General features: G+C 39.6%; 3 protein-coding genes and 2 pseudogenes across 3 annotated transcripts; 4 read left to right on the top strand and 1 right to left on the bottom strand.

The window, feature by feature from the left end:
- Positions 1–351: 351 nt before the first annotated feature.
- LOC136169184 (olfactory receptor 10G4-like) lies at positions 352–1,978 on the top strand (annotated as a pseudogene).
- A 13,434-nt stretch (positions 1,979–15,412) lies between these two features.
- LOC136169228 (olfactory receptor 10G9-like) lies at positions 15,413–16,319 on the bottom strand (annotated as a pseudogene).
- A 14,631-nt stretch (positions 16,320–30,950) lies between these two features.
- Positions 30,951–31,883, top strand: LOC136169047 (olfactory receptor 10N1-like). Its single transcript, XM_065936806.1, has one exon. It carries the CDS (start codon positions 30,951–30,953, stop codon positions 31,881–31,883), a length of 933 nt encoding a protein of 310 aa, XP_065792878.1.
- Positions 31,884–43,301: 11,418 nt separating this feature from the next.
- LOC136169227 (olfactory receptor 10N1-like) lies at positions 43,302–44,234 on the top strand. The gene has a single exon (XM_065937035.1). It carries the CDS (start codon positions 43,302–43,304, stop codon positions 44,232–44,234), a length of 933 nt encoding a protein of 310 aa, XP_065793107.1.
- Positions 44,235–63,494: 19,260 nt separating this feature from the next.
- On the top strand, positions 63,495–64,427 carry LOC136169226 (olfactory receptor 10N1-like). The gene has a single exon (XM_065937034.1). It carries the CDS (start codon positions 63,495–63,497, stop codon positions 64,425–64,427), a length of 933 nt encoding a protein of 310 aa, XP_065793106.1.
- Positions 64,428–72,089: the final 7,662 nt, after the last annotated feature.

Here is a 72,089-nt window from a genome sequence, read left to right as displayed (position 1 = left end):
TTGAGTAGGAAAACCCAGCTGACTTGACTCAAAAAACCTTTAAGGCAGTAAATTTGAATTGTTTTATGCTACTGAATTTGTAGTCATTTATGATACACCAATAGATGAATTCATAGAATTTATCCACTTCCTTTTGCATATCTGTATGTGTGTGTGTGAGAGAGAGACGATGATGATGAAATCATTCCATTACTTTTTTCAAAGAAGCTTCATAATAAACAAAGTTGAGTATGACTGTAGAATTATCTACCTTGAATGATGCAGCTTCTATCTAGAGAATGGGTTCTCAGTTCTCCCTTAATGCTGGGTGCTTTTGATATTCCCACAGAGAGAGAGCAAAAATGTGGAGAGATGACAAACATGAGTCTGGTGACAACATTCATCCTCTCGGGCCTTCCCCATCCACCAGAGCTGGACACATTCCTCTTTGGAATCTTCCTAGTGATCTATGTCCTCACTGTGGTGGTGAACCTTCTCATCCTGCTGGTGATTATCGTGGATCCCCACCTGCACACCCCCATGCACTACTTTCTAGCCAACCTGTCCTTCATTGACATGTGGTTCTCCACGGTCACTGTGCCCAAAATACTGATGACCCTGGTGTCCCCAGAAGGCAGTGCTATCCCCTTTCCCAGCTGTGTGGCCCAGCTCTACTCCTCCCACTTCCTGGGCAGCACCGAGTGCTTCCTCTACACCGTCATGTCCTATGACCGCTTCCTGGCCATCAGTTACCCGCTCAGGTACGCCAGCATGATGAGTGGGAGTGAAAGGTTGTTGCTGAACGATAAGACGCAGGATTCTTGGCCTCCGGAGCAGACGAATTCAATCCGGGGCCAGAGACGAGGCTGAATCGTTCAGAGCTTTTGTGTAATAAAGTTTTATTAAAGTATAAAGGAGATAGAGAAAGCTTTTGACATAGGCATCAGAAGGGGGCAAAAGAGTACCCCCCTCCTAGTCTTTAGCTGTATGTTATATAGTCACTCAGTCTGTTAATGAAAAGAAAGGAATGTCATAAAATTTAGAATGGCATCAGATAATTGATCCCTGGCCATAAAACGATTGACTTGAATCTTGTAGAAGGGCAGAATACCAACAAATAGTTTTGTTTACATAGATTAGGGGAACAATGCCTGAGTAAGTAAGTTAGGCCGTTTGGCGGAACCAACTTGAAGATAGAGTCTGGGGTACATTAACATAGCTTAAGACAACATTTCCATAAGAAAAAGAAATGCACTGGTTAACTCAACCTTTGAGAGTAGTTAGCTTTAGGTGAGACCAGGTGTCATGGCAACACAGCATGTTAAGAGAAACCTCCTTTTAAATTTGTATAGAGAAGGAAAAACATATCGCTAGTTTGTTTTTTCCTGCCGCTTAAGAGAGATAAAAACGTCTGGCACTTGCAGCCTCTTTCCTCCGTTTGGAGACCCCTGGCCTTCCTGCCTGTTACCCTCTCAGGAGGACGTGCGCTCTCCTGGCCACAACCATGTGGCTCAGTGGCTCTGTGCAGTCTGATGTCCAGATCACATTGATGTTCCATTTGCCCTTCTGTGGACCAACCAGATCCAACATTACATCTGCAATGCACCATCTGTCCTCAAACGGCCTGTGCAGACACCTCCACTGTGGAGTTGGTGATCTTTGTCAGCATTGGGGTGGTGGCTTCAGGCTGCTTTTTCCTGATAGTGCTGTCCTACATATCCGTTGTCCATTCCATCCTGAAGATCCGCACCTCAGAGGGGCGATGGAGAGCCTTCCAGACCTGTGCCTCCCACTGCACTGTGGTCTTTGCTTCTTTGTTCCCTGTGATTTAATTTACCTGAGACCAGGCTCCAAGGAGGCTATGGACAGGGTTGTGGCTGTTTTCTACACTGTGATGACGCCCCTTCTGAGCCCTGTGGTCTACACCCTGAGGAACAAGAAAGTGAAGAAAGCTCTCTTGAAGTTTAAAGACAAAGTAATGTATTCACAGAGCAAATAATCTCTGCACTGTACATATGTTTATTTAAAAAACAGTAATAAAATAATATAGTAACATAATTTCATCAACATGAAATGTACTATGTATATAGTTTTCAGTGTTAAACTTTATTCACACTACTTAGTCAGAAATATCTGTTTCACAGATTTCTTTGAGAATTTTTAAAAATTACAAATTTTTTATTTACAATAAACATGCTTAAATTTTGATCTATGAACTCATTTCTCTGCAGTACATTTATGCTACATTTTTCCCACTCTTACTGACATATAGTTGACATATAACATCGTTTCTGCCTTTTTAAGGGTTTCCCTGGTGGCTCAGATGGTAAAGAGTTTGCCTGCAGTGAGAGAAACCCGGTTCTATCCCTGGGTCGGGAAGATCTCCTGGAGAAGTAAATGGGAACCCACTCCAATATTCTTACCTGGAAAATCCCATGGATGGAGGAGCTACAGTCCATGGGGTTGAAAAGAGTCAAACAAGACTGAGTGACTTCACTTTCTACTTTTTTAAAAAGTAAATATTCAGCCCGTATCTCAGATGCAGAGGAGTGACTTATTTATAAACTCTTAAGTTGATAATATGATTTTTGTTTATATCTTATGCACACAAACATGTGCATTAGATTAGAATCTGGGGACACTGTCAACAGTGTTCAAGGACAGCAACAATTATCAGAGATCATTTACTTACAGATGCAGCTGTGCATCTGCCTCTTCAGTTCTTTTTGTGGCTGCATGTGTGTGTGTGTCTGTGTCTTCATGTGTCTGTTTGCATGAAGGTCCCAAGGTAACTAGTCCTGTTCCCAGGACATCTTGACCCTGGTCAGTGCTGCCACACTGTAAGAGTCCCACACTTCTGAGCAACCTGTCTCTCTAAATAGGTCTGCCAGGATAAGCTGTGGCTCTGGGAGTCTCCTTTCAGAGACTGGAAATCATCACCACCTTCAGAGAGCCTTGTGGTTTCTCAGGTTTGGTCAGTGTGATCAGGAGGAAGCTACCATCAAATACCTTCAGTCTCCATCACACAATCTGACTTTAAATTCTTGTGTTACTGGACCAGATGCCCATATTCAGCACAATCATTCTATGCTGGGCTATTTCACTATGGGTGGTGATGACAGTCATGCTGCTCAGAAAGCTCCTTAGATTACCAAACCTCAGCTTCCTCCAAGACAGGGACACCATACATTGCAGGCTGGAGCCAAGGGTGTTTCCTATTTAGAAAGTAGAATAATTAAAGTGTAATTAAGTCACTTGGTATCATGGGATTTCAAAATATTTGTTTTACAAGTTAGAAAAATAAAGCCTAGCAAAGACAAAACTTATGCCAGAAAGTGAAGATGAACTAAAGAGCCTCTTGATGAAAGTGAAAGAGGAGAGTGAAAAAGTTGGCTTAAAGCTCAACATCCAGAAAACTAAGATCATGGAATCTGATCCCATCAACTCATGGGAAGTAGATAGGGAGACAGTGGAAACAGTGTCAGACTTTATTTTTTTTGGGCCCCAAAATCACTGCAGATGGTGATTGCAGCCATGAAATTAAAAGACACTTACTCCTTGGAAGGAAAGTTATGACCAACCTAGATAGCATATTTAAAAAGCAGAGACATTACTTTGCCAACAAAGGTCTGTCTAGTCAAGGCTATGGTTTTTCCAGTGGTCATGTATGGATGTAAGAGTTGGACTGTGAAGAAAGCTGAGCACCAAAAAATTGATGCTTTTGAACTATGGTGTTGGAGAAGACTCTTGAGAGTCCCCTGGACTGCAAGGAGATCCAACCAGTCCATCCTAAAGGAGATCAGTCCTGGGTGTTCATTGGAAGGACTGATGCTGAAGCTGAAGCTCCAATACTTTGGCCACCTTATGCGAAGAGTTGACTCATTGGAAAAGACCCTGATGCTGGGAGGGATTGGGGGCAGGAGAAGAAGGGGACGATGGAGGATGAGATGGCTGGATGGCATCACCGACTCGATGGGCATGAGTTTGAGTAAACTCCAGGAGTTGGTGATGGACAGGGAGGCTGGGTGTGCTGCAATTCATGGGGTCGCAAAGAGTCGGACACGACTGAGCAACTAAACTGAAAGACAAAACACCCTAAACAAAACAAAACAAAACAAAACAAAACAGTGCATAGATGCTGCTGCTGCTAAGTCACTTCAGTCGGGTCCAACTCTGTGCGACCCCATAGATGGCAGCCCACCAAGTTCCCCCATCCCTGGGATTCTCCAGGCAAGAACACTGGAGTGGGTTGCCATTTCCTTTTCCAACGAATGAAAGTGAAGTCACTCAGTCGTGTCCGACTCTTAGTGACCCTATGGACTGCAGCCCACCAGGTTCCTCCATCCATTGATTTTTCCAGGCAAGATACTGGAGTGGGGTGCCATTGCCTTCTCTGAGTGCATAGATACACAGCCCATACTCATGGACTTCCATATGTAATGATGAAGATGTGACTGTATCTCAATTTCTCATCTATTAAAGACCTTCTCTAACAATACTGTTCAGAGGATTAAATGATTTAGTGGAATAAATGTACCTGAGCAATACCAAGTCGCAATAAATTTTTAAAGTTTTAAAATTAAAACATGCGACCACCAGCCAGATACCCTGATTCTTAGAATCTTTTCTTCTACAATTTATTTCAGTGACTCTCTAGCCACTGACATAATATTTGGTATATGCATGAATGTAACTTTCTTTAAATCACTGATAATAAATTATAGTCATGATTACCACTGTCATTCACAATGTAATTATTCTGATTAGCTTGATGAATTTTATATGGCCATATTTACCAGTTTTCAAGGAACTTAATAATTATAAAATCAACAAAAATTACATTGCACAAAATTATTATAGAACAATTCAAAGACAAAAATATATATATTACTGAGTTTAAGATATACTAGACACTTTATAATTTAATCATTACAAGAACCCTATGAGATCTGTACTGTTGATATATAAGGTAAGAAAAGTAAAGATGATTAGGTCGCTTGCTCAAATATGCAGGGTTAGTAAGGAATATGGTCAAGGCTTAACCCCAGATATCCTGCACCAAAGTCCGTGATGTTAAACTTTACCCTACATTGCTATCACTAAATATGAGGAAAATTTAAGTGTTTGGGGAGGACAATATCAATGAACACCAATAATCATTGAAACAACAAAGCAGATAATTTTGTACAGCTGTATTTTATATATCAAATGCAATTTCTAATAAACTACTTTTCTCCCCATATACTATGAAAAGCACCTTAGCTACCTTACCTTTGCCTGATTTAGATTCTAAATGCTTCATCACACTTTATTTACATGCTCCACATTAAGTTGTGGGCTTCTCAAGGAAAAATATTGTCTTATCCTGTAATAATCCATCTTTATAAATGTTTGCCTCCTTTCTTTAGGATGCTTTCTCTGCTATAGGCCATTTCTATTTCCCAATATATTTATTTACTTCCTTAGGGATCCAACTTCTGATGCACACTCATAATATTAGGTATCACTCCTAAACTGGGGCCTTCTCTTTCTCCCCATGCTGTTCCTGCTTTCCTTGTTCAAGTCCCTAATAACTTTAGTTTGTCAGATATTTCAATTAGGAGATAAAGCTATTGCATCAAATTTTACATGTCTAAACATTTCCCCATCTTCTTCAACATTTGTCTCTTATGTGATATGATTATCCCAGTATAAAGCTACTCTGAAATTCAGTGTCTGCCCATAATCCTTCCTCATACACTTCTTCATACAGTTGAAAAGGGGATAAGAGAAGAGATAAATAGAAAAAAATGAGAGAGTTCAAATGGCATGAAAAATCTCTGCAAAATAAAGAAGCATAGTGGATAATTTTAATACTTCTATAATGAATTCTTCATATTTTCAAATATTAATTGGGAAAACTTTATTTTGTAAATACTTCCTTATGTCATTACTATGCCCTAAGTGTTATCAGGTCTGTTTTCAAAAGGGAAAGAAATTTTTTTAATTAATAAAATAATTCAGAGTTGATGTTTCCATTCCAGTTGGGGAATGATGAAAACTGAGAAAAACTTTCAACATCCTGTGTCATATATTCATGTATTCCCTTGGGTCTTTCCTTGTAGTAACAGTTATAGAATATTGAACTTGTCCTTGGAGACTCATTATTATGCTATCATTCCCCCACTAGCCCCAAATGTTAAAGCATTGTTTGTAATAACATGATGTGTCTAATTGATTCCTTGAAGTTATAGTTTCTGAGTTAACTAGTAGCCAAAAGGGATCTTAAATTATAGAAGTACATAGTTAAATATGAGATGTAAGTAGCTAGCATGGAAAGAAGCTGGCTAAATCCATAAGGAATATGATGACTTTTCTAATAATCTTAATGTTGATACTGTTCATCCATTCAATCCTGCATTCTCAATTAATCAATGTAATAATTCCTTTAAAAATTTTAATTAAATGACTATTATATTTAAGGCCTTGTGTGCTGCTGTTCATGGGGTCACGAAGAGTCAGACATGACTGGGCAACTGAACAACAACAACAAGATATTTAAGGCACAGGAAATACAGAACATCAAGACAGTATTCATGTTCCAGAAGTCCAGCGTCCATACCTGAAACACATAAGTAAGCAAGTGAGTTTCAGAATGTCATAAAGTATACATCAGGTGAAATGGTAAACTATATGGCATCTAACAGAGGTTGGGCGGTTGAGTGAGTCACAATCTGAAAATAAATAAAACTACATACACAGATAATAATCAAACATGTAGTTCATATTAATAACATGTGAGCATAAATAATATGGACTTCTCTGGTGACTCGGTGGTAAAGAAACTACTTGCCAAAGCAGGAGACGCAGGATCAGTCCCTGGGTAGAGAAGATCCCCTGGAAGATAAAATGGCAACCCACTCCAGTATTCTTGCCTGGGAAATCACATGGACAGAGGAGCCTGGTAGACTATAGTCCATAGGGTCTCAAAGAGTCAGATACGACTGAGTACGCATGAATAATATAGAGATTATTTCAGTTCACATGTTTTGGAGTCTGCCCCCAAATTCTCAGAGATTCTGCTTTTCAGCCCAGGTCACAATACATTTTGAGTCTTTTAGTTCTAACGAGAAGAAAATTTGGACACAAGAGACTAAATTCAAAACTTTTCACCTCTGTTTTTATTCTCTGATAATCTCAATGCCCAGACCATGCATACATATTGGCCATGACCTGCCTCCTTCCAATCACAAGAAGGCCAGACTATGAATTCCTTTTGTGTCTCTTTGGTGGTGATGTAGAAATATTAGATAGCCTGTAGTAAGATATTAAAAGGAGTAAGATAGTAAAAGAAGGGGATGGAAGAGTATGAAATGGTTAGAATAACAAACTCAATAGATATGAATTTGAACAAACTCAAGGAGATAGTGGAGGATAGAGGAGCCTGGCATGTTGCAGTCCATGGGCTCGCAAAAAGTGGGACACAATTTAGTGAGTGGACAACAAAACAACAGATTCAGCACCACTCTATGCATCTATTTGATGCACAGTCAGCAGAGGCAGTGGAAAGTCGTAAAAAGAATTTTGAAAACACGTTTGAAATTTGTGCAGAATCAAGTCTGAAGTGGTCAGATTCCCTAATAATAGCACTTAAGATCATTAGATATAAAGAGAAGACAAGGACTCTCCTGGAGTGAAATATTAATGGACAAGACATATAAGACTTTCCATCACTCCTCTAAAAGATGTCCGTTGGATGTATATTCACATGTTTGATGATGTGATATTAGGGTGTTTTGAAATTATTAGTGAAGCATGACAAGCCATTCACAAGTGTTCACAGCTCCAAAGCTCTACTCAGAACAATGTCATAACAGGCAATCTGCTGTGTATTAACTAAACATCACTGTTAGAGGCCATGCTAAATTCTAAACAATCCAAGATCTTTACAGTCATTTAAGTACATGTATCAGCTTTCTATATTTTTTTATATTGTTGTCTTCTATTTTATTTCCAACTGTGTTGTAAACTTCACAAGACATTGTCTCTGTCCATGGGATTCTCCAGGCAAGAATACTGGAGCAGGTTGACATGCCCTTATCCAGGGAATGTTCACAACCCAGGGATTGAACCCAGGTCTCCTGCTTTGCAGGCAGATTCTTTACTGTCTAAAACACCAGGGAAGCCCATTTTAATGATCAGTAGTGTTTTATTTCTACCTACATATTTACCTTTTCCAGTGCTATTTATTCCTTCTTGCACTTCCATCTGGGATCATTTTATTCAATTTTAGAATTTCCTGTGGTAATTTCTATATTGAGGGGCTATATTTTATATTGTTGATACTTGTTAATAGAGACTACTTCATAATGGCTGTGTAGAAATAGTTTTCCTCTTTCATTTTTATTTGCAATTTGACTTTTCTGTTTGCCTGATTTTAAAAATCAACTTTAGAGAGGTGTAACGTGCATACAGTAAAATGCATCCATTTTGGGTACACAGTTTCACCTGTTATGACAAATGTTAACTTCCACCAAAAGCAGGATTAAAAAACCTCTCCATCACTGTATGGAACACCTTGTGTCCCTTCTAGGTCATCTCCCACCTCCTGAGACCCAGACTCAACTGCTTTCTCTCAGTGTAGATTAGATTTATCCTAGAGTTTCCTATATATGGGATCATATGTTACATATACTTTTGTGTCTCATTTATTTTTAATTGAAGTATAGTTGATTTATTGTATCATATTAGTTTCAGCTATAGAGTATATTGATTAAGTATTTTTACAGATTATATGCCTTTAAAAATTACAATTTTTTGCAATCATTTGTGCTATACATTATATCCTTGTGGCTTATTTGTTATATATAATAGTTTGCATATCTTAATACTATTTCTTTTGTTCATCTGCCTTTTCCTCATTCATCTGTGTATTTGTACACAGCAATAATTCATTTCTCACTGAAGGGTAGTCTATTGTATAAATACATCACAATTTATCACCTATCATTTAGCACTTGTGTTGCTTCCAGATTGGGTATATCATTAATGAAGATGTTATGTACATTTATTTGTAAATATTTGTGGACATTTGTTTTCAATATTCCTGGGTAAACGTCAAAAAGTAGAATGGCTAAGTCAAATGATAAGTCAAATTGCAAGTCAGCTATACCACTTTATATATCCACCAGTAATATATGACTTCCAATTGTCCTGTAACCTCACTAATATTTGATGTTGTCACTTTTAAAACTTTAACCAACTGGATATGTGTGATAACACTTTATTATGACTTAATTTTACATTTCATTGCTGATTAATGATGCACATTTTTCATCTTTGACCATCCACTTATTTCCTTTATGAGGTATGTAGTCAAGTCTTTTGTCCATTTCTCATTGAATTGTTTGCTTTTGATTGTTGATTTGTGAGATATCTTTACACATTTATTACAAATATTTGCATCCAATGTGTCTCATACCTACCTATGTTTTTATTAACATCATTTGAAGAACACAGTTTTTAATTTAAGTAAATCTAATTTTTAATTTATTTATGGCCCATGCTTTTCTGGCCTTTCTAAGAAATCTGCACCAACTCCATGTTTATGAAAATTTTCTCTCACATTCCCCATGGAAATGCTTTTACATTTAGGTCACTAATTCAATTGAGAAGATAAATAAAATAGACAAACCATTAGCCAGACTCATCAAGAAAAAAAGGGAGAAGAATCAAATCAACAGAATCAGAAATGAAAATGGAGAAATCACAACAGACAACACAGAAATACAAAGGATCATAAGAGACTACTATCAGCAACTATATGCCAATAAAATGGACAACTTGGAAGAAATGGATGAATTTTTAGAAAAGTATAACCTTCCAAAACTGAACCAGGAAGAAATAGAAAATCTTAACAGACCCATCACAAGCATGGAAATCAAAACTGTAATCAAAATCTTCCAACAAATAAAAGCCCAGGACCAGATGGCTTCACAGGTGAATTCTACCAAAAATTTAGAGAAGAGCTAACACCTATTCTACTCAAACTCTTCCAGAAAATTGCAGAGGAAGGTAAACTGCAAAACTCATTCTATGAGGCCACCATCACCCTAATACCAAAACCAGATAAAAATGACACACAAAAAAGAAAACTACAGGTCAATATCACTGATGAACATAGATGCAAAAATCCTCAACAAAATTCTAGCAAAGAGAATCCAACAACATATTAAAGAGATCATACATCATGGTCTGGGCTTTATCCCAGAGATGCAATGATTCTTTAATATCTGCAAATTAGTCAATGTGATACACCACATTAACAAATTGAAAGATAAAAACCATATGATTATCTCAATAAATGCAGGAAAAGCCTTTGACAAAGCTCAACATCCATTTATGATTAAAAAAAAAAAAACCTCCAGAAAGCAGGCATAGAGGGAACATACCTCAACATAATAAAAGCCATATATGATAAACCCACAGCAAACATTATCCTTAATGGTGAAAAATTGAAAGCATTTCCCCTAAAGTCAGGAACAAGACTGCCCACTCTCACCACTACTATTCAACATAGTTTTGGAAGTTTTAGCCACAGCAATCAGAAAAGAGAAAGGAAAAAAGGAATCCAGATTGGAAAAGAAGTAAAACTCTCACTATTTGCAGATGACATGATCCTCTACATAGAAAACTCTAAAGACACCATCAGAAAATTACTAGAGCTAATCAATGACTATAGTAAAGTTGCAGGATATAAAATTAACACAGAGAAATCCCTTGCATTCCTATACACTAACAATGAGAACACAGAAAGAGAAATTAATAAAACAATTCCATTCACCATTGCAATGAAAAGAATAAAATACTTAGGAATAAATCTACCTAAAGAAACAAAGACCTATATATAGAAAACTATACAACACTGATGAAAGAAATCAAAGAGGACACAAATAGATGGAGAAATATACCATATTCATGGGTCAGAAGAATCAATATAGTGAAAATGAGTATAATGCCCAAAGCAATTTACAGATTCAATGCAATCCCTATCAAGCTAGCAATGGTATCTTTCAGAGAACTAGAACAAATAATTTCACAATTTGTATGAAAATACAAAAAACCTCAAATAGCCAAAGCCATCTTGAGAAAGAAGAATGAATGGAGCTGAAGGAATCAACCTGCCTAACTTCAGTCTCTACTACAAAGTCACAGTCATCAAGACAGTATGGTACTAACACAAAGACAGAAATATAGAACAATGGAACAAAATAGAAAGCCTGGAGATAAATCCACCACCTATGGACACCTTATCTTTGACAAAGGAGGCAAGAATATACAATGGAGAAAAGACAATCTCTAACAAGTGGTGCTGGGAAAACTGGTCAACCACTTGTAAAAGAATGAAACTAGAACACTTTCTAACACCATACACAAACATAAACTCAAAATGGATTAAAGATCTAAATGTAAGACCAGAAACTATAAAACTCCTAGAGGAGAACAAATGCAAAACAAACTCTGACATAAATCACAGCAGGATCCTCTATGACCCACCTCCCAGAGTAATGGAAATAAAAGCAAAAGTAAACAAATGGGACCTAATTAAACTCAAAAGCCTTTGCACAATGAAGGAAACTATAAACAATGTGAAAAGACCGCCCTGAGAATGGGAGAAAATAATAGCAAATGACGCAACTGACAAAGAATTCTTCTCAAAAATATACAAGCAGCTCCTGTAGCTCAATTCCAGAAAAATAAATGACCCAATCAAAAAATGGGCCAAAGAACTAAATAGACAATTCACCAAAGAAGACATACTGATAGCTAACAAATAGATGAAAAGATGCTCAACATCACTCATTATCAGAGAAATGCAAATCAAAATCACAATGAGGTACCATCTCATGCCAGTCAGAATGACTGCTATCAAAAAGTCTATAAACAATAAATGCTGAAGAGGTTGTGAAGAAAAGTGAACCCTCTTAAACTCTTGGTGGGAATGCAAACTAGTACAGCCACTATGGAGAACAATGTGGAGATTCCTTAAAAACTGGAAATAGAACTGCAATACAACCCAGCAATCCCACTGCTGGGCATACACACCGAGGAAACCAGAATTGAAAGAGACACGTGTACCCCAATGTTCATCACAGCACTGTTTACAATAGCTAGGACATGGAAGCAACCTACATGTCCATTGGCAGACGAATGGATAAGAAAGCTGTGGTACATATATATAATGGAATATTACTCAGCTATTAAAAAGAATTCATTTGAATCAGTTCTAATGCAGTGGATGAAACTGGAGACTATTATACAGAGTGAATTAAGTCAGAAAGGAAAACACCAATATAGTATATTAACATATATATATGGAATTTAGAAAGATGATAATGATGACCCTATATGCTAGACAGCAAAAGGGACACAGATGTAAAGAACAGACTTTTGGACTCTGTGGGAGAAGGTGAGGGTGGGATGATTTGAGAGAAGAGTATTGAAACATGTTTTTTACCATATGTGAAATAGATTGCCAGTCCAGGTTCAATGCGTGAGACAGAGCACTCAATGCCAGTGCACTAGGATGACGCTGATGGATGGGATGGGAAAGGAGGTGGCAGAGGGGTTCAGGATGGGGGACACAGGTATACCCATGGCTGATTCATGTGAATGTATGGCAAAAACCGCTACAATATTGTAAAGTAATTATCCTCCAATTAAAATTAATTAACATACAAAAATAAATAAATAAAATAATTTTTTTATAAAAAATAAGGTAATGCTCAAAATTTGGTTTTTACTGATGGTTTTTTTGCTTTATTTGTTGAAAGCACTATACTTTCCTCTTTGAAATGCTCTGGCATTTTGATTAAACATTGTCTGAGTGACATGTGTGGGTGTGGATCCACATTCTGCTCCATTGACCTACTTGTCAGTACTTCATGCCAGTTGTGCAAACTTGATTACTATGATTTACAGTACTATCACAGTTTTTAAACATGTGGGTTTTATGTTTCCATGACAACTATATACACCTTCACCTCCAAATCCTCCAGCTGCCCCTTTGTTATTCAAATGAATGTTTTCAATTCCTCATTTCCTTTTAATCGCCTACAAATATTCCATGGATGATGTTTATATGTCATCTCTGCGGTGGAATAGTTCAGTGGCATGAAGAAACTAGAAGAGCAACAGCTTTGGTCCTTGAATACTTTGCTCCCAGGACCATGTCACTGAGAAGTAGCCACTTTCATAAGCACCTTCTCTGGGACTCCTTAAATTTACAGTCTCTGTAAAGGTCTTTTCGTGTCATTATAAGAAATGATTCTGTAAGGTTCAATAGCAGATTTGTGTAAATCTTCTTGGACTTACTTTGGAAACATAAAAGGCAGTGGTTTTCCTTTACTGATCTGGCCCCTTTATTCCGCCCAATAGAAGTTTTCTTCTCCAGGTTTAGGAAATGGATGTTTAAAAAGCCACCAGAAACCAAAGAATGTTGTGGCTAGTCCCCTTGCTTACTAAATCTGTAGGCTTTTCCTGCCTTGTCTCCTAGGCTACACTATCAACCAGGTGATTTTACTTGAAACTTTCATGGATATTTCACTCAAGTAATTCCAGTTAGATGTTTCATTCTATCCTAAGAACTTACCCTTATCACGTTATCTGTGTGTTGAGTTTTATCACGTTATCTGTATGTTGAGTTTTATCACAACTACCAAAGTGTATTAACCTTCTCTAGCAGCTTTACCTTCTCATGAAGTTGGCCCTTCACCATCCATTGCACCATCTTGATTCTTACTACTACTGCCTGAAAGTAAAGAATCCACACGCAATGCAGGAGATGTGGGTTCGATCCCTGGATTGGGAAGATCCCCAGAAGAAGGGAAAGGCTACCCACTCCAATATTCTGGCCTGGAAAATTCCATGGACTATATAGTTCATGGGGTCGCAAGGAGTTGGACACGACTGAGTGACTTTCACTTTCACTGCCTGAACCTGGGTTTTCATGTGTTTTTTTTTTTTTTTTTTCTTTCCTAATACGCAGTTGAAAAAGCTCTTTAGTTGATCTTTCTGCCTTAAGGCTTACCTTCCTCCCATCTTCCTTCACATACTAATTACATCTCTAAATATAAATGTGGTCATATGACAGTTACATTGGCTGTATTTCAATTACTTTCCCAATTTTGAGAGATAAGAATCCTTCATGCTAGTATTGTATATATGTTCCTTCATAATTAGTCTGATTTTTCTGACTTTCTTAAACACCCTATTCTTCTTATATAATTATAAAGACTACAAGCTCCTTGAGGTCTATGTCTGCTTAGTCTTTGTACTCACCGTTCATACCACATAGTAGCCACTAAATACATATTTATATATTGAATAAATATTGATTCACTCAGAAAAGCAAAAAAAAAAAAACCCTCAAAGTTATTTTATCCAATTCTTTTAACAAAATAATAATATTTGATAGCTTTATTGAGTGGTCAATATTCACATCAGCTAAAACATCATCATAGAGATCCTTGTGGTCTTGGAACTGTTCAATATATTGACTGTAGTGGTGGATACACAAACCTACAGGAGTTAAAACTGTGTACAACTTAACATACACACACATAAATAAATCTGGGAAAATCTGAATAATCTGTGGCTTATATCAATGTCCAAATCCTAATTGTGATATTATGGTGCAGTCTGCTAATCATTACCATTGGGGGAATCTGGGCAAAGTTTCTCTCTGTATACAAGGGATCTCTCTGTATTATTTCTTATAACTTTATATTACAGTTATACCAATAAAAATTTCAATTAAAAAAAGACACTCACTTTTATTTACCTTTTGTGTCTTCATTAAAAATCTAAATAACTTTCAACATGGTTTTGTTTCATACATATTATTATAGTATTTAGAGTCTTCCAGTGAATTTCCTAGTTAAAACAATTAATGAGTCTCTTCCTGGGCACCCATGACACCTACCTCAATGTACCTTGTTTGATGCTGCATTTATTTCTCTCCCTTACCCAATGATGACTTTGCGAATGCAGAGATTTTGATCTTTCTGTGTTTCTATTGTTTATAATGTGTTTTGTGCTATATATGTGTGCTCTGTGCTAAGTTGCTTCAGTTGTGTCAAACTCTTTGTGACCCTATGACCTGTAGCCTGTCCATGGGATTTTCCAGGCAAGAATACTGGAGTGGGTTGCCATTTCCTTCTCCAGGGAACGTCCCTTAAATTATTGCCATTAAAAGGCTGCTTAAGCTGGAACTCTGCACAGGGAGAAAAAGTAAAAAATTACTGTTTTCATTAAAAAATTAATTGAAATGTCCCTTAAAAGTATCAATTCTTCTTTTTTTTAGTATAAATTCTTGTTGGTGTTTAACTTAATTATAAATAAAAGTTAGTCATATCTGATCTGTGTTGATTACTTACTTTGAGTAAATACTGACTCACTTTTTCACTTTCAACAGAGCTTTCTTCACTTACTTATTCCTCAGAGTGTAGACCACAGGGTTCAGAAGGGGTGTCAGCACAGTGTAGAAAACAGCCACAATCCTGTCCACAACCTTGGAGCCTGGTCTCATAAATGAAAACAAGGGGAACATAGAAGCAAAGGACCACAGTGCAGTGGGAGGCACAGGTCTGGAAGGCTCTCCATCGCCCCTCTGAGGTGCGGATCTTCAGGATGGAACGGACAACGGACACGTAGGACAGCACAGTAAGAAGAAAGCAGCCCAAGGCCACCAACCCAATGCTGACAAAGATCACCATCTCCACGGTGGACGTGTCTGCACAGGCCAGTTTGAGGATAGATGGTGCATCACAGATGTAATGCTGGATCTGGTTGGGTCCACAGAAGGGCAAATGGAATGTCGGTGTGGTCTGGGCAGCAGAGTGCAGAGAGCCACTGAGCCACGTGGTTGTGGCCAGGATGGCACATGTCCTCCCACTCATCATGCTGGAGTACCTGAGTGGGTAACTGATGGCCAGGTAGCGGTCATAGGACATGACAGCGTAAAGGAAATACTCAGTGCTGCCCAGAAAGTCAAAGGAGTAGAACTGGGCCATGCAGCTGGAAAAGGAGATAGGACTGCCTTCTGGGGACACCAGGGTCATCAGCATTTTCAGTGTAGTGACCGTGGAGAACCACATGTCAATGAAGGGCAGGTTGCTCAGGAAGTAGTACATGGGGTTGTGCAGGTGGGGATTCACTATAATCACTAGCATGATGAGAAGATTTCCCACCACAGTGAGGACATAGATCACCAGGAAGATTCCAAAGAGGACGGTGTCCAGCTCTGGTGTGTGGGGAAGGCCCGAGAGGATGAACGTCATCACTAGACTCGCATTTATCATGTCTCCTCTGTATGGTACTCTGTTCCTACAGGAAGGACAGCAAATCCAACACTGACATATTTCATATGAGAACATATTTCAATATGAAATATACCAACTGCATCTTAGCTTATAGAGAAAACAATGGATATATTTATCTATTACAAAGATAGCAGATAGCATGTTTGCTTCATCATGGGGCTCTGAGGAGGAATGGTTGTTTCTCTATTGCAGAACATAAATGACCCAATAGAAAAGAATCAGCCAAATTAAAAAGAGGACTAAATTTATATGAAATCAGCTAAATAGAAAAGAGGAGTAAATTTTATAGTGTATTTTCTGTGGAATTAGGAAAGATATACCCAAACTAGCTACTTTTCAGAGTTGATAGCTACTCTAAGAATAAAGCCTCTCTCTTTCTCTTTTTCTTTTTCTCTTTCTGTTTTTCTCTAACATACATGCCTATACAGACACCATAGAGACAGACAGAAATATACACCACATACACACATACTTCCAAATATACTGATTTTGTCTTTTGATCATCAGAGGGTTTCCACAATAAATATAAGCTGCCATATGACCCAGCAATCCCACTCCTGGGCATACACACCGAGGAAACCAGATCTGAAAGAGACACATGCGCCCCAATATTCATCGCAGCACTGTTTATAATTGCCAGGACATGGAAGCAACCTAGATGCTCATCAGCAGATGAATGGATAAGGAAGCTATGGTACATATACACCATGGAATATTACTCAGCCGTTAAAAAGAATTCATTTGAATCAGTTCTAATGAGATGGATGAAACTGGAGCCCATTATACAGAGTGAAGTAAGCCAGAAAGATAAAGACCAATACAGTATACTAACGCATATATATGGAATTTAAAAAGATGGTAACGATAACCCAATATGCAAAACAGAAAAAGAGACACAGATGTACAGTACAGACTTTGGGACTCAGTGAGAGAAGGCGAGGGTGGGATGTTCTGAGAGAATAGCATTGAAACAAGTATACTATCAAAGGTGAAACAGACCACCAGCCCAGGGTGGATGCATGACACAAGTGCTCAGGGTTGGTGCACTGGGAAGACCCAGAGGGATGGGATGTGGAGGGAGGCAGGAGGGGGGATCGGGATGGGGAACACATGTAACTCCGTGGCTTATTCATGTCAAGGTATGGCAAAAACCACTACAATATTGTAAAGTAATTAGCCTCCAACTGTGAGGCTGTCACGGCTAATGCCATGGCAGGCAGCCTAGAGTAGGAGGAGGCCAGGTTTCCCGGGGAAACATAATTATCAGGCTACCTGGAGCCAGCCAATCAACATATGCCTAGCCAGAAGAAAGGGAACCTATCAAGGGAAAGCTGAAAGCCCCACGTAGGGCCAACAAAAATTACCTTGCAACTGTGTAGCCAATCTGCTTATGCCAATTACCCACTGTGTAACCAATCCGATTGCACCAACTACCTGCTGCTTGTTTTGACCTAATAAATACCCGAGAGAACTGGGGCTCGGGGCCTTTCGTCCTCACCCACCTGGTGAGGGCGGGAGGCCCTGGCTCGAATCAGTAATAAATTCCCCTATTGCGAGTTGCATTGTTTCGAGGAGTCTTCTTTCCCTACCGGGGACTTGGACTACGGGCAGAACATTTGGGGGCTCGTCCGGGATCCCTTGACCGGGGAAGAACGCTCTTTGGAACAAAGGGGAAAAAGACAGGTAATAGCACCGGTGCTCAGGCAGGTTTAGAAAAAGTCCAGAGTAAAGACCCCCTTTCCTATTTCTTGCTTTTCATCTACAAACAGCTGGAATGGCTTATTTGGGTTAGGCAGGGCAAGGGCTGGGGCTTTTAGTAGGGCCCGTCTGAGTGTCTGGAAAGCCTGTTTCATTGGCTCAGTCCAAGTCCAGCTTGGGGTCTCTTTACTTCTCTCATACAAGGGCCGGGCCTTTTCAGTAAACCCCATGATCCACAGTCTACAATATCCAACAGTCCCCAAAAACTCTCTCACCTGGCGGGGGGTCTTGGGCTCTGGTATCTGCAATATTGTTTCCTTCATGGCCTGGGCTAGCCACCCTTGCCCCTGCCTGATCTTATACCCCAAATAGGTGGCCTCTTGCCAGGATATTTGCACCTTCTTTGTGCTAGCACGATGTCTCAAGGTGCCTAGAGTCTGTAAGAGGTCACCGGTGGCATGGCTGCATGCCTCCTCTGTGGTTCCAGCCAACATAAGGTCATCCACATATTGCAGCAGGATGACCTCTGGGTGGCTGAGTCCGATATTCATAGAGGTCCTCACTCAGAGCCTCATTAAACAAGGTAGGGGAGTTCTTGAACCCTTGTGGGAGGTGGGTCTAAGTTAGTTGTACTACCACAAGTTAGTTGTACTACCGGTTGGACTTCCCCCTCAGTCCACTCAAAGGCAAATATTTCCTGGCTCTGGGCCGCCAGGGGTAGGCTGAAAAAGGCATCCTTCAAGTCCAACACAGTGTACCAAGTGTACTCAGGCAGTAAACTGCTCAGGAGGGTATATGGGTTGGGGACAGTAGGGTGTATGTCACTCACCCGCTTGTTGACTTCTCATAGGTCCTGGACAGGTCTGTAATCCGTACTCCCTGGCTTCTTCACCGGTAGTAAGGGGGTGTTCCAAGGGGATTGGCACCGCTTGAGAATTCTGGCATCCATGAGCCGTCGAATGTGGGGAGTGATCCCCTGCTGAGCCTCCTGGCTCATAGGGTATTGTCTCACCTTCACAGGAGTCACCTCGGCTTTTAGTTCGATGACGACTGGATGTCTCTGTTTAGCCAGTCCCATTCCTGCTGTTTCTGTCCATGCCAACGGGTATTTGTGGGCCCACGGTTGTATATCTGGTGCTATAACCTCTGAAGGCTTAGGCACAAAAAGTCTGTATTCATCTCTTAAAGCTAGAGACAAGACATGTATTGGCTGTCCAAGTCCATCCGTGACTGACATTCCCCCAGGGTCAAAATGGATCTGAGCATTAACTTTAGTCAACAAGTCCCGTCCAAGCAGAGGGGCTGGGCATTCTGGTATCACCAAAAACGAATGGGACACCTGATGGGTCCCCAGATTTACTTTCCGTTCTGTGGTCCAAAATATGTTTGTCCCCATGGCTCCCTGCACCAAGCTGGTTTTTTTTTTTTTTTTAGACGTTGGTCCCAGGTTTTGATTTAAAACAGTGTTGGGTGCCAGTGTCCACCATGAAGCCAACGGGTTTCCCCTCTACATGTATGGTTACCCAGGACTCCCTTAGTCCGCATATAGAACTCGAGTTCCAGGGGAAATTCTCTCTCTGGGTTGTTCCTCCCTTCAGGTCCCTCTTAGGGCACTCATTTTTCTAGTGCCCCCGTTCTTTGCAGTAAGCGCACTGATCTTTTTAGGGCCTGCCTTTTTGGTCTCTCTCTCTCTTTTTTTTTCCTGTCTGGGGGCCTCGAGGCTCCCTCAATTCTGTTCTGGCCTTTATCCCTGCAAAAAGAATCTTGGCTAGCTCTCTCTGGTTCTTCCGGTTTTCCTTTGCCCTATGTTCCCTATCTTCTTTCCTGATCTTTTCAGCTAGTTCCCTTTCCTCCCGACGAAGTGGTTTCTCCCTTTCTTCTGGGGTCTCCCTATTATTAAACACCTTTTCAGCTGCTTTCAGTAAATCTTGTATTGTCTGTTCTCCTAACCCTTCTATCTTTTGTAATTTCCTATTAATATCTGGGGCTGCCTGATTTACAAACGCTAGTAGAACTGCAGCAAGTGATTCCTCAGCCTGGGGGTCCATGGGTGTATATTGCCTAAAGGCTTTCATTAGCCTCTCTAGGAAGGCTGACGGGCTCTCAGTGGGCTCTTGCCTTACTAAATTTACCTTTGCCAAATTTGTTGGCTTTTTAGCTGTGGCCCGCAGGCCAGCCATTCGAGTCTGGCAGTACAATCGGAGACGCTTCCTACCTTTCACTCGCTCAAAATCCCAGTTAGGCCGCAACAGAGGAAACCCCTCGTCCACGAGATAAGGCTGGGCGGTTGGTCTCCCGTTGACCCCTGGGACCCATTTCCGTGCCTCTGCCAGGAGTTGCTCCCGTTCTTCTGTGTTGAAGAGCACTTGCAACAGCTGCTGGCAATCATCCCAGGTGGGGTTATGAGTGAACAAAATGGGAAAAGGGCCAGTATTGATAGGTTCGCTCTCCGTCCGGGTTAGCTGGTCCCACCCGGACGGGGAGTGCCTGTACAGTAGATGAAGGTAACTCTGGGTCCCCATGATCTCGCTCACCCCCACCCCCTCTATTTTCTCTTCGGGGTCGGGACTCCCCCGCCCCTTCTGATTCATCGGGGGGGGGGCTTTTCCCCCAGGGGGAACCTGAAACGGAGGAGGGGCATATGGCGGGGGCCTAATTTCCGTCTCCAAGTCAATCAGGTTCCGGTCCGAGGATTCCTGCAAGACCGGTTTTGGGCCCTTATTCTTCTTGACTTCTTCTGGGGGAGTGGGAGTTTCTGTAACCAGGGCCTGTACATTAGGAGAATCAGGGAGTTTGTGAACAAAAGGTTTTAACCATTCGGGCGGATCTTTTACTAGATTTTGTCAGACCATAACATGTGGGACTTGGCTGGGGTGGCCCCAGGTATCAGGAGCCATAACTTTTTCTTTCACCGCCTGAATAATAGAAGGTTGAAAAGTTCCTTCTGGAGGCCATCCAACTTGGAAGGTGGGCCACTCTGCAGAGCAAAAGGTTATTAATTTACTCTTTGTAACCAGTAGCAACGGATCATACACACTAGCCCTGACCTCCGAGAAATGATCAGTCATGAGAGAGAGACTGAGTAGATTTTCTTTGCCTCATAGTGAGAGTCAGAAGAAAGTCACCGAGAATTACCACCAATAAATCCTATCGGGAGTGGTGGCGGCCAGGAGGTTGGGCTTGTTGTATGCTTTTGGAACTGCTTATGTGCCTGCGTCGTTGCACGGAAGTTTTCTTGCTGGGGGCGGGTACCCTAAGGGTTGCTAGCCCGTTCCGTGACCCCCTTATCCTTTCACAGGAGTCTTCTAGTGGCAGGCGCCCTATCGGCTCTTAAGTGCCTGTCCCGTGCCCACACAGACGGGTTTTTATTTGGCCAGATTCTCGGTTTAGAATACGAGAAAAAAGAAAGGAGTTTCACGCTCTCGGGCTCCCGTTACTGGGGCGGACCTGTTGGGAGGCCTTCAGAATCCGCCAGGGAGTAGCCCTGGCCGGGACTCGTCAGTTGCCCCGACAACTGTCAGCCTGTTCACTGAAACTCCCAGAAACAGAAATGAGGCTCCAAGGCTTTATAGGAAGTAGACAACGACACTCCAGAGAACAACGAGACAGGAGACAATGCCGGCAGTTATACAGAAAAACACACAGACAGACAGACGTCGGCCGACAACACAGATCCTCTGGAACAAGGGTCACCTTACCATATGGCGTCCACTGTTCCCCCAGATTCGGGCTTAGGAGAGGAAGTTTCCTTCTCGCAGAGCTGACTGCCTCCCAGCGTGCTCGCTGGCCTCAGCCTTATGCCAGCTGGAACGGCTAGTCCGTTCCCTTATGGAAAGCTTTCCCTAATGCCAGACACCTTCCCGCTTCACAGCGGGGCCTTGGCTTTACTCTGGACTTTTTCTGCGCCAGACACCTTCCCCGCTTCACAGCGGGGACTTGGCTTTACTCTGGACTTTTTCTGCGCCAGACACCTTCCCCGCTTCACACCAGGGCCTCGGCTTTACTCTGGACTTTTTCTGCACCAGACACCTTCCCCGCTTCACAGCGGGGCCTCGGCTTTACTCTGGACTTTTTCTAAACCTGCCTGAGCACCGGTGCTATTACCTGTCTTTTTCCCCTTTGTTCCAAAGAGCGTTCTTCCCCGGTCAAGGGATCCCGGACGAGCCCCCAAATGTTCTGCCCGTAGTCCGAGTCCCCGGTCGGGAAAGAAGACTCCTCGAAACAATGCAACTCGCAATAGGGGAATTTATTACTGACTCGAGCCAGGGCCTCCCGCCCTCACCAGGTGGGTGAGGACGAAAGGCCCCGAGCCCCAGTTCTCTCGGGTATTTATTAGGTCAAAACAAGCAGCAGGTAGTTGGCGCAATCGGATTGGTTACACAGTGGGTAGTTGGCGTAAGCGGATTGGCTACACAGTTGCAAGGTAATTTTTGTTGGCCCTACGTGGGGCTTTCAGCTTTCCCTTGATAGGTTCCCTTTCTTCTGGCTAGGCATATGTTGATTGGCTGGCTCCAGGTAGCCTGATAATTATGTTGCCCCGGGAAACCAGGCCTACTCCTACTCTAGGCTGCCTGCCATGGCATTAGCCGTGACAGTCTCATACAACTAATAAAAATAAATGAAATAAAAAATACAGTAAAAAAAAAAAAATCCTAAAGATTTCCCCAGTGGTTCAGTCAGTAAAGAATCTGCCTGAAATGCAGGAGACGCGGGGCTTGATCTCTAGGACAGGAAGATCCCCTGGAGAAGTACATGGCAACTCACTTTATTATACTTACCTGGAGAATTCCATGGACAAAGGAGCCTGGCAGGCTACAGTCCATGGGGTCGCAAAGAATCAGACATGACTGAAGCAACTGAGCACACAAAGAGACCTTCATCCTTGATTGTGGAGAGAAAACTGCCTTCCTAAAGCTCTCTGGTCAGCCGTAGATGTGTCAAGTCAGGAGCCCAATACTGGTCCAGCATTAGTTGCAGCCAGATTCCTCCATCCCACCCTAGACCATGGTCTCCTGTTTCTAAGTGAAATCTGGCACCAAACTTATGCATTGGTGGTCAGAATATCACTGCTTCCCTCAACTCCCCTTATACAATGTTTATTTGTATTTATAAATTTTTATTTTATCTCCTTTCTCTCCAGGATTTTAAGCAATTAATCATCTTCCTTAAAAAGTGTGATCAATGCCAGCCAGGTTGGATGCATTAGACAAGTGCTCAGGGCTGGTGCACTGGGAAGACCCAGAGGGATGGGATGGGTAGGAATGTGGGAGGGGGGATCAAGATGGGGAACACATGTAAATCCATGGCTGATTCATGTCAATGTACAGCAAAAACCACTACAATATTGTAAAGTAATTAACCTCCAACTAATAAATGAAAAAAAAATGTGTGATCAAATCATCTCACAATGTATTTAGAGATGGCCATGAAGGGTTCAATCTACTTAAATAGTAATGAATAGAACTAAACTATATCTATGGGAATTGAGTTCTAAGACTGAATATTTATATTTGCTATAAAACAAATACAAATGTGCTTTTAAAAGTAAAGGATAATAGGTAGCCTGAAATCATTTTTTTTTAATTTCTATTATTCCAGGACTCATACTGTAGGTATTTCTATTTTGTTTTATTTTGTTTGAGTGATCTGAGTGAACAATTACATATTCAAAGAGAAAAGGAATGAAATGAAGAAATGAAGAGAAATTTGGTTGGACACCTGGACCCCTGTAATAGAAGAGGAACATTTCTCCTTGAATTTTGAAGATGCAAATGCCACAGATTCATATCAGCAACACACTTCTATTCTGGAGCATGTGATAAAATCAGAGTTTTTCTTTTGTCTAAAATGTAGAGTTGTAAAGCTATGGTGCATAGAGGAAGAACTTTATTGACTTGTAATTTTATGAAATTTCATATTATCTTTTTTATAAAATGACACAAAGGTGGTTCCATAAGCCATGACAAAAGCAATATCTGCTTATGCTGAAGATGTAAAACAAAACTATGACCATAAACACATTGTAATCACCCCCAAAATTCCAAACAATGAAAAACACTAAGATTTTGCTACTTACCAATCTTACAACTAGGATTTGGACCATTAGGTAAAATTCAAAATTTAAAGAAACTATCCATCTTTGATGAGTAAAGTGCTTCTTTCTCCCCTCATAGACAAAACCACTAGAGGAAAAGCTAGAGAAACATTGATTTTAAATAATATAACTTTAGATTGATTTGATATCTCAAGAGATATTGTTTTGGCTCTTGAATCCTCGTGAATGAGAATGTTCCACATTGTGATAAATAATTAGCTTTTTTTTCCAAAATGCCTTTCTTTGCATTTGATGGGCCATCATTCCATAAGACTTTTTATTTAGCCCAAAATTAAATTCCAAGTTAAATACCTATGACACTCTTGGTTAAAAAATTTCTTGTGCTGGGAATGATTTGGTTGTATGGTATTGGGTTTTGTTTTCTTTGATTTCTTCTTCAAATTCAAGGTGAAAAATGTGGGCTTTAAACCCCAAAAGGATAATTCTCTGGTGAAGTTCATTGTCTCTTTGATGACTCTTGCTCTGTCTGGTGATTAGGGCTATCACAAGGAGAAATTCTGGGGCTTCTTTGCTCTAGGAATGATTTGAGACTTACTTCTAGATAAAGAGCTTGCTAATTAAGCTTCTTCCCTTTGGGACTTAGCAGACTGCAGGTTCCTAGTCAAGAATGGATGATCACTCACCATCCATTGGTGATGGTCTGATTCAGAGACTTTCTCTCTTTTCAGAGATTTCTGCCTTTGTATTTTTAATCCTTTTGTTGTTGTTGTTCTGTTGCTCAGTCATGTCAGACTCCTTGTGACCCCATTCCTGTAGCATGTCAGGTTTCCCTGTTCTTCACCATTTCCTGGAGCTTGCTCAAACTCATGTCAATTGAGTTGGTGATGCCATCCAACCATTTTATCCTCTGTCATCCCCTCCTCCTCCTGCCTTCAGTCTTTTCCAGCATCAGGGTCTTTTCCAGTGAGTCAACTCTTCACATCAGGTGACCAAAGAATTGGAGCTCCAGCTTCAACATCAGACCTTCCAATGAATATGCAGGGTTGATTTCCTTTAGGATTAACTGGTTATATCTCCTTGAAGTCCAAGGGACTCTCAAGAGTCTTCTCCAATACCACAGGTCAAAAGCATCAATTCTTCAGCGTTCAGCCTTCTTTCTGGTTCAACTCTCACGTCCATACATGACTATCGGAAAAACCATAGCTTTGAATAAACGGACATTTGTCAGCAAAGTAATGTCATTATTTTTCAATATATAGACAATTTACCCTTTCAAACTATGTAATTATATATTTATTTACATGAAAACAGAAACATGAATGAAATAATTGGGATAGAGAGCAACCATATACACAATTTAAATATATAGTCTCATGAAAGTTGAAGATATATGAAAGCTGAATCTGAATGAATTCCAACAATGTTTCTCAGCTCCTAAATCTGTGTTGCAATGACTGGTATTGCAAAAAAAAAATAATAAAGCAGTGTAAATCTTTGCTGTATTTAAAACTTTAGTATAGCACATAACAGAAAATTTTACTTAAAACACATGTGCACACACCCACATGCACACACCAGTTCTTAAAATCTTACTCCATAAACATCAAAAACAAGAAATAACTTGATTAAAAAGAGGGTAAAGTCTCATCTAGACAGTCTACAAAGAAAATACAACAAGCATATAAAAAGATGGCCAATATCACTAATCATTAGGGAAATTCAAATCAAATTCACCATGAGATATCACCTCACAACCAAAGGAAAAAAGAAAAGAAATGTGGAGGAACTGGAACCATTGTGCATTGTTGGTGGGAATTCTAAAATAGTAGATCCACAATGGAAAAAACAGTATGGAGATTCTTCCAAAAATTTAAAAATAAAATTACTCTATGATTCAGCAATTCTACTTCTGCGTATACACCTAAAAGCATCCTGAATATTCATATTTATAGAATGCTAACAGCAGCATTATTCAAAATAGGTAGCAGGTGGAAGCTATTCAAGTGTACATTGATGATGAATGGATAGTCAAAATGTGATGTATACATACATGGAACATTACGCACACTTTAAAAGGGAAAGGAATTGACACAGATGGATTCTTCTAGATGGGTGAAACTTAAGGAGATTGTGTTAAGTGATTTAAGAAGTCACAAAAGACAAATAATGTAGGAATCAAATTATATGAAGTTTTTAGAGTAGTGAAATGATAGAAAAAGAAGGAAGAATTGTGGTTGCCAGGGGCTGGGGAAGGGGAAAATAGATGGATATAAGTTAACGGATATAGAGTTTCCTTTTGCTATACGAAAAAGTTGCAGAGTTTGGTTGCTCAATAGCATGAATATACTTAACACTATTGAACTGTGTACTGAAAATGATTAAGATGGTAAATTTAAGCGTTGTATTGCTTTTCCACTATTTAAAATGAGGCTCATTTTTTATGGACATGTTCACACTGCTCTATTTAAAATGGATAATCTACTGCATGGCACAGGGAACTCTGCTCAAAGTGATGTGGTAGCCTGTATGGGAGGGGAGTTTGGGGGAGAGTGGATACATGTATATGTATGGCTGAGTTCCTTCGCTGTTCACTGAAACTAGCAAAACATTTTTAATCAGCTATACTCCAATATAAAATAATAAGTAAAAAGAGGCCTCCTTATCCAGTTCTCACATATCCTGGGATTTTTTAGTTTGCTAGTTCTCTTCTTTTTCTTATAACTTCATCTACTCTTGAACCCACTCAAATTACGGTTAAATTGTTGAGTACCTCAGTTTGCTGCGGGCAGAGAAGAGTCTGAGAAATGCAGTCTTAGATAGGCTTCAGGGGGTCTGCTTGGAGTTATCATTTGTGTCCTTACTCCTTACCAGACAGTGTGTAATTCAATTGCTTTACATGTTATATCTCGTTTATCTACAAACAATGCTGAGATTACTTTACAGAAGGTGAAACAAGGCTTAGGGATATTGGGTAGATTTCTGTAAATTACAGTTTGTGCATAGAATTGGGATTCCATCTCAAATCTTCATGCAGCTTTACTCAATATAGCAGTCTTACCAAAATTTTGAAAATAAACATGTGACCTTCTACATAAACACACCAAAACATCTTACCTCAGCTTTTTTTCCTTTCAATATCTCTGACATGTGAGTGTTAGTCACTCAGTCTTTCCTGACTCTTCGATCCCATGGACTGTAGCCTGCTAGTCTCCTCTGTCCATGGAATTCTTCAAGCAAGAATACTGGAGTGGGTTGCCATTCACTTCTCCAGATGTAGAGTATTTCCATACTATTTCTTATTCCTATCTTCAAACCCTGAAAACACCTCTCCTGTTGTTATCCCTTCTTTTTCTTCTACAAGTAAACTTACAAGTAAACAATTAAACTTCTACAAGTTACTCCATGTCTTTTCTACTTTTTATTTATTTATCCTTCCTAACCCTAACTCTGAACACACTTTATAGACCAAGGTCAATTCAATGGTGTTTGTTTCTTAATCAAAGGCATGTTTATCATCTTTTTTTATTTATACAGCCTGTACAGGTTTAAGTAAGTCATCATGCTTCAAAGTATTAAAGATAATCAAAGATAAATAGGATGGTAGAATTATTAACATTTTTTACAATATTTTTTTAATAATTTGGAGTATTTATACATTGAGGGCAGGAGGAGAAGGGGACGACAGAGGATGAGATGGTTGGATGGCATCACTGACTCAATGGACCTGAGTTTGTGAAAACTCCAGGAGTTGGTGATGGACAGGGAGGCCTGGCTGCTGTGGTTCATGGGGTTGCAAAGAGTAGGACACGACTGAGTGACTGATAGATTTATTTGGCTGTGCTGGGTCTTTATGGCTGCTCCAGCTTTTCGCTAATCATGGCTAGCAGGGTCTACTCTCTAATTGCAGTGGTCAGGCTTCTCAAGACAGTGGCTTCTCTTGTTGCAGAGCATGAGCTCTAGGGAATGCAGACTTGAGTAGCTGTGAGCACAGGCTCAGTGGTTGTGCCCCAGGCTCAAGAGCACTGACACAGTAGCTATGGTGCACAGGCTTGGACCTCACACCACATGGAATCATTGGACCAGGGATCCAACCTTGTGTCTCCTGCATTGGCAGGCAGATTCTTTACCACTGAGCTACTAGGGAAACCCTCGAATTATCAACTTTTATATCTTTTCTAGGGGCTTCTCTGGTGGCTCAGAGGGTAAAGCATCTGCCTGCAATGCGGGAGACCTGTGTTCGATCCCTGGGTCAGAAGGATCCCCTGGAGAAGGAAATGGCAACCCACTGCAGTATGCTTGCCTGGAGAACCCCATGGACGGAGGAGCCTGGTAGTCTACAGACCAAAGGGTCGCAAAGAGTTGGATACAACTGAGCGACTTCACTTCACTTCACTTCATGAGGGAAGTCCTAGATTTATCAAATTTTACATCTTTTTAGCCTTAGTGAGATGTGCAACAAAAATAATGTTTACTTTTTAAATAGAAATTCTAGATATACTTGGAATAATGTAACTACCTCAATGCTCTTTAAACCCTGAAATCTGATGATCAGAAACTTTAGGGGCAAAAGTTCTAAAGAGAACAAATTCCAGTTCCTTCGGAGTAAACTCCATTATTTTGGGCAAATAAAGTTCTTGGATCCTAACTTTCCTTATCTGTAGAAGACTTCATGAGAGTTTTAAAGGGTTTAAATAAGACTGTCAAGTACTCTTTTCCTTTCAGATAGAATTTTGAGCAGAAGGGCTATAATTAGCCACTCTGCCCTCCTTAAACTTTCTGACTCTTGGAAAATAATTAATGCCCTGCCTGATATGATTGGGACTCAGTATTTGTGCAAAAAGATGGATCCATGTATACATAAATAAGCAAGCTAATGAATGTGTTCAATGACGACTTTGAAATCTATCCCCCCAAATATTTATTGAGTATTCTAGGCATTTAGACATTTGAACAGATATCAAGTACTAAAAGACACACACTTCAAGTTCCAGCTAAAAGTTCTTTTTGACTTATCAGCATGTTTCTTACCACTTCTCTCCTAACAGGCCTTTATCTCCCCTACACTTTGGAGAACTTTCAGTCTCTATTCCATTGCACCCTGTACCCTGGCCACAGAGGCAGGCAGGTGCTTCTGCCAAGAAAATCAGATTTGAATCTGGAGCTGAGGTTCCAGAAACAATGGGCAGCTGAGGCTGAATCACCTGACAGCAGGGCCCTGAGGATGTGCCACAAGTTCTTACTGCTGAGGAGCTGCCCTAGTTCCTAGCCTTCCATGAGCCTAGTATTTCAACAATTTCATTAATTTTCTGAGCTAACCCAGTTACTAGTCCTTGCAATAAATCAATCTTATTGACACAAGTAGGAAAACAATTATTTGATTAAAACAACACATACACATGAAAAATAATAAATATATAAATGTACCTAGAAATATGTGATATATGTGCCAAATGAATTTTTAAATTATAATATCATTCCACTGAAGTATATTTTGTAAAGATTATCATAAAAGATTTCTGGTTTAATCAGTTTCCTCCTCTCTCTTTCTGTCTCATTGCTAACAAAAGACTAATTATGTAAGTTAATTGCTCCCTGGTTTAATAAGGTCCCTGACTTCTGTGATTAGTACCCAAAGGAAGACCAAGGTTACTAAAGTTTGTTTGGGAATCTTTGCAGTTCCTAGAGTCAGAGAGGAAATTACTATAAGAGAGAAAACACAGTGAGATTTTTGACATTCTATTTGAAAGTAATCAGAAAAGAGCACTCTGGAGGTCTACCAGCAGGCTGCAAAAGCTGATGGGAATTCAGCAGGACAGGGCAGCTTCCTTCTCCTGCAGAAGGAGAGAAAAGCAACATTCAACTCAATAGCACCAGCCAGTTATGTTGCCTTGTAAGTGCCCAAATTTTATCCTTCATTTAAAAAAACAATAATTTGACTCTCACCCTCTCCTCCTCATTGTAATCACCAATGTAAAAGTAAAATAAAAATAAAAATAGAGCTTGAAATAGTTAGGGTAGGGTCTTAGAATTCATGGGTTGATCTATGATTTGAAGACCTCGCTGTGTTGGAAAAGTTAAGACAAATTGAAAAAGATATGAGAAATATTTAAAAGATGAAAATTGGAAAGGAGCCTCTGCTATGCCTACCCCTGGGCTGTCTGCTGCCATAAAGTTGTTGCTTAGCTGCTCTGTCGTGTCTGACTCTTTGCGACCCCATGGACTGTAGCCCTCTAGGCTCCTCTGTCCATGGGATTCCCAGGCAAGAATACGTGGTGGGTTGCCATTTCCTTCTTCAGGGGATCGTCTCAATCCAGGGATGGAACTCAGTTCTCCTGAATTGCAGGCAGATTCCACACCACTGAGTCACTGGGGAAGCACTTAGTAGACCCACAATATTCTTGGCAGAATTTCTAATTCCCATTTTCAACATCATCTTTATATTTAAACAGAGGTAGTGGTGGTTGTTGTTCAGCTGGTAAGTCCTGTCAGACTCTTTTGCCATCCCGTGGACTGCAGAATTCTTGGCTCCTCTGTCTTCCACTAACTCCCAGAATTTGCTCAAATCCAAGCCTATTGAGTTGGTTATGCTATCTAACGATCTTATACTTTGCCCACCCCCTTATCATTTTGCCTTCAATCTTTCCCAGCATCAGGGTCTTTCTCAAGGAGTCAGCTCTTCATTCAGGTGCCAAAGAATTGGACCTTCAGATTAGCAACAGTCCTTCCAATGAATATTCAGGGTTGATTTCCTTTAGGAGTTAATGGTGATGAATGTATAGGTATTGTGTCTGTCACAGTCAGCCTCCACATTCATGCTTTCTGCTCTTTTTTCTCCCCTAGACCTTCCTCCCAGGAACATGAGGAACCACACAGAGCTGAAGGAGTTCATCCTACTGGGAATACCTCAGACAGAGGGACTGGAGACTGTGCTCCTTGTCATCTTCTCGTTCATTTACCCCTTGACCCTGTTGGGCAATTTGCTCATCCTTCTAGCAATTGTCTCCTCCTCGACCCTTCACACTCCCATGTACTTCTTCTTGGGACTCCTATCAATTTTGGACATGCTGTTCCCCTCTGTCACCTGTCCCAAGATGCTATTCTATCTCTCTGGCCAGAGTCGAGCCATATCCTATAAGGGATGTGCTGTTCAGCTCTTCTTCTATCATTTCCTGGGTTCTACGGAAGGCTGCCTCTATTCTGTGATGGCTTATGATCGTTTTGTTGCCATCTGTCACCCACTGAGGTATATGCTCATCATGAGACCTGGAGTCTGTGTTGGTTTGGTCATGGCAGCCTGGTTGCTAAGTTATCTTCATGCCTCCGTCCTGATAGCCTTTGTCTTTCAGCTACCCTACTGTGGCCCCAATCGGGTGGACCACTTCTTCTGTGACATTCCTGCTGTCTTACCCCTGGCTTGTGCTGATAGCTCCCTGGCCCGGAGAGTGAGTTCCACTAATGTTGGCTTTCTGGTTTTAATGTTTTGGTTGTGTGTTTGTGTCTCCTACACACGTATTGGGATTGCCATTTTGAGGATCCGTTCAGCAGAGGGCAGGCAGAAAGCTTTCTCTACCTGCAGTGCCCACCTCACTGCCATTCTTTGTGCCTTTGGACCTGTAATCATTGTCTATCTGCAGCCCACACCCAACCTCTTGTTAGGTGTCACAGTGCAAATATTAAATAATACTGTCTCACCCATGCTGAACTCTTTAATCTATTCCTTAAGGAACAAGGAAGTGAAAAGATCCCTAAAAATGGTTTTCTACAATGTAGTATTTACTGCTCTGAAATAAATTGTGAATTTTGTAAAGGATTTTTGAAACTTCTTGTCTTTTAACATCATTCTCTATTTCTTTTTCTTTTTAAAACAGTTTTTATTGGAATATAGTTGCTTTACAATGTGTTAATTTCTTCTGCACCATAAAGTGAATCAGCCATACCCAACCACATATCCCTTCTTTTTATTTCCTTCCCATTTATGTCACCACAGAGCATTGAGTCGAGTTCCCTGTGCTACCCGGGAGATTCTCATTAGTTATCTATCGTATATATAGTATCAATAGTGTATATATCAGCCCCAATCTCCTAATTCATTCCCCTGCTTTCAGGCTCAATAGCCATATTTCTATTCTCTTCTATTCTCTGTGTCTCTGTTTCTGTTTTGCAAATAAGATCGTCTATTTCTTCCTTTTTGGTTTGTTGTTTTTTTTTGTTTGTTTTTTTTTTTTTTTAGCTTTTATTTTGTATTGTTAACTGAAGCATAGCCAGTTAGAAATGGTGTGACAGTTTCAGGTAAACAGCAAAGGGACTCAGCCGTACATATACATGTATCATTCTCCTCTAAACGTCCCTTCCTTTTAAATGAATAAACAGATAATAGAAAATGCTTTCTCTAAAGCGTTAAATTCTGTTTACCCAATAAGACTTTCTATCATTGTGTGTAAACCACAGAGTCCCAACAGTAACTCCATAACTAATACTATCCTCAGTACCTTAATCCTAGGAAAGAAGTCCAAGAGGCATACCAAAGAGCTAGAGACAGATTTCTTGTCCTTAGAATGGGCAACCTGTGTTTCCTGGCTGCTCATAGTGAGAAACTGTGGCTATCCAAGAAGAAGGATCTTTAACAGCCCTCTCTGTGCCAAACCACCCTTCATTCCTTTTTTTTTTTTTTTTTTGCTCCATTTAAGATGTAATTGTTCCCCTTTTCTGGCTATAAACATTTCACTTCCTCCATGTTGCTAATAGTTTTTATTACCATTGACAGAACATGATCTGTTTTCCAGGCTCTGTGATGAATGTTGCACAGATATCATCTCTTGTAATCTTTACATCATGATCACCCCATAAAGTAGTTTACGTTTTGTAAACAGAACTTTGAAGATTAGAGACTTTAGATGAACCCAAGGTTGCACATTAAGTGGAAAACCAGGCCTGAAGCTCAGATCTTGTTAATTACATAGCTCTTACCCCATGACTGCCTTAAAGGACCTACTTGGCAGTTACTCATCCTCATTACCTCTCTCCAGAGTTCATGATACTCAGAGAGTGTTCAGTAAATAACTGCTAAAGCATGCACTGACACAGGTTGTGTTTACACACTGACTTTATTATTATCTCCACTAATTCTGTGCCACAATCCATTGCACCCCTCTGTACATGGTGGCACTGACATATAGCCATTCATAACACATGCTTAGTTATGGTAAAGCCAGGTCTAGTCCCAGCCCTCAGTTCCTACTGTCCATGTTTCCTACTCTACCATTACTGATGACATCCCAGGTTACTCTCTAATGTAAAAGGATTAGGGAAGTTCTCCTGTCCAGGTTTGTTTGAAGAGAAGATATCTTGATTACTGAGTTCAATTACCATGCTTATCTGGTTTTCCCACCAAGTTACAGCTTCCAACTTAGTCTGCAACAATATTCCAGTTGATAATTATTTCTCGGTTTTCTCCAGAATCCATGGAGTAAGAGTGGGTAATACTTATTGGAGATCCCACAGACATGTCAGCTCTTAGTTTTTATGACATTCTAGTGATTTGTAGTTTCTGTATTCCACTTTTACTCTCAAAAGTTTCCAAACTACTTGAAACCATTAAAACAAAAAAAGTGAAGATTTCGAATACAATAAGCTGCTGCTGTTACAAAAGACCTGAGACAAAAGAACAAGAGGAAGTTCGCTAAAGCCTAGAATAACATGATAGCTCTATGGCCCCTCTTAACCTGACTTGCAAAATCTAAAATCACCTAGAATCTTATTCCTGTGCTATGGGAGTGTGACCTAGACAATATGCTGGATTTAAGTAGTATTAGTTCTCTGTCCACTTAATACTGGATACAGCTAGAAGAACCCATATGCTGTGAGTTCTGGTAAAGTCTGGAGACTGATTATGGACAGATACTTACCACACTAATACTTAAACTTGTTCAGTAGATGTCTTTACAATGGAAAATTCCATAACATTTGTCTTATTCACTGTTATGCCCACAGGACAAGGCCCAGTGACCTAGTAAGTATTGAGTGAATTTGTTGAATGAATGAATGAATTGATACCACCTCGCCTTTCAAATTATGAGGCAATTGCTTATTTATTTACATGAAAACAAAATAAATGCATATATGCGTGTGTGCTCAGTCCTGTCTGACTCTGCAACCTTGTGGACTGTAGCTCACCAGACTGCTCAGTCCTTGGGATTTCTCAGGCAAGAGTACTGGAGTGGATTGCCATTTCCTTTGCAAAGGGTCTTCCAGACCCAGGGATCAAACCCTCATCTCCTGTGTCTCTGGCATTGCAGAGGGATTCTTTACTGCTTGAGCCATGAGTGTCAAGTGAAATCAGAAACATGAGTGACGTAATTGGGATACAAAACAATTACATTAATTTTAAAAATATATTCTCTTTAAAGTTGAAGATGTAAGAAAACCAAATCTGAATGAACTCCATCCACTTTTCTTGACTCTTAAATCAGTGTTGTTATAACTGGAATTGCAAAAATAAAATAAATACACCAGTTTAAATATTTTATGTATCTAAAACTTTAGTATAGCACAAAACATAAAATTTTACTTATATGTGCACACACACACATGCAAACACCAATTATTAAAATCTTACTCCATCATCAACAAAAGCAACTTGATTAAAAGGAGGGTAAAGGTCTGAAATAGACATTCTGCAAAGCAGATAATAAACAGATGAAAAGATGCTTAATATCACTACCATTAGGGAAATGCAAGTTAAGTTGCCAAGGAAATGTCACCTACCATCCACTAAAATGGCATTCACTGAAAAAAAAGGAACAAGGAAAAAAATATGGTGAAATTGGAACCACTGTATACTGTTTGTAGGAACTGTAAAATGGGGCATTCACTATGGAAAATAGTATGGAGATCCCTCAATTAATTTAGAATTAACATTACCCTATGATTCAACAATTCTACTTCTAATATACATCCAAAAGCATCCTGAATATTCATGTTTATAGCATGTTCATAGCGGCATTATTCACAATACATAGGAGGTGAAAATTATTTTCATCCATTAATAATAGAAGGATAGTCAAAATGTGGTATATACATACATAGAATATTATTCCCACTTTGAAAAGGAAGGAAATTGACATAATTGGATGCTACTTGATGGGTGAACCTTGAGAAGATTAATTGAAATAAGCCACCCCAAAAAGACAAATACTGCAAGATTCCAGCAATCTGAGGTTTTTGGAGCAGTTAAATGATAGAAAAGAAGGTGGAAAGGTGGTTTCAGGGGCTGGGGAGGGGAAGATGGGTAGTTTAATTAATATAGAGTTTCCTTTTACAAGATGAGAAAGTTCTGAAGTTTAGATGCACAACAGCGTGAATATGCTTAATACTATTGCACTATATACTTCAAATGGTGAAGATAGCAAATTAACAAAGCAAAATACTTTGTTAAGTGTTTGTGTGTGTGTGTGTGTGTGTGTGTGTGTGTGTGTGTGCGCGCGCGTGCTCAGTCCTGGTCAACACTTTGCGATACCATGGACTGGGGCCCTCCAGGCTCCTGGGTCCGTAGAATTTCCCAGGCAAATATACTGGAGTGGGTTGCCATTTCCTACTCCAAGGGATCCTCCCAGTCCAGGAATTGAACCTGCTTCTCCTGCATTGGCAGGCAGATGCTTTACCACTGCACCACCCGGGCAGCCATTTCGTGTGCTTTATCACTATTTAAAAATAAGGCTCCTTACTTAGTTCTAACATATCCTGTGATTTGTGAGTTTGCTAACTTCTCTATTTTTTTTTTATAATTCCATCTACTGTTGAGCCTCTCCAATTATTAGTTGTTAAATACCTCCGTTTCTAATACCTTAGATTCAAGAGATTAGATCTAATAGACAGAGTGCCTGAAGAATTATGAACAGAGGTTCATAATACTGTATTTGAGTCAGTGATCAAAACCATTCCCAAGAAAAAGAAAAGCAAGTAGCAAAACGGTTGCCTGAGTAGGCCTACGAATAGCTGAGAAAAGGAGAGAAGTGAAAGGCTAAGGAGAAAGGGAAAGGTACACCCTTTGGAATCCAGAGTTCCAGAGAATAACAAGGAGAGATAGTAAGTCATTCTTCAATGATCAATGCAAGGAAGTAGAGGAAAACAATCGAGAGGGAAAGGCTAGAGATCTACTGAAGCTAACTGGGGATACCAGTTGCAAATTAGTATGTGTTATGTTGTTTATGGGATGTGTTATGCTGTGTTATGTTGTTATGCATTATGTTGCTGACTATAAAGAAAGCAGAGCACCAAAGAATTGATGCTTTTGAACTTTGGGGTTCGAGGAGACTCTTGAGAGTCCCTTGAACTTCAAGGAGATCACACCAGTCAATCCTAAAGGAAACTAGTCCTAAATATTCATAGGAAGGACTGATGTTGAAGCTGAAACTCCAATACTTCGGCCACCTGATATGAAGAATTGACTTATTTGAAAAGACCCTGATGCTGGAAAAGATTGAAGCCATGAGAAGAAGGGAATGACAGAGGATGAGATGGTTGGATGGCATCACCAACTCAATGGACATGAGTCTGAGTAATCTCTGGGAATTGATGAAGAACAGGGAGGCCTGGCGTGCTGCAGTCCGTGGGGTCGCAAAAAGTCGGACACGACTGAGCGACTGAACTGAACTGGTGATGTTTATGAATCACGCCAAAACTAATTTTCAATGTTCTAATCTCAAAACCTGGAATATAACCTGAGGTTATATTATTCTCATTCTCATATTGCTACTCTCCTTTGTTGGTTGCAATCTTCTGGGTGTTCCCAGGAGATACTTGTGAGGGAGCTTTACCTGATTAGGGATCCTTGGTGGCTCAGATAGCAAAGAATCTGCCTGCAGTGCGGAAGATCCAGGTTCAATCCTTGGTTCAGGAGGATCCACTAGAGAAGGGAATGGAAACCCACTCCAGTATTCTTGCCTGGAGAATTCCATGGACAGAGGAGCCTGGCAGGCTACCATCCATGAGGTCGCAAAGAGTCGGACATGACTGAGTGACTAACACTTTCACTTTCACTTCACTTAACCTGATTATTAGAATCTAAGTCCTGTTCTCAATGTACATTCAGGTACAGAACCTTAAATACAAAAATGAAGTTCTGTCCTGATGTTATCAGATTAGGCTAAAGCAGGATGTTAATCCACATACATTCCCAATAGCATTTCTCTGACCTCGTTACTATCTTTTCTCCCTTTTTCCTGATCAATGATCTCAAAGTTCTACTGTTCAAGCATCTTCCTTATTTGGCTCCCTTAATGTATTCTAGCTCCTCTAGTCACTGTCCCCATGATAGCCAGAATTATCTCTTCATATGTCCTCTCTCCCCTAAATACTCAAGCACATTGCTACTGAAAACCCTCTTAGCTTCTCTTAAACCTCCTAATATGGAGATCAAAATTTTGACAGTGTCCAAGTGGGCCTTAGTAGTCACATGTTTTAGGGCTTCTCCAGTTTATCTCACAGTTCTTTTCCTCTCTTTCTCAAGTTTATCGATTGTGCTGTGCCCCCTTTCAGAGCCTGTGCACTTGCTGTTGCTTTTGCTTAGAATGCTTTCTCCCTTCCCTTCCCTACACTCTTAATTTCTCTTTGGATCTCAACTCAGATAACAGTTTCTCAGGGAAGTTCCTCTGGACCTTCAAGGAACACTACCCAGTTCTTCAAATAACAATAATAATAGATATTAATGTGGATACTTCTCATTGGAAAAGACCCTGATGCTGGGAAAGATTGAGAGCAGGAGGAGAAGGTGGGGGACAGAGGATGAGATGGCTGGATGGTATCATCGACTCAACGAACATGAGTTTGAGCAAGCTCCAGGAGACAGTGAAGGACAGGGAAGCTTGGAATGATGCAGTCCATGGGGTCACAAAAAGTCAGACACGACGGAGCGACTGAACAACAACAAATATTTAAACACATGAAAGAGAAACACAATTTCTTTGAATACAAACACTCTCCCATTATAACTTTTAAATACATTGAACTCTTCTTTCTAGCATTTACTGCATTAAATAATTATAACTTCCATGTATGATTATTTGATTAATCCCTTTCTGGGTCTAGACTGCAAGCTCTGTGAGAGTTGAGACCAATGACTATTTTCTCCCCATCAGAGCATAACAGTATTGTACATCACAGCAGCTGTGAATAAATTTGGGAGAAATGAATCAATGACCTCACTGAAACCACTAATTTGTTCACATCACTTTGTCCTCTGTCAGCCTTTTCTTGTCTTTACTTAGCTTCTTACCTAGTTTAGATTCTTTTGACCATTATTATAATTAGTTTTAAATCACTCAAATCCTTCTCTCCATCATGTCTTCCTGCCAAGTCTTTGGTGCACCCACGTGCCTACTCCATTCCTTCACCTGTTCTGTTAAGATTTCCTGGAGAAAAACCATAAGTCAAGCAGCAATAAATTCATCATCACCTACCTCAAATGTTGCTGCACTCTTAGGACTTTTCTTTATTAGGACGGTGCTCATGATCTATTGGAATGAATGTTGATACGGAGTTGGTGCCTGGACTTCTACTCAACTCCTGGAATCTAAATCATAAAGAACAAAACCAGGATTCACCAGCAAACTGAGGACTAAAAGATCAGTAAGATCTCAGTATTTCCCATCACAAGACTCCTTGGTAAGTCAGGTGTAAAACTGAGCCTGGGGAGACTCTTCCTCTTTACTGGCTGATTTGGTGACAGTCAGGTTTCCCAGGTAGTCCTAGTGGTAAAGAGCCCATTTGCCAATGCACGAGACTTAAGAGCCGCCAGCTCAATCCCTGGGTTGGGAAGATCGCCTGGAGGAGGACATGGCAACCCACTCCAGTATTTTGCCTGGAGAATCTCATGGAAAGAGAAGCCCAAATGGCTCCAGTTCACAGGGTCACAGAGTCGGACACAACTGAAGTGACTTAGCACACAGGCAAGACAGTCCAGGACTTGCCCAAATTATTGTCTGCTCACCCCCACTCCCATCACAGGAGGGAAAGCTGAAATAACGAGAGCAACGGAGAATGGCTTCCTTCTCCCACTATTGTTTCTTATCCCTCAGACTCTCTCTGCCCCATACTGAGAATCCAGGTCAAGTATATCATTCTACCATTTAGTTTTCTGCATGACCTTTCCTATCAAACACAGTGATGCATGCCTTGCAAGCCATTTTGAACAAATGTTAGTCTTTAATAAATTAAATTTCCTAAAGGCTGAGATGCTTCTTTGTATAATTGCTTTTTGGTGTGCTTTTCATCAATTAAAGAAAATAAAAATCCTGAGTACTTGGCTTTGCTGGGTAAAGCGTAAATAAAAAACTAATACTAAAAGTTCTATTTTATTAAATGTAAACATTTAATATATTCAAGACATGCACAGAATCTACATTTAACACAAATAACTTGGGCACAAGGCTTTGTTTACTCAAAATGAAGAAATCCTATAGAGATGATGGGCAGCATGTCAACTATAGTTATTGAATAGTTGAAGTTTCCTAAGACAGTGTCTTAAGTGTTCTCACCAGACATACAAAAAAAGAGAACAAAAAGGAAAGAAAAGAAATATGAAAAAGGAAAAAAATTGTTACTCTGTGAGGTGATGGTAATGTTAATTATCTGATTGAAGTGATCATTTTACATCACATACATGTATAACAACATCAAGTTGTACATATAACATATGGACAATTTTTAACTCAATTATATTTTAAGAAGCTGCTTTAAAAAAGATGACTATACCCTGGAAAGGCACAGTCCAGGCCATCCCACCCAAGATGGCCCCTATGTGGCAGTCCAGAAATTTGAAAAAAAAAAAAAAAAAAAAAAAGGAGGACTGAAAGCTGCCTTTACAGGTTCAGCTTCAAGGTCAAGAATTAATGTATTAGTGGCCTATTGCTGCATGAAATACAATCACAAAGCTTAGTGACTTAAAGATAACAATTTATCAGTATAAAAAGCAAATTGAAACTTTGATGAAAAATGCAGGTAAAATACAACTTGCCATTCATCCTTTGTTGCTTGTGATAATTCTGGAACATTTTTGTACTTTCTGGAGGAAATTTTAAAAAGAAAACTTATTTATTGAACTCTGCCCTCTTGAGACCTTATAACTATTTATTCTGCAAAAAGTATCATCGCTGAATGTAGAATATTTGTGTTTTCAGTTTGACTGTGATGTTGATTTAGCACATGCAACCTTGATTCTGAAACATCTGGATTGGTATCTAAGATAGTCCATGACTTATATCTCCTCTGAAAACACTCTTATAGACCAAGGTCAATGTCATGTTGTTTACTTCCTAGTCAAATGCATAGTTATCATTTTTTATATTTATATAGCCTCTACAGTTTTTTTCAAGTCATTAATCACTCTCTAAAATTTTTAAAGTAATTAAAGATAAATAAGATGGCAGAATTATTAACTTGGACATTCTTTTATTATTAGTCAGATATGAACAAAAATATTAAGCTTACTTTTTATATTGAAACCCAGATATACTTGAAATAATCTAACTACCTAGATGCTCCTTAAATACTGTAACTTTGTGGTCAGAAACTAGGGGCAAAGTCCTAAAGAAGAGACCAAATCCTAGTTCCTTTCAGAGTAAACTCCATGATTTGGGGCAAATTAAGTTCTTGGACCCCAACTTTCCTCATCTGTAGAAGACGTCATGAGAGATAACTATAAGGTTTAAATAAGACAGTCTATATACTCTTTTTCTTTCAGAGAGACTCTAACTTTCTTGAACAGGGGGACTATGTTTAACCACACAGGCTCAACAACATTTCTGGCTCTCCTGGAAAACAATTATTGTCCTGCCTGATATAATTAGTATCCACTATTTGTGAGATAAATGGATCAGTATATGTATAAATAAGCAAGTTAATGAATGTGTTCAATGAAGAATTTGAAATCTGTCATCCCAAATATTCATTGAATATCCTAGGCATTTATCTATGAAACTTGAACAGATGCTGAGTACTATAAGACACATATTTCAAGTTACAGTTAAAAGTTCTTTTTGACCTCAGTTTGTTTCTTACCCCTCTAGTAAAAGTCGTTCAGTTATGTCTGACTCTTTGCTACCCCATGGACTATACAGTCCATGGAATTCTCCAGGCCAGAATACTGGAGTGGGTACCCTTTCCTTTCTCCAGGGGATCTCCCAACCCAGGGATCAAACCCAGGTCTCCAGCACTGAAGGTGGATTATTTACCAGCTGAGTCACAAGGGAAGCCCAAGAATACTGGAGTGGGTACCCTATCCCTTCTCCAATGGATCTTCCTGACCCAGGAATTGATCCAGGGTCTCCTGCACTGCAGGTGGATTCTTTACCAACTGAGCAATCAAGGAAGCCCTTACTGCTGGCAATAGGCCTTTATTTCCCCTACCCCTTGGAGGACTGCCTATCTCTAATCCACTGTACCATGTACCACGGCCACAGAGGTGTGCATGAGATTCATCAGATTTGAATCTGGATCTGAGGCTCTCAGAAGCAAAGGGTGGCTGAGGTTGAATCACCTGCTGGCAGGGCCCTGAGGATGCACCACAAGTTCTTACTGCTGAGGAGCTGCCCTAGTTTCTAGTCCTCCATGAGTTTAGCTTTTCATCAATTTCATTAATTTTCTGAGCTAACCCAATTACTACTTCTTGAATAGATCAATCCTTTTGCCTCAAATAATAAAATAATTCATTAATTAAAGCAAGACATACACATGAAAAAGCAGTAAATACATAAATGTACCTATAAATACATGATATATATGCCAAATGAAGTTTTAAATTATTATATTATTCTATTGAAGTATATTTTACAAAGGAAATCATAAAAGGCTTAATCTTTAATCAGTTTCCTTCACTCTCTTTCTGTCTAGTTACTAACGTATAATTAAAACAAGCAGTTAATTGCTTCCTTGCTTAATAGGATCTCTGACTAGATGGATTAATACCCAAAGGAAGGCCAAGGTTACTTAAAGCTTGTTTGGGAATTATTGCAGTTCCTAGAGTCAACGAAGAAATTATTGCAAGAGAGAAAAGCACATTGAGATTTTTGGCATTCTATTTGAAAGTGATCGGAAAATAGAATTCTGGAGGTCTACCAGCAGACTGCAAGCTGATGGGAGTTTAGCAGGACAGGGCTGCTTCCTTCTCCTGCAGAAGGAGAGAAAAGTGACTTTCAACTCAATAACACCAGCCAGTTATGTTCCCTCTTTGCCTTGTAAGTGCCCAAATTTTATTCTTTAAATTAAAAAAAAAAAAAAAAAAAAACTGACTCTCACCCTCTCCCATATATCATTACCACCAAAATAAAAATAGAGCTAGAGCTAGAGCTAGATAGGATTTTAGGCAATAGAATTCATGAATTGATCTATGATTTGAAGACCTCAGCGTTGGAAAAGTTAAAGCAAGTTGGAAAAGATATGAGAAGTGTTCAAAAGATAGAAATTGGAAAGGAACCTCTACTATATCTATCTCTGGGCTATCTATTGCCATAAGTTGTAGTTTAGTGACTAAGTCATATCTGACTCCTTTGGGACCTGATAGACTATAGCCCACTAGGTTCCTCTATGTGTAGGATTGCCCCAGCAAGAATACTGGAGTGGGTTGCCATTTCCTTCTCCAGGGGATCTTCCTTACCCAGGCATCCAACCCTAATGTCTTGGTTCTCCTGCATTGCAGGCAGATTCTACACGGCCGAACCACCAAGAAAGTACTTACTAGACCTTCAATGTTCTTGGCATAATTTCTAACTCTCAATTTTAATATCATCTTTATGTTTAAACAAATGTTGCTGCTGTTAAGTCCCTAAGCATATCAGACTTTTTGCCATGCCATGGACTATAGCATGCCTGCTTCCTCTGTCCTTCACTATCTCCCAGAGTTTGCTCAAATTCATGTTCATTGGTCCATTGAGTTGGTGATGCTTTCTAACTATCTCTTCCTCTACCACCCTCTTCTCCTTTCTCTTTCAATCTTTCCCAGCATCAGAGTCTTTTCCAAGGAGTCAGCTCTTCAGATTAGGTGGCTAAAGTTTTGGAGATTCAGCTTCAGAAACAGTCCTTCCAGTATTTATGGTTGATTTCCTTTAGGATTGAGTGATGATGGATGAACGTATTGGTGTTGTGTCTGTCAACAATTAACCTCCACATTCGAGCTTTCCTTTCTTTGGTCTCCCCTAGACCTTCCTCCCAGGAACATGAGGAACCACACAGAGCTGAAGGAGTTCATCCTACTGGGAATACCTCAGACAGAGGGACTGGAGACTGTGCTCCTTGTCATCTTCTCATTCATTTACCTCTTCACCCTGCTGGGAAATTTGCTTATCCTTCTAGCAATTGTCTCCTCCTCGACCCTTCACACTCCCATGTACTTCTTCTTGGGACTCCTATCAATTTTGGACATGCTGTTCCCCTCTGTCACCTGTCCCAAGATGACATTCTATCTCTCTGGCCAGAGCCGAGCCATATCTTACAAGGGATGTGCTGTTCAGCTCTTCTTCTATCATTTCCTGGGTTCTACGGAAGGCTGCCTCTATTCTGTGATGGCTTATGATCGCTTTGTTGCCATCTGTCACCCACTGAGGTATAAGCTCATCATGAGAACTGGAGTCTGTGTTGGTTTGGTCATGGCAGCTTGGTTGGTGGGTTGTCTTCAGGCCACCATCCTGACATCCTTTACCTTTCAGCTACCCTACTGTGGCCCCAATCGGGTGGACCACTTCTTCTGTGACATTCCTGCTGTCTTACCCCTGGCTTGTGCTGATAGCTCCCAGGCCCAGAGAGTGGGTTCCACTAATGTTGGCTTTCTGGCTTTAACTCTTTGGTTGAGTGTCTGTGTCTCCTACACACGCATTGGGATTGCCATTTTGAGGATCCGTTCGGCAGAGGGCAGGCAGAAAGCTTTCTCTACCTGCAGTGCCCACCTCACTGCCATTCTCTGTGCCTATGGACCTGTAATCATCATCTATCTGCAGCCCACACCCAACCCATTTCTTGGTGCCATGGTGCAAATATTAAATAATATTGTCTCACCCATGCTGAACTCATTAATCTATTCCTTAAGGAATAAGGAGGTGAAAAACTCATTAAGAAGGGTGTTCTATAGTGTAGTATTTACTGCTCTGTACTAAATTATGAGTTTTGTAAAGGATTTTAGATTTATTGTCTTTTAACATCATTCTCCTAATTCTTCTGATTTTTTTAAAAAAAATTTTTATTGGAATATGTGCTTTATAATGTTGTGTTCATTTCTTCTATCCAGTGAAGTGAATCAGTCATACCCACACATGTATCCCTTCTCTTTTGGATTTCCTTACCATTTAGGTTGCCGCAGAGCATTGAGTAGAGTTCCCTGTGCTATACAGTAGGTTCTTATTTTTTATCTATCTTATACATAGTGTCAATAGTGTATATATGTCAGTCCCAATCTCCCAATTCATCCCACCACAGCCTTTCTAGCTTGGTATTCATGCTTCTTTTCTCTACATCTGTGTCTCTATTTCTGCTTTTCAAATAAGGTTGTCTATTTCTTTTTTTGTTTGTTTTGTTTTTTAATTTTTATTTTGTATTGGAGTATAGCCAGTTAACAAAATTGTGAGTTTCAGGTGAACAGCAAAAGGATTCAGCAATACATATACAGTAATGTTCTCTTCCAAACTCCCCTTCCTTTTAAATGAATAAAGAGATACAAAATGCTTCCTCACATTTGTCTTATTCATTGTTGTATCCACAGGGCATGGCCCAGTGACCAAGTAAGCACTATGCATAAGTTTATTAAAATAATGAATGGGTACCACTTAACATTTTAAATTATGATGTAATCACATATTTATTTAATGAAAACTGAAACACGACCAAAATAATTGGGATACAGAACAACAACCTACACTAATTTAAATATATATTCTCATTAAAGTTGAGGATATATGAAAACCGATCCTGAATGAACTCTAACTGCTTTTCTCGACTCAAATCAGTATTGTGATGATTGGCATTACAAAACAATTAAATCAGTTTAAATCTTTCCTGTATCTAAAACTTCAGTATATAGCTCACAACATAAAATTTTACTTTAAAATACATGCCACAAATACATACAAACATCAATTCTTAAAATCTTACTCTATCAACAACACAATAATAACAAAAACAAAGAACTTGATTCAAAAAAGTGGGCGGAATATCTCAACAGATATTTCTCCAAAGAAGACATAAACGTGGCTAATAAACACATGAAAAGATGCTCAACATTGCTCATTATTAGGGAAATGCACATAAAACTACAATGAGATATCACCTAACACTGGTCAGAATGGCCATCATCAAAAAATCTACAAACAATAAATGTTGGAAAGGGTGTAGAGAAAAGGGAACCCTCCTACACTGTTGGTGGGAATGTAAATAGATACAGACACTATGTACGACAGTATGGAGATTGCTTAAAAAAACAATAAAACTACCATATGACTCAGCAATCCCACTACTGGTCATTTCCCTGAGGAAACCGTAACTGGAAAAGGTACATGTTTCCCAATATCATTGCTGCACTGTTTACAATAGCTAGGGCATGGAGGCAATCTTTATGTCCATCAAGATATGAATGGATAAAGAAGCTGTGGTACATATATACAATGGATTATTACTCAGCCATAAAAATGCATTTGAGACAGTTCTTATCAGGTGGGTGAAACTAGAGCATGTTATACAGAGTGAAATAAGTCAGAAAGAGAAAAACAAACACCATATATTGGCATATATATTCCATATATGGACTCCAGAAAGATGACACTGATGAACCTATTTGCAAAGCAGCAATGGAGATGCAGACATAGAGAACAGACTTGTGGACATGGGAGAGGGCAGAAGAGGGTGGGAAAAATGGAGACAGTAGCATAGAAAGAATATACTACCATATGTAAAATAGCCAGTGGGAATGTGCTATATGATTCAGGGAGCTCCAACTGGGACTCTGTGACAACCTAGAGGGGTGGGGCGAGGGAGGAGGTTCAAGAGGGAGGGGACATATGTATACCTATGGCTAATTCAAGTTGATGTATGGCAGAAACCAATACAACATTTAAAGCTATTATCCTTCAATTAAAAACAAATACATTTAAAAAAACAAACAACTTGATTAAAAAGGGGGTAAAGGACTTAAAGACATTCTTCAAAGAAAATAAGAAACATACAAAAAGATGCATAATATCACTGCTATTCAGTCAGTTCAGTCGCTCAGTCAAATCTGACACTGACCGCATAGACTACAGCACTCCAGCCTTCTCTGTTCATCACCAGATCCCACAGACTGCTCAAAGTCATGTCCATCAAGTCGTTGATGCTATCCAACCATCTCATTCTCGGTCATCCCCATCTCCTCCTGCCTTCAACCTTTCCCAGCATCAGGGTCTTTTCCAGTGAATCAGCTCTTCACATCAGGTGGCCAAAGTATTGGAGTGTCAGCCTTTCCAATGACTATTCAGGACTGATTTCCTTTAGGATTGACTGGTTTGATCTCTTTGCAGTCCAAGGGACTCTCAAGAGTCTTCTCCAACACCACAGGTCAAAAACATCAATTATTTGGTGCTCAGTTTTCTTTACAGTCCAAGTCTCACATCCATACATGACTTGGAAAAACCATAGCTTTGACTGGATGGACCTTTGTCAGTAAAGTAATGTCTCTACTTTTTAATACACTGTCTAGGTTTGTCATAGCTTTTCTTCCAAGGAGCAAGTGTCTTTTAATTTCATGGCTGCAGTCACCACCTGCAGTGATTTTGGAGCCCAAAAAAATAAACTCTGTCACTGTTTCCATTGTTTCCCATGTTTTCCTATTTCCCTTGAAGTTATGGGACCAGATGCCATAATCTTAGTTTTTTGAATGTTGAATTTTAAGCCAACTTTTTCATTCACCTCCATAAGCAGGCTCTTTAGTTCCTTTTGTCATCTGCATATCTGAGATTATTGATATTTCTCCCAGAAATCTTGATTCCAGCTTGTGCTTCATCCAGTCTGGCCTTTAGATTGATGTACTCTGTATATCCAAAATCACTGCAGATGGTGATTGCAGCCATGAAATTAAAAGACACTTACTCCTTGGAAGGAAAGTTATGACCAAACTAGATAGCATATTAAAAAGCAGAGACATTACTTTGCCAACAAAGGTCCATCTAGTCAAGGCTATGGCTTTTCCAGTGGTCATGTATGGATGTGAGAGTTGGACTATGAAGAAAGCTGAGCACCGAAGAATTGATGCTTTTGAAGTGTGGTATTGGAGAAGACTCTTGAGAGTACCTTGGACTGCAAGGAGGTCCAACCAGTCCATCCTAAAGGAGATCAGTCCTGGGGGTTCATTGGAAGGACTGATGTTGAAGCTGAAACTCCAATACTTTAGCCACTTGATGCGAAGAGTTGACTCATTGGAAAAGACCCTGATGCTGGGAAGGATTGGGGGCAGGAGGAGAAGGGGACGACAGAAGATGAGATGGCTGGATGGCATCACCAATTCTATGGACGTGAGTTTGAGTAAAGTCCAGGAGCTGGTAATGGACAGGGAGGCCTAGTGTGCTGTGATTCATGGGGTCACAGAGTCAGACACGACTGAGTGACTGAACTGAACTGAACTCTGCATATAAGTTAAATAAGCAAGGTGACAATATACAACCTTGACGTACCCCTTTCCCAATTTGGAACCAGTCCACTGTTCCATGTCTGGTTCTAACTGTTGCTTCTTGACCTGCATATAGGTTTCTAAGGAGGCAGGTAAGATGGTCTGGTATTCCCATCTCTTTAAGAATTGTCCATAGCTTTTTGTGATCCACATAGCCAAAGGCCTTAGCATAACGAATGAAGCAGAAATAGATATTTTTCTGGAATTCTCTTGCTTTTTCTATGATCCAGTGGGTGTTGAAAATTTGATTTCTGGTTTCTCTGTCTTTCCTAAAATCAGCTTGAACATCTGGAAGTTCTTGGTTCATGTACTGTTGAAGCCTAGCTTGGAGAATTTTGAGCATTACTTTGCTAGTGTGTGAGATGAGTGCAATTGTGCAGTAGTTTGAACATTCTTTGGCACTGAAAACTCAGCAGTGGTCACAGGACTGGAAAGGGTCAGTTTTCATTCCAATCACTGCCATTAGCTAAATGCATATCAAATTCACAAGGAGATGTCACCTAACACCCACTAGAATGGCTTTTTGGGAAAAAAACAAAACAAAACAAAAAGGAAAAGAAATGTGGATAAATTTTAGAACCATTGTACACTATTGGTGGAAACTATAAAATGGTGCAGCCACTATGGAAAACAGTAAGGAAATTTCTCAATAAATTTAAAAATAACATTACCCAATGATTTTGCAATTATCCTTCTGAGTGCACATTCAAAAGTTTTTTTGAATACTCATAGCACGTTCAAAGCAGCATTATGCACAATAGGTAGGAAGTGGAAGTTATTTGTGTCCATTAAATTTAAACGGATAGTCAAAATGTGCTATACACATACATGGACTATTACTCCCACTTTAAAAGGAAGGAAATTGCTGAGAACAAGATGGCGGGAGAGTAGGTGGACGTGGAGTACATCTGTCTCCACAGATACATCAGGAATATAACTTCAGACACAAAAGTGCATGCAGATCACCAGCTGAGAGCGGACAGGAGTACTTGACCAGTGGAAAAGAAGATATAGAACCATCAAAACTCCGTAGGACAAAGGAACTGGGGGAAAACAGGAGTGTTAGTATGACTGGACCTGCCCTCGGTGGGTGGGGGAACTGAATCAGGAGTTCGATCCTGCAGCCCTGGAAGAAGCGGCCATGGAAGCAAGGCGATACTGCTGAGTCACACGTAGGGGTGGAGCCATCACCATAGCCTCTCTCTCTCCACATGCCTGAATCAGCAGCTGAACAATAGAGAGGCTGGCCCATCAAACTCCTGACACATTGAACTACAGCGTAGGACCCCAGTCAGGGTGCCCTTTTAAGTGCCTGTGGCACCGATCTACAGAGTAGGACCCCAGTCAGGGGGGGGGGGGCCTCTATGTGCCTGATGTGCACAACAGCAGAGAAGGACCCCAGGCAAGGGAGCCCTCCAAGTGCCTGAACCAGCGGAGCTACAGAGAAAGACGGGCCAAAGAGGCCTTCTGATCACCAGCTACAAGAGGCTCGAAGAAAAACTCTGATAGGGCCATAACTCCTGCCGCAGAGGCAGTCTGTGTCCCTGCACTCTTAGAGCCCCCAGGGTCCCTGCAAGCCAAGCAGCTGCGCCACCTTCACGCTCAACTCTAACTGGTGCAGAGCTGCCACAGGTAACAACAACAAAAAAAGTCTTGTGTTTACGCGAACAGGGTCACTTTGGTCATGTCCAACTCTTTGCCACCCTGTAGACTGTAGCCTGCCAGCCTTCTCTGTTAGAAAGGGGGGTTTTCCAAGCAAGAATACTGGAGTATATCGGCCAATACTGGTTCCCATACCCTTCTAGAGCACTATATTTACTGCTACCCTAGCCGCCAGCCCCTCTGAGTACCTGGTGCTGCCAGAACCCTTGCACCCAAGCATCTGCACCATCTCCACACCTGGCCTTCATAGGGACAAACTCAAGCCCTTCAAGGCAGCCTCGGGAGCTACACCCCAGTGGATGACCCACATGCAGAGGTGGAAATAAAGCCACAGTTGAAACCCAGAGGTAGTGTGACTAAGGAAGAAGACCCAAAACCTTCCAACAAGCTGTACAACCTGCAGATGAAATCTATATGATCAACTAGGCAGACTCTGTGTCTAGGGAATATATAGAATGTCATGGAGAGCTTCCACAAAAGAAAACGCACTAGCTCTGATAGCTGTGGACATTGGAGGCAAGAACACACAGGAGTAGGACCAGATTAGAATCTGAGCAGCCCCCACAGCAGGTACAGAGATCAGTACAGTGTTGGAGGGCATCCTAGAGAGGTAAGGTGGACTGTGATTCCCAACACGGGAAAGGACTCTGATAGCAGTGACTCAAGAAAAACATTTATTACTCTAATGTTTTGACTTGTTCTGTAGATTCTTTTGGATTTTTTTCTTTTTTCTCTCTCTCTCTTTCTTCCCCCCTCTGTTGTAGTTGTCGATTTTATTAGCACTAAGAAATCCAATTAAGCTTTTGAGCTTTTTTTTTCCTTTTTCCTCAGCCACATTTTTTATTGTTGTCATAAACCTCTGCCTCTATATTGGGCTTTTGCATTTCTGTGGCCTTCTCTCTCTCTCTCTCTCTCTCTCTCTCTCTCTCTCATTTTAATTTTAATTTCTAAACCTATTATTATTTTTCTACATTTATTCATTTATTTGCTTTTCCTGCTGTTCTTTACCCTTCACACTTAATCTTTAATGTATATAAGTCTTTATCTACCTCTGTTTAACTTTGCATATCTATTTTTGCTTTCTTTTCTTTCTTTCCTTTCCTCTCAACATATTTGTTAGTTTTATTTTCATTGCTTTGTTTCCCAATTGGCACCTTGCTTTAGTTATGTTTTCCAGTTTGTGCTTTAATTAGTTTTGTTCTGGTAGATAAAATTTTTGGTTTCCTTTGTTCACTGGGTCAATCTATTGTACTTAATTTTTGTTGGACTGTTTTGATTTTGCTTATGGGTGTATATGTATATGTGTATATTCAGCCACACTTTCTATTGTTGTTATAAACCTCTACCTCTATATTGGGCTTTTGCAGTTGTGTGGAGTTTTCATTTTTTCCCTTCTTTCTTTCTGCTTCCTTTCTCTCTCTCTCTCTCTCTCTCTCTCTCTCTTTTCTTTAATTTTAATTTTTTAAACCTATTATAATTTTTCTGCATTTATTCCTTGGTTTGCCTTTCCTACTGTTCTTTTCTCCTTGCAGTTAATATTTAACGTATATAAACTTTCTTCATCTACCTCTATTTAAATTTGCATATCTATTCTTTCTTTTCTTTCTTTCCTTTCCTCTCAACAAATTTATTTTTTTCTTTCTTTGCTTTATTCCCCACTTGGCACCTTGCTTTAGTTTTGTTTCCCAGTTTCTGCTTGTTAGTTTTGACCTTAACTGGTAAATATAATTTTTTATTTTCTTTGTTCAACAGATCAATCTACTGTACTTTATTTTTGTTGGACTATTTTCACTTTGCTCATGAGTATATATGTATATGTGTATATTCCATTATTTTAATTATTATTTGCCTGATTTTGTAGCTGTCATTGGTCTGGGGTTCATCTTTGGTTTCTCATTTTTTGATATTTGTTTTACTCTCCCTTAATGCCAATACAAACCACTGTGGGATCTTCATTCCTGACTAGAGATCAAACCCTGAGCCTTTGGAGTGGGAGCACTGACTCCAAGACCCTACACTATCAGAGAACTAACCCTAGGGAGTATCAAATAGTGAGAACTCAAACAAAAGAAACCACTTGAATACAAGACCCGGCATCACCCAACCACCAGTAGTACCCCGTGCAGGACATATCATCTAAAAACAAACAAAACAAAAATACAAACCCAGTCATCAACAAACAGAAGTACCACCTCACTCAGCCTTGCCCATCAGAGGAAAAACAAACAAAAACTCAGCACAAATATCACCCTATATGAAGCTCACACAAACCACTGGACCAACCTTAGGAGGACAGAAACCAAAAGGAAGAAAGAATTCAACCTTCTTCAATGAAAGAATTCAACTTTCCTTGAAGCCTGGGGAAAGGAGACCTCAAACACAATAACATTTTTTTTTAATGAAAAGGCAGAGAAATACTGCACAAGTGAAGGAATAAACTAGAAACACAGAAGTCCAAATAAATGAAGAGGAAATAGGAAAATTACATGGAAAAGAATTCAGAATAATGATAGTAAAGATGATCAAAAACTTTGAAAACAAAATGGAGAAAACACAATAATCAATTAACAAAGATCTAGAATTAAAGAATAAGCATACAGAGACAAATAATACAATTATTGAAATTAAAAATACTCTAGAAAAACTCAATAACAGAATATCTGAAGCAGAAGAATGAATCAGTGAGCTGTAAGATAAAATGGTGGAAATAACTTCTGAAGAGCAAAATAAAGTTTAAAAAATGAAAAGAGCTCAGGACAGTCTTATAGACTTCTGAGACCATATCAAACACACCAACATTCGAATTTTAGGGGTCCCAGGATAAGAACAGGAAAAGAAAGGGCATGAGAAAAATTTTTAAGAGATTATAGTTGAAAATTTCCCTAACATGGAAAAGAAAATAGCCAATCAATCAGTTCTAATGAGATGGATAAAACTGGACCCCATTATACAGAGTGAAATAAGCCAGAAAGATAAACACCAATACAGTATACTAACACATGTATGTGGAGTTTAGAAAGATGATAATGATAACCCTATATGCAAGACAGAAAAAGAGACACAGATGTATAGAACAGACTTTTGGACTCTATGGGAGAAGGCGAGTGTGGGATGATCTGAGAGAACAGCATCAAAACATGTATATTATCAAGTGTGAAACAGATCGCCAGTCCAGGTTGGATGCATGAGACAAGTGCTTGGGGCTGGTGCACTGGGATGACCCAGAGGGATGGGATGGGGAGGGAGGTGGGAGGGGGGATTCAGGATGGGGAACACATGCAAATCCATGGCTGATTTATGTCAATGTATGGCAAAACCACTACAATATTGTAAACTAATTAGCCTCCAACTAATATAAATAAATGAAGAAAAAAAAGAAAGAAAGAAAAAAAGAAAATAGCCAATCAAGTCCAAGAGGCACAAAGAGTCCCATACAAGATAAACCCAATGAGAAACATGTCAAGACACACTAATCAAACTAAAAAAGACTTACACAAAGAAAGAATATGAAAAGCAGCAAGGGAAAGGCAACAAGTAACATACAAGGGAAACCCCATATGCTTAACTGCTGATCTTTCAGCAGAAATTCTGCAGGCCAGAAGGGAATGGCAGGATATATTTAAGTACTGAAAAGGAAAAATATACAACTAATATTCCTGTACCCAGCAAGGATCTCATTCAAAATTGATGGGGAAATAAATTTTTTTTCAGACAAGCCAAAGTTAAGAGAATTCAATACTTCCAAACCAGCTTTACAACAAATGTTAAAGGGACTTGTATAGTCAAGAAATACAACAAAAAAGATCTACAAAATCAACCCCAAACAATTAGAAAATGGCAATAGGAACATATATACCAGCAATTACTTTAAATGTAAATGGATTAAATGCTCCAACAAGAAGACACAGGCTGGCTGAGTGGATACAAAAAGTAGACCCATATATTTGCTGTCTACAAGAAACCCACTTCAGACCTCAAGACACATATAGGCTGAAAGTGAAAGGATGGGAAAATGTATCCCATTCAAATAGGAAGCGAAATAAAGCTGGAGTAGCAGTCCTCCTATCAGACAAAATAGACCTTGAAAATAAAGAAGGCTACACAATATAAGGATGGACACTATATAATGACCAAGGGATCAATCCAAGAGGAAAACATAACAATTGTAAATATCTATGCACCCAACATAGAAGCACCTCAATACATAAGACATACACTAACAGACATAAAAGGAGAAATTGACAGTAACAATAACAGTAGGAGACTTTAATACCCCACTGACACCAATGGACAGATCATCAAAACAGAAAATTAATAAGGAAGCACAAGTCTTAAATGACACATTAGATGAGATGGATCTCATTGATATCTTTAGGACATACCATCCAAATGCAGAAGAATACACCTTCTTCTCAAGTGCACTGGAACATTCTCCAGGATAGACCACATCTTGGGTCACAAACCAAACCTCAGTAATTTTAAGAAAATTGAAATCATATCAAGCATCTTCTCTGACCACAAAGCTATGAGACTAGATATCAATTATAAGAAAAAAAAAACTGTAAGAAACACAAACACATGGAGATTAAACAACATGTTTCTAAACAGCTAACAGGTTACTGAAGAAATCAAAAGGGAAATCACAAAATTTCTAGAAACAAATGACAATGAGAACACGACAACTCAAAATACATGGGAGGCAGCAAAAGCAGTTCTAAGAGGGAAGTTTATAGCAATACAGTCCTACCTCAAGAAACAAGAAAAACATCGAACAGGCAACCTAACTTTACACATAAAACAACTGGAAAAAGAAGAACACACACACACAAAAAAAACAAAATTAGTAGAAGGAAAGAAGTCATAAAGATCCAAGCAGAAAGAAATGGAAAAAAAGACAGTAGTAAAGATTAATAAAACTAAAAGTTGGTTCTTTGAGAAGGTAAACAAAGTTGACAAACCCTTAGCCAGACTCATCAAGAAAAAAGAGAGAAGAATGAAATCAATGAAATTAGAAATGAAAAAGAAGAGGTTACAACAGACAATGCAGAAATACAAAGGATTATAAAAGACGATTATGAACAACTACATGGCAATAAAATAGATAACATGGAAGAAATGGACAGATTCTTAGAAAAGTTCAATCTCCCAAGACTGAACCAGGAAGAAGTAGAAATTATGAACAACCCAATTACCAGCACTGAAATTGAAGGTATGATTTAAAAAATCTCCCAAAAAAACAAAAGCCCAGGACCATGTGGCTTCACAGGAGAATTCTATGAAACATTTAGAGAAGAGCTAATGCCTATCCTTATAAAACTCTTTCAGAAGAAGGACCATTTCCAATTTCATTCTACAAGGCCACTATCACCCTGATACAAAATCCAGACAAAGACAACACAAAAAAAGAAAACTATAGGCCAATATCACTGATGAACATAGATGCAAAAATCCTCAACAAAATTTTAGCAAACAGAATTCAGCAACACATCAAAAAGCTCATACACCATGATCAAGTTGGGTTTATTCTAGGGATGCAAGGATTCTTCAATATATGGAAATCAATCAATGTGATACACCATATTAACAAATTGAAAGATAAAAACCATATGATCATCTCAATAGATGCAGAAAAAGCCTTTGATAAAATTCAGCACCTATTTATGACTAAAACTCTTCAAAAAATGGGCATAGAAGGAACCTATCTCAACATAGTAAAGGCCATATATGATAAGCCTACAGAAAACTTTGTTCTCAATGGTGAAAAACAAAGTATTCCACCTAAGATCAGCAACAAAACAAACGTGTCCACCTTCACCACTATTATTCAACATAGTTCTGGAAGTTCTAGCTACAGCAATCGGAAAAAGAAATAAAAGGAATCCAGATCAGAAAAGAAGTAAAGCTCTCATCATTTGCAGATGACATGATACTGTACATAGAAAACCCTAAAGCTAGTATCAGAAAATTACTAGAGCTAATCAGTGAATTTAGCAAAGTTGCAGGATACAAAATCAATACACAGAAATCACTTGCATTTCTATATACTAACAATGAAAAATCAGAAAGAGCAATTAAGAAATCAATCCCACTCACCATTGCAACAAAAAGAATTAACTATATAGGAATAAACTTACCTAAGGAGATGAAAGAACTGTACACAGAAAATTATAAGACACTAATGAAAGAAAGCAAAGATGACATAAACAGATGGAGAGATATTCCATGTTCCTGGGTAGGAAGAATCAATATTGTGAAAATGACTATACTACCAAGTGCAATCTACAGATTCAATGCAATCCCTATCAAATTACCAAGGACATTTTTCACAGAAGTAGAACAAAAAATTTCACAATTCATATGGAAACACAAAAGACCCCAAATAGCCAAAGCAGTCTTAAAAAAGAAGAATGGAGCTGGAGGAATCAACCTTCAGGACTTCAGATTAAAATACAAAGAAAGCTACAGTCATCAAGACATTATAGTACTGGCACAAAAACAGAAATATAGACCAATGGAACAAGATAGAAAGCCCAGAAATAAACCCATGCACCAATGGGTACCTTATTTTTGACAAAGGAGGCAAGAATATATAAGGTGGCAAAGACAGCCTCTTCAGTAAATGGTGCTGAGAAAACTGGACAGCTATGTGTAAAAGAATGAAATTAGAACACTTCCTAACACCATACACAAAGATAAATTCAAAATGGATTAAAGACCTAAAAGTAAGACCAGAAACTATAAAATTCTTAGAGGAAAACAAAGGCAGAACACTCAATGACATAAGTCAAAGTAGAATCTTCTTTGACACACCTCCTAGAATAATGGAAATAAATAAATAAACAAGTGAGACCTGATTAAACTTAAAAGCATTTGCACAGCAAAGGAAACCATAAGCAAGGTGAAAAGAAAACCTTCAGAATGGGAGAAATATGATAGCAAATGAAACAACTGACAAAGGATTAATTTCCAAAACATAAAAGTGGCTCATACAACTCAATACCAGAAAAACAAGCAACCCAATCAAAAAGTGGGTAAAGACCTAAACAGATATTTCTCCAAAGAACACATCCAGATGGCTAACTAACACATGAAAAGATGCTCAACATCGCTCATTATTAGAGAAATGCAAGTCAAAACTAGAATGAGATATCACCTAACACTAGTCAGAATGGCCATCACCAAAAATTCTACAAACAATAAATGCTGGAAGGGTGTGGAGAAAAGGGAAAACTCTTGCACTGTTGGAGTGAATGTAAACTGATACAGCCACTATGGAAGTCAGTATGGAGATTCCTTTAAAAACTAGGAATAAAACCACCATATGACCCAGCAGTTCCACTCCTAGGCATATACCCTGAGGAAACCAAAATTGAAAGAGACACATGTATCCCATTGCTCACTGCAGCACTATTTACAATAGCTAGAACATGGAAGCAACTTAGATGTCCATCGACAGATGAATGGATAAAGAAGCTGTGGTATATATGATGCACAATGGAATATCCAGATCAGTTCAGTTCAGTTCAGTCGCTCAGTCGTGTCTGACTCTTTGTGACCCCATGAAGACCAGAACTCCAGGCTCCCTGTCCATCACCAACTCCCAGAGTTCACCCAAACCCATGTCCATCGAGTCGATGATGCCATCCAACCATCTAATCCTCTGTCGTCCCCTTTTCCTCCTGCTCTCAATCTTTCCCAGCATTAGGATCTTTTCCAATAAGTCAGCTCTTTGCATCAGGTGGCCAAAGTATTGGCGTTTCAGCTTCAACATCAGTCCTTCCAATGAACACCCAGGACTGATTTCCTTTAGGATGGACTGGTTGGATCTCCTTGCAGTCCAAGGGACTCTCAAGAGTCTTCTCCAACACCACACTTCAAAAGCATCAATTCTGCAAGGCTCAGCTTTCTTCATAGTCCAACTCTCACATCCATACATGACCACTGGAAAAACCATAGCCTTGACTAGATGGACCTTTGTTGGCAAAGTAATGTCTCTGCTTTTTAATATGCTGTCTAGGTTGGTTATCACTTTCCCCCCAAGGAGTAAACATCTTTTAATTTCACGGCTGCAATCACCATCTGCAGTGATTTTGGAGCCCAAAAAAACAAAGTCAGTCAGTTTCCACTCTTTCCCCATGTATTTGCCATGAAGTGATGGGACCAGATGCCATGATCTTAGTTTTCTGGATGTTGAGCTTTAAGCCAACTTTTTCACTCTCCTCTTTCACTTTCATTGAGAGGCTTTTTAGTTCCTCTTCACTTTCTGCCATAAGGGTGGTGTCATCTGCATATCTGAGGTTATTGATATTTCTCCCGGCAATCTTGATTCCAGCTGTGCTTCCTCCTGCCCAACGTTTCTCATGATGTACTCTGCATATAAGTTAAACAAGCAGGGTGATGATATGCAGCCTTGACATACTCCTGTTCCTATTTGGAACCAGTCTGTTGTTCATCGTCCAGTTCTAACTGTTGCTTCCTGACCTGCATACAGGCTTCTCAAGAGGCAGGTCAGGTGGTCTGGTATGCCCATTTCTTTCAGAATTTTCCACAGTTTATTGTGATCCACACAGTCAAAGGCTTTGGCCTAGTCAATAAAGCAGAAATAGATGTTTTCCTGGAACTCTCTTGCTTTCTCGATGATCCAGAGGATGTTGGTAATTTGATCTCTGGTTCCTCTGTCTTTTCTAAAACCAACTTGAACATCTGGAAGTTCACAGTTCACATATTGCTGAGGCCTGGCTTGAAGAATTTTGAGCATTACTTTACTAGCATGTGAGATGAGTGCAATTGGACAGTAGTTTGAGCATTCTTTGGCATTGCCTTTCTTTGGGATTGGAATGGAATATTACTCAGCCATAAAAAGAAACACATTTGAATCAGTTCTAATGAGGTGGATGAACCTAGAACCTATTATACAGAGTGAAGTGAGTCAGAAAGAGAAAGATAAATACCTTATTTTAACACATATATTTGGAATCTAGTAAAATGGTACTGAAGAATTTACTTACAGGGCAACAATGGAGAAACAGACATACAGAATAGACTTATGGACATGGGGAGAGGGGAGGAGATGATGAAATGTCTGGAAAGAGTAACATGGAAACTTACATTACTGTTTGTAAAATAGATAGCCAACTGGAATTTGGTGTATTGCTCAGGAAACTCAAAAAGGGGCTCTGTATCAACCCAGAGGGGTGGGATGGGCAGGGGGAAGATGGGAGGGAACTTGAAAGGGAGGGAATATATGTATACCTATGGCTGATTCATGTTGAGGGTTTGACAGAAAACAGCAAAAATCTGTAAAGCAATTACCCTTCAATAAAAAATAAATTAATTTTTAAAAAATAAAGGAAGGAAATTGACTCTGAATGGATGCTACTAGATGGATGAAGCTTGAGATTATTTTAAGTGAAATAAGTAGCCACAAAAAGACAAATGCTGTAGAATTCCAGCTATACAGGGTGTTTAGAGTAGTTAGATGACAGATAAGAAGGTAGGAAGCTGTTTGCCAGGGGCTGGGAGAGAAGAAGATACATTTGTTACTCACTCCTGGTGTCCAACTCTTTGAGACACCAGGTACTGTAGCCCACCAGGCTCCTCTGTCCATGGAATTCTCCAGGCAAGAATACTAGGGTGGGTTGCCATTTACTTCTCCAGAGGATCTTCCTGACCCAGGGATTGAACCTGGGTCTCCCACATTACAGCCAGAGACTTCTTCACTGTCTGAACCACCAGGAAAGACCCAGGGGTAGAGAGATTGTTGTTTAATGTATATAGTTTGCTTCTGCAAGGTGAAAAAGTCCTGAAGTTTGGTTGTGCTATAGTATGAATATACATAGCACTACTGAACTGTATACTTAAAATGGTTAAGATGATAAATTTAATGCCTTGTACTGCTTTTCCACTATTTAAAAATGAGGTTCCCTTGGAATAGACATGTACACACTGCTGTATTTAAAACGGATAATCTACTGTATAGGACAGGGAAGTCTCCTCAATGTTACGTGGCAGCCTGGACAGGAGGGGAATTTGGGGGAGAATGGACACATGTATATGTCGGGCTGAGTCCCTTTGCTGTTCACCGGAAACTATCACAACATTGTTAATCAATTATTCTCCAATATAAAATAAAAAGTTAAAAACATTAAAAAAAATAAATAAAAATAAGCCTCCTTATCTGGTTCTCACATATCCTGGGATTTTTGAGTTTGCTAGTTCTCTCCTTTTTCTTATAACTTCATCTACTCTTAAACCCACTCAAATCACTGTTAAATTGCTGAATACCTCAGTTTGGTGTTTGGTGTGGGCAGAGAAAAGTCTAGTCTAAGGTAGGCTCCACTGGGGTATGCCTGGAGTTATCATTAGTGTCCTTACTCTTTCCCAGACAGAGTGAAATGTGATTGCTTTACAAGTATAATCTAGTTTACCTAAAAAAAATGCTGAGATCACCTTACTTAAGGTGAAATAAAGTTAAGGGATGCTGGATAAATCTCTGTGACTTTCACAGGTTTTCGTAAATAAAATTAGAATTCCATCTCCAATCCTCTTACAGCTATCCTCAACATAGCAATTTTGCAAAAATTTTGAAAGTAAGTGATCATTTACATACATACACCAAGGCTTCCCTGCAGCTCAGTGGTAAAGATTCCACCGGCAGTGCAGGAGGTGCAGGTTTTGTCTCTGGGTCAGGAAGATCCACTGGAGGAGGAAATGGCAACTCACTCTGGTAATCTTGCCTTGGAAATCCCATGGACAGAGGAGTCTGGTGGGCCACAGTCCATGGGGTCACAAAGAGTCAGACAGTACTGAATGACTGAGGACACATACACACACACACACACACACACACACACACACACACACCCCAAAATATCTTACCTCCCTTTGTTTTCCTTTCAATACCTCATATTGTCTCTTATTCCTGTCTTCAAACCATGCAAGCAACCTCCTTTTTTATACCTTCTCTTTTTCCCACATTACTCAATGTCTTGTCTTCTTTATTTAATTTTCCTTCCAAGCCTTCCTAGCCCTTATTTTAACCTTAACCCTGAATATACCCTTACAGACCAAGGTCAATTTAATGGTGTTTACATCCTAGGCTTGATTCTGCTGACAAAGATCCATATAGTCAAGGCAGTGGTCACATATGGTTTGAGAGCTAGACCAGAAAGAAGGTAGAATGCCAAAGAAATGACGCCTTCAAACTCTGGTGCTAGAGAAGTCTCGTGAGAGCCCGTTGGACAGCAAGGAGACAAACCAATCAATCTTAAAGGAAATCAATGCTGAATACCCATTGGAAGGACTGATGGTGAAGCTGAAGCTCCAATATTTCAGTCACCTGAAGCAAACAGCCAAATTATTGGAAAAGTTCCTGATGCTGGAAAAGATAAACGGCAAGAGGAGATGGTGACAACAAAGGGTGAGATGGTTGAATGGCAACACGGATGCAATGGACATGAACTTTGGCAAACTTTGGAAGACAGTGAGGGACAGGGAGGTCTGGCGTGCTGCAGTCCATAGGGTCACAAAGAGTTGGACACTACTGAGTGACTGAATAACAACAACAGCTTTGTAGTTAAAGGTATGGTTATCATCTTTTTTATCTGTACAGACTGTACAGTTTTTTTCAAGTCAGTCTTCATGCTTCAAAGTATTAAAAATAATCAAGGATAAATCGGATGGTAGGATTACTCACTTAATAATCTTTTATCATTAGTTAGATTTGCAACAAAAATATTAAGCTTACTTTTCAAATTTAATTCCAGATGTACTTGGAATAATGTAGCTACCTATATACGAACTAAGATACCAAGTACTATAAAAATTAAATTTCAAATTATAGCTTTAAATTCTATATGACCTCTTAGAGTGTTTCTTCCCCATTTTCTCCTGGCTTAGGTCTTTATTTCCTCTAACCTTTGGAGGACTGTCCAACTCTATTCCACTGTACCCCATACCCTGGACACAGAGGTGGGCATGAGTTTCAGCCAAAGAAGTGGGATTTGAATCTGAGACCCCAGAAGCAATGGGTGGTTGAATCTGAATCACCTGATGGCAGGGCCCTGAGGATACACCACAAGTTCTTACTGTTGAGGAGCTGCCCTAGTTCCTAGCTTTCCATAAGCCCAGTTTTTCATCAATTTCTTTAGTTTTTGAAGCTATCACAGTTACTATTTCTTGCAATAAATCCATCCTATTGACACAAGTATCAAAATAATATGTATGTATGTGTTAGTTGCTCAGTAGTATCCAACTCTTTGTGACCCCATGGACTGTAGGCACCAGGATCCTCTGTCCATTGGATTTTCCAGGCAAGAATACTGGAGTGGGTTGCCATTCTGTTCTCCAGAGGAAATCCCAACCCAGGAATCAAACCTGGGGCCTCCTGCATTGAAGGCATATTCTTTACCATCTGACCCACCAGGGAAGCCCCAAAATAACATAATTCATTAATTAAAACAACATATACACATGAAAAAGCAGTAAATACATAAATGTACCTATAAATATGTGATATGTGTGCCAAATGAATTTTTAAATTATGTTATTATTCCATTGACGTGTATTTTACAAAGATAATCATAAAAGATTTCATCTTTATTCAGTTTCCTTCTCTTTCTGTTTCGTTGCTAAGGTGTAATTATACCAAGCAGTTAATTGCTTCCTTGCTTAATAGGCTCTCTGACTTGGGGGATTAACACCCAAAGGATAGACCAAGGTTACTTAAAGCTTGTTTGGGAATTATTGCAGTTCCTAGAGTCAAAGAGGAAATAATATTGCAAGAAAGAAAAGCACACTGAGATTTTTGACATTCTGTTTGAAAGTGATGGGAAAAGAGAAGAATTCTGAAGGTCTACAGCAGACTGCAAGCAGATGAGAATTCTGCAGGACAAGACTGCTTCCTTTTCCCGCAGTAGAAGAGAAAAGTGACATTCAACTCAAATAGCACCAGCCAGTTATGTTCCCTCTTTGCCTTGTTAGTTCCCAAATTTTGTGTCCTTTTTTTAAAAATAATTGATTCTCACCCTATCCCACCCCTCATAACCACCAAAATAAAATAAAGTAAGCACAGAGCTAGAATTAGATAGGGTTTTAGGCAGTAGAATTGATGGATTGATCTATGATTCAATGACTTCACTGTGTTGGAAAAGTTAAAGCAATTTGGAAAAGATATGGAGGTGTTCAAAAAATGAAAATAGGAAAGGAGTCTCTAATATGCCTACTCCTGAGCTGTCTACTGCCATAAAGTTGTTGTAGCTTAGTTGATAAGTCCTATCTGACCCTTTTGTTACCCCATAGATTATAGTCTGCTAGGCTTCAGTGTGTGTGGGATTTTCCCAATAGGAATATTGGAATAGGTTGCCATTTCCTTCTCCAGGGGATCTTCCAGACCCAGGGATTGAACTTGAGTCTCCCACTTCTCCTGCATTGCAGGTGAATTCAATACCACTGAGCCACCAGGAAAGTACTTCCTGGCCCCTCAGTGTTCTTGGTAGAATTTCTAATTAACTTCAACATGATCTTGATGTTTAAACAAAGGTTGTAGTTGTTAGTGTCACTAAGTCATGTCTGACTCTTTTTTTTTTTTTTTTTTAGGTGCCCTTTTTATTTTTTTTTTTTAATTTATTTTTTTTATTTTTCAGTGGGTTTTGTCATACATTGATATGAATCAGCCATAGAGCTACACGAATTCCCCATGTCTGACTCTTATGCCATCCCACAGACTGTAGCATGCCTGGCTCCTCTACCCTCCACTATCTCCCAAAATTTGTTCAAGTTTAAGTCTATTGAGTCATTGATGCTATCTAACCATCTCACTCTCTACCACCCTCTTCTTTTTCCTTCAATCTTTCCCAGCATCAGAGTTTTTTCCAAGGAATTGGCTCTTCAGATCAGATGGCCAAAACTTTTCAGTTTCAGCAACAGTCCTTCCAGTGAATATTGAGGATAGATTTCTTTTTGGATTCAGAGTGGCGATGAATGTATTGGTATTGTGTCTTTCACAGCCTGCACCTTCATGCTTCCCTGTCTTTTGTCTCCCCTAGACCTTCCTCCCAGGAACATGAAGAACCACACAGAGCTGAATCAGTTCATCCTACTGGGAATACCTCAGACAGAGGGACTGGAGACTGTGCTCCTTGTCATCTTCTCATTCATTTACCTCTTCACCCTGCTGGGAAATTTGCTCATCCTTCTAGCAATTGTCTCCTCCTTGACCCTTCACACTCCCATGTACTTCTTCTTGGGACTCCTATCGATTTTGGACATGCTGTTCCCCTCTGTCACCTGTCCCAAGATGATATTCTATCTCTCTGGCCAGAGCCGAGCCATATCTTACAAGGGATGTGCTGTTCAGCTTTTCTTTTATCATTTCCTGGGTTCTACGGAAGGCTGCCTCTATTCTGTGATGGCTTATGATCGCTTTGTTGCCATCTGTCACCCACTGAGGTATATGCTCATCATGAGAACTGGAGTCTGTGTTGGTTTGGTCATGGCAGCTTGGTTGGTAGGTTGTCTTCATGCCACCATCCTGACATCCTTTACCTTTCAGCTACCCTACTGTGGCCCCAATCGGGTGGACCACTTCTTCTGTGACATTCCTGCTGTCTTACCCCTGGCTTGTGCTGATAGCTCGCTGGCCCAGAGACTGGGTTCCACTAATGTTGGTTTTCTGGCTTTAATGCTTTGGTTGAGTGTTTGTATCTCCTACACACGCATTGGGATTGCCATTTTGAGGATCCATTCGGTAGAGGGCAGGCAGAAAGCTTTCTCCACCTGCAGTGCCCACCTCACTGCCATCCTCTGTGCCTATGGGCCTGTAATCATCATCTATCTGCAGCCCACACCCAACCCGTTTCTTGGTGCCATGGTGCAAATATTAAATAATATTGTCTCACCCATGCTGAACTCATTAATCTATTCTTTAAGGAACAAGGAGGTGAAAAGCTCACTAAAGAGGGTATTCTATAATGTAGTATTTACTGCTCTGGACTAAATTATGAGTTTTGTGAAGGATTTTAGATTTATTGTCTTTTAACACCATTCTCCTATTTCTTCTTTGAAAAAAAAATTATAGTATAGCTTTCTTACAATGTTGTGTTCATTTCTTCTGTACCTTAAAATTAATCAGCCATACCCATGCATGTGCTAAGCTGCATCAGTCGTGTCTGACTCTTTGCAACTCCATGGACTATAACCCACAAGGCTCCTCTGTCCGTGGGATTCTCAAGGCAAGAATACTGGAGTGGGTTGCTATTTCCTACTCCAGGGGATCTTCCTAAGCCAGGGATCAAATTCGTGTCTCCTGTATCTCCTTCTTTGGCAGGCGGGTTCTTTATACCCACTCATATATCCCCTCTTTTTTGGATTTCCTTCCCATTTAGGTCACCACAGAGCACTGAGTAGAGTTCCCTGTGCTACAGTGTCGGTTTGTATCCATTATCTGTCTTATACATAGTATCAATAATATTTATATGTCAGTCCCAATCTCCCAATTCATCCCACCACCACCCCCCATTTTCGACTTGGTATCCATATGTCTATTCTCTACCTGTGTCTCTATTTCTTCTCTGCACATAAGATAATCTGTTTCTTCTTTTTTGTTTGCTTTATTTTTAAAAACTTTTATTTTTTATTGGTGTATAGCCAGTCAACTATGTTGTGATAATTTCAGATGAAGAGCAAAGGGAGTCAGCCATTCATATACATGTATCAATTTCCTCCAAACTCTGCTCCCTTTTAAATGAATAAATAGATCACAGAAAATGCTTCCTCACATTTGTCTTATTCACAGTTGTATCCACAGGACATGGCTCAGTGATCTAGTAAGTGCTATGCACGAGTTTATTAAGTGAATGAATGAGTACCACTTAACCTTTTAAATTTGATGAAACTGAATATTCATTTACTATAAACAGAAACATAATTTCAATAACTGGTAAACAGAAAAACCACATACACTGATTTAAATACATATCCTCTTAAAGTTGAGGAAATGTGAAAACCAAATCTGGATGAACTCTAAACACTTTTCTTAAATCTCAATTCTCAAATCAGTGTTGTGATGACTGGCATTGCAAAACTATTAAATCAGTTTAAATCTTTCCTGTTATAGCACACAACAAAAATTTTATTTAAAACATACATGCTCTATAACCCACCTCCCAGAATATTGGAAATAAAAGCAAAAATAAACAAATGGGACCTAATGAAAATTAAAAGCTTTTGCACAACAAAGGAAACTGTAAGTAAGGTGAAAAGACAGCCCTCAGATTGGGAGAAAATAATAACAAATAAGGAAACAGACAAAGGATTAATCTCAAAAATATACAAGCAACTCCTGAAGCTCAATTCCAGAAAAATAAACGACCCAATCAAAAAATGGGCCAAAGAACTAAACAGACATTTCTCCAAAGAAGACATACAGATGGCTAACAAACACATGAAAAGATGCTCAACGTCACTCATCATCAGAGAAATGCAAATCAAAACCACAATGAGGTACCATTACACGTCAGTCAGGATGGCTGCTATCCAAAAGTCTACAAGCAATAAATGCTGGAGAGGGTGTGGAGGAAAGGGAACCCTCTTACACTGTTGGTGGGAATGCAAACTAGTACAGCCACTATGGAAAACAGTGTGGAGATTTCTTAAAAAACTGGAAATAGAACTGCCATATGACCCAGCAATACCACTTCTGGGCATACACACTGAGGAAACCAGATCTGAAAGAGACACGTGCACCCCAATGTTCATCGCAGCACTGTTTATAATAGCCAGGACATGGAAGCAACCCAGATGCCCATCAGCAGATGAATGGATAAGGAAGCTGTGGTACATATACACCATGGAATATTATTCAGCCGTTAAAAAGAATTCATTTGAATCAGTTCTAATGAGATGGATGAAACTGGAGCCCATTATACAGAGTGAAGTAAGCCAGAAAGATAAAGAACATTACAGTATACTAACACATATATACGGAATTTAGATAGATGGTAGCGATAACCCTATATGCAAAACAGAAAAAGAGACACAGAAGTACAGAACAGACTTTTGAACTCTGGGGGAGAACGTGAGGGTGGGATGTTTTGAAAGAACAGCATGTATATTGTCTATGGTGAAACAGACCACCAGCCCAGGTGGGATGCATGAGTCAAGTGCCCGGGCCTGGTGCACTGGGAGGACCCTGAGGAGTCGGGTGGAGAGGGAGGTGGGAGGGGGGATCGGGATGGGGAATACGTGTAACTATATGGCTGATTCATGTCAATGTATGACAAAACCCACTGAAATGTTGTGAAGTGATTGGCCTCCTAATAAAATAATATTAAAAAATAAATAAATAAAATAAAACATACATGCTCACACACACAAGCAAACACCAGTTCTTAAAAATCTCACTCCATCAACAACACAACAAAAACAAAGAACTTGATTCCAAAAAGTGGGCAGAAGACCTCAATAGACATTTTTCCAATGAAGACACATAGGTGGTTAATAAACACATGAAAAGATGCTCAACATCACTCATTATTAGAGAAATGCAAACCAAAACTACAATGAGATATCATACACCCATCAGAATGGTGATCATCAAAAGATCTACAAACAGTGAAGACTTGAAAGAGTGTAGAGTAAAGGGAACTCTCTTATACTGTTGTGGGAATGTAAACTGATACAGACACTCTATAGGGCAGTATGGAGATTCCCTCAAAATTATGAATAAAACTACCATATGACTCAACAGTTCTACTATTGGGAATAATCCCTGCAGAAACCATAATTGAAAAAAAGACACAGGTTTTGAAATATTCACTGCAGCACAATTTACAATAGCACATGGAAGCAGTCTTTATGTCCATCAACAGATGAATGGATAAAGAAGCTGTGTTACATAAATACAATGGAATATTACTCAACCATTTAAAGAATGCAGTTGAGACAGTTCTAATGAGGTTGATGAACCTAGAGCCTATTATACAGAATGAAGTAACTCAGAAAGAGAAAAGCACATATCATATGTTAATGAACATACACAATAAACTGTGTAAATTCTGAAAGAGATGGGGACACCAGACCACCTGATCTGCCTCTTGTGAAACCTTTATGTAGGTCAGGAAGCAACAGTTAGAACTGGACATGGAACAACAGACTGGTTCCAAATAGGAAAAGGAGTACGTCAAGGATGCATATCGTCACCCTGCTTGTTTAACTTATATGCAGAGTACATCATGAGAAATGCTGGGCTGGAAGAAGCACAAGCTGGAATCAAGATTGCTGGGAGAAATATCAATAACCTCAGATACGCAGATGACAGCACACTTATGGCAGAAAGTGAAGAGGAACTAAAGAGCCTCTTGATGAAAGTGAAAGAGGAGGGTGAAAAAGTTGGCTTAAAGCTCAACATTCAGAAAACTAAGATCATGGCATCTGGTCCCATCACTTCATGGCAAATAGATGGGGACTTTAGTGTAAGTCTTTATTTTTTGGTCTCCAAAATCACTGGAGATGGTGATTGCAGCTATGAAATTAAAAGACACTTACTCCTTGGAAGGAAAGTTATGACCAACCTAGATAGCATATTAAAAAGCAGAGACATCACTTTGCCAACAAAGGTCCATTTAGTCAAGGCTATGGTTTTTCCAGTGGTCATGTATGGATGTGAGAGTTGGACTGTGAAGAAAGCTGAGCACCACAGAATTGATGCTTTTGAAGTGTGGTATTGGAGAAGACTCTTGAAAGTCCCTTGGACTACAAGGAGATCCAACCAGTCCATCCTAAAGGAGCTCAGTCCTGGGTGTTCATTGGAAGGACTGATGCTGAAGCTGAAACTCCAGTACTTTGGCCTCCTCATGTGAAGACCCTGATGCTGGGAGGGATTAGGGGCAGGAGGAGAAGGGGATGACAGAGAATGAGATGGCTGGATGGCATCACCAACTAGATGGACATGAGTTTGAGTAAACTCCACGAGTTGGTGATGGACAGGGAGGCCTGGCGTGCTGCAATTCATGGGGTCGCAAAGAGTCGGACACGACTGAGCGACTGAACTGAACTGATAGAATCTAGAAAGCTGGTACTGATGAACCTATTTGCAGGGCAGCAATGGAGATGTAGACATAGATAACAGACTTGTTGACACAGAGGCAGGGAATGAGTGGTGGGACAAATGGAGGGAATAGCATGGAAACATACCTTATCATGTGTAAAATACATAGTGAGAATTTGCTGTATGGCTCAGGGAGCTCAGAAAGGTGCTCTGTGACAACCTAGAGGGACAGGATGGGGAGGGAGGTGGGAAGGAGGCTCAAGAGGGAGAGAACATATGGATACCTATGGCTGATTCATGTTGATGTATGGCAGAAACCAATGCAATATTGTAAAGCAATTATCCTTCAATTAAAAATAAATTTGAAAAACCAAGTAACTTGATTCAAAAGGGTGTGAAGGACTTAAAAGACATTCTGCAAAGAAGAAAACAAGCATATAAAAAGATGTTTAATATCACTACCACTAGGTAAATGCAAATCAAATTCACAAGAAGATGTCATTACAGCCATTAAAATGGTTTTTACTGGGAAAAAAAAAAGGCTGGGGGGAAATGTGGAGAAACTGGAACCATTGTGCGCTGTTGGTAGAAACAATAAAATGGTACAGCCAGTAAGGAAAACAATGTGGAGATTCCTCAATAAATTTAAAAATAACATTACCTGATGATTCACCAATTATACTTTTGAGTATAGATCCAAAAGGGTCCTGAATACTCATATTTATAGCATGTTCAAAGCAGCATTATTCACAAGAGATAGGTAGGAGGTGAAAGCTATTCATGTTCATTGTGGTATACACATACATGGAATATTATTCCCACTTTAAAAAAGAAGGAAATTGACACAGTTGTATGCTACTAGATAGATGAAACTTGAGGAGATTATGTTAAGTGAAATAAGCAGCTACAAGACAGATACTGTAGGACTTCAGCTATACTGGGTGTTTAGAGTGGTTATATGACAGGTAAGAAGGTAGGAAAGTGATTCCCAGGGGCTGGGGAAGAGGAAGATAGATTGCTGTTTAATCTATATAGTTTCCTTTTGCAAGATGAAAAAGTTCTGAAGTTTGGTTGCACTGTAGAGTGAATATACATAATACTACTGTACTGTATGCTTAAAATGGTTAAGATGGCAAATTTTATGCTTTATATTGCTTTTCCACTACTTAAAAATGAAGCTCCTTTGGGAAGGACATGTACACATTGCTATATTTAAAATGGATAATCTACTGTATAGCACAGGGAACTCTGCTCAATGTTATGTGGTAGCCTGAATGGGACAGAAGTTTGTAGGAGAATGACTACATGTACATGTATGTCTGAGTCCCTTGGCTGTTCACCTGAAACTATCATGACATTGTTAAACAGCTATACTCCAATATAAAATAAAAACTTTTTCAAAAATGAATAAAAATAAGCCTCCTTATCTCGTTCTCACATATCCCGGGAATTTTGAGTTTGCTAGTTCACTTTTTCTTATAACTTCATCTACCCTTGAACCCACTCAAATCACTGTTAAATTGTTGAATACCTCAGTCTGGTGCAGACAGAGAAGATTCTGAGAAATCCAGCATAAGGTAGGCTTCAGGGGGTCTTCCTGGAGTTATCATTTATGTCCTAACTCATTACCAGACAGTGTGTAATGCAATTTCTTCACAAGTATTACCTAGTTTATCTACAAAAAGTGCTAGATCACATTACAGAGATAAAACAAGTCTTAGGGATGTTGCATAAATTTCTGTAAATAACAGTTTTTTGTGGATAGGATAAGGATTCCATCTCAAACCATCATGCAGCTATACTCAATATAGCAATTTTGCCGAAATTCTTAAAATATATATTTGACCTTTTACATAAACACACCAAAACATCTTACCTCAGCTTTTTTTCCTTTCAGCATCCCTGATATATGAGAATGTTCCCATATTATCTCTTATTCCTGCTTTAAACCCTCCAAGCACCCCTCCTTTCTTATACTTCCTTTTTTCCCTCCAGTTATTCAATGCCTTTTCCATTTTCTGTTTTTTTTTTTTCCTTCCTAGCCTTCCTCACCCTAGTGAAAGTGAAAGTCACTCAGTCAAGTCTGGCTCTTTGCGACCCCATGACTGTAGTCTGCATGACGCTCCTCTGTCCATTGAATTCTCCAGGCAAGAATACTGGAGTGGGTAGCCGTGACCTTCTCCAGATCTTCCCAACTCAGGGATTGAACCCAGGTCTCCTGAATTGCAGGTAGATTCTTTACCATCTGAGCCACTAGGGAAGCCGTCTCCTGACTCTAATCCTAAGCCTGAATACACCATTACACTTCAAGGCCAATTTAATGGTGTTTACTTCCTAGTCAAAGGCATTGCTACCCTCTTTTTTATTTGGACAGCCAGTACAGTTTTGTCAAGTCGATCACTATGCTTCAAAGTACTAAAGAAAATCAGAGATAAATAGGATGGTAGAATCATTAACTTTAACATCTTTTTAGCATCAGTTAGATGGACAACAAAAATGTTGTTTACCTTTTAAATAGAAATTCCAGATGTACTTAGAATAATGTAACTACCCAGATACCAAGTACAATAAAACACATACTTCAAATTATAGCTTAAAATTCTTTATCACTTCTTAGCATGTTTCTTCCTCCTGTTTCTCCTAGCTTAGGCCTTTATTTTCCCCACCCTTTGGAGGACTGACCATTTATGTTCCACTGTACCCTGTACCCTGGCCACAGAGGCAGGCATGAGATTCAGTCAAGAAAATCAGATTTGAATCTGTGGCTCCCAGAAGCAATGGGCAGTTGAGGCTGAATCACCTGCTGGCAGGGCCCAGAGGATGCACCACAAGTTCTTACTGTTGAGGAGCTGCCCTAATTCCTAGCCTTCCATGAGCCTAGGTTTTCACCAATTTCTTTAATTTTCTGAGCTAACCCAGTTACTGTTGCTTGCAATAAATCAATCCTACTACCACAAATATTAAAATAATTTATTGATTAAAACAACACATATACACAAAAAAGCAGTAAATACATAAATGTACCTATAAATGTGATATATGTACCAAATTAAGTTTTAAATGATTATTCACTGAAGTACATTTTATAAGGAAACCATAAAAGATTCCCTCTTTAATCAGTTTCCTCCTCTCTCTTTCTCTCTAGGTCTCGTTGATAAGGTCTAATTATACCAAGCAGTTAATTTCTCCCTTGCTTAATAAGGACCCTGACTTGGGGGATTAATACCCAAAGGAAGACCAAGGCTACTTACTATCTCTCGTGTTTGGGAATTACTGCAGTTCCTAGAGTCAGAGAGAAATTACTATAAAAGAGAAAAGCACACTCAGATTTTGACATTCTATTTGAAAGTGATTGAAAAAGAGAATTCTGAAGATCTACCAGCAGACTGCAAGTTGATGGGAATTTCGCAGGACAGGGTTACTTCCTTCTTTCAGAGAAGGAAAGCAAAGTAACACTCAATTCAATAGCACCAGCAAGCTATGTTCTGTTTGCCTTGTAAGTGCCCAGATTTTTCCTTCATTTAAAAAAATTTTGGCTCTCACCCTCTCTCTCCTGTCCTAACCATCAAAATAAAATAATAAAGATAGAGCTAGAGCTAGATAGGGTCTTAG

This window comes from Muntiacus reevesi, chromosome 5 (genome assembly GCF_963930625.1).
Source record: "Muntiacus reevesi chromosome 5, mMunRee1.1, whole genome shotgun sequence".
In the NCBI taxonomy this organism is placed as follows: domain Eukaryota; kingdom Metazoa; phylum Chordata; class Mammalia; order Artiodactyla; family Cervidae; genus Muntiacus; species Muntiacus reevesi.
This window is presented reverse-complemented; position numbering and strand designations above follow the sequence as displayed.

What these genes read in the sequence shown, in the direction of transcription:
- LOC136169047 (XM_065936806.1), top strand. Translation starts at nt 30,951, where the DNA reads ATGAGGAACCACACAGAGCTGAAGGAGTTCATCCTACTGGGAATACCT.
- LOC136169227 (XM_065937035.1), top strand. Translation starts at nt 43,302, where the DNA reads ATGAGGAACCACACAGAGCTGAAGGAGTTCATCCTACTGGGAATACCT.
- LOC136169226 (XM_065937034.1), top strand. Translation starts at nt 63,495, where the DNA reads ATGAAGAACCACACAGAGCTGAATCAGTTCATCCTACTGGGAATACCT.